This window comes from Rhinopithecus bieti, unplaced genomic scaffold, assembly GCF_001698545.2.
Source record: "Rhinopithecus bieti isolate Rb0 unplaced genomic scaffold, ASM169854v2 scaffold_43749, whole genome shotgun sequence".
Taxonomy (NCBI): domain Eukaryota; kingdom Metazoa; phylum Chordata; class Mammalia; order Primates; family Cercopithecidae; genus Rhinopithecus; species Rhinopithecus bieti.
The window spans coordinates 1,357,052-1,429,140 of record NW_016818380.1 but is presented as its reverse complement, the minus strand read 5'-3'; positions in this window follow the sequence as shown (position 1 = coordinate 1,429,140).

Sequence of the window (72,089 nt, the reverse complement as noted above, 5' to 3'; positions counted from 1 at the left end):
GAAATTTAGGCCCTTTATGACCCAAATTCTGTTTTTTTTTTTTTTAGTTTTGGCGGTACATGTGTAGGTTTGTTACATAGGTAAACATGTATGACCCAAATTTTCTATTTTCCAAGAGAAGCTGAAAATTTGGAGTTTTATGTTAAATCCTCCTATTTTAAAGTGTTGGCTCATCCTTTTAAAAACACTGAGGCCAAACCAAACACCCTTGAGGCAAGTTCAGCCAGTAGACCACGGTTTGTGAGTAAAGATATTAAAAAGAATTTAGCATTTGTTGTCAACTATTTACATACTTAAGAAACTCATAAAGTCATTTTAATTTTCTAAGCTAATGCTTCAGAGCAAGATTGAATAAGCCATTAAATATGAAATAGTATGGATTATTTTATATTTTAAAGTTATTTTCAGCATCATCTACAGTAGACTCAAGGCCTTAACACAACATTATAAACACCATAAAATGGTTGTGCTATGGTGCTAAATTCTGGAGTAATTTTTTACACAGCAGTAGGTAACTGGACCACTACCTTAATGTAGTTTCTTGGGAAAGTCAAATTTCTCATGCCTATGAAAATTTTTTATCTGCTGTTAGCACTGTTTTCACTTCATTTTCTTTCTTACTGAGATTGTTAGAAAGTTCATGGATTAATTTTAAAGAATAAAATGTCTGAAATTTAGAGAGCTCTTTTTTTTGCCCTGATTTCTTAGTTGTGATAGTGAAAACATTACCGCACCTATAAGAAATCCGCATAACATGTTCTCACTCATTTGTGGGATCTAAAAATCAAAACAATTGAACTCATGGACATAGAGAGTAGAAGGATGGTTCCCAGAGGCTGGGAAAGGAAGTGGTAGGGAGGCAGGGTGGAAGGATTGCGGTGGTGGTGGGGATGGTTAATAGGGACAAAAAAAATAGTTAGAAAGAATAAATAAGACCCAGCATTTGATAACACAACAAGATGACTACAGTCAATAATAATTTAAGTGTACAGTTTAAAATAACTAAAAGAATATAATTGGATTGTTTGCAAAACAAAGGATAAATTCTGGAGGGGATGGATACCCCATTCTCCATGATGTGATTACGCATTGCATGCCTGTATCAAAGTATCTCATGTGCCCCAGGAATATTTACACCTACTATGCACCTACAAAATCACAAGGAAAATTTTAAAAAAATAAAATAAAAGGGACCTTGAAAAGAAAAAAAAAAAGAAATCAGCATTAGAATTACCAAAAATGTTTATTCTCTTGTCTCTTTGTGGCAAATAGCATTAATTTCTAAACAACATACTTGATGGAGGCTAAGCAGACTTTCAAGATAGAAAGAGATAAGTAAACATCTTCTAGAAGGATTTGGAGATTGCTAATCAAAAGTTCTCACAATAATAGGATAGCTAATTATCTCATTAGTAAGATTATGAACTAAAGATGCAATTTAAAAATAAAATAAATGAATTCTCCCAGTTAGGCATCATACGCATAGAAGAAAGAAGTTTCCTGTCTGCCTTGAGGGCAAGATAAAGGAGCCCAAGTTTTCACATATGATGTGAATTATTCTCTACAGCTGAGCTCACAGGAGCCAATCTTTCAGTGAGAATATCCAGCCACTGCATTCCTTTAAGAAGGCATGTTTTATTTTGATCAAGTTAAAGTAATTGTTGTGATAGCAGGACAAGATTTTCTTTTAAAGGAGTATCCTTTTAAAATGAGAGTATTTATCACCTTTCTTAGGAATATGAGAGTCTGCTTATAAATGGGAAAAGGCCTGGGTCTGGTGATGTTTGGCCTTGACTCTGCTGGGGAGCACAACTGAAGAAGGTGCAGGGACCCCAGGAATCTCCGGCACTTCCCTGCCCTTAGCAATGGAGACCTGTAGGAAATGGTCTTGGTCACATCAGTCATCTCAGACTCCTACTTTGCAGAAGTAATGCTTGTCTTCTGCAACTACTCGTTTTGTACTAATTATATTGGCCACATTCACATCTTTTAGCCTTGTAGGGTCACTGCAAAGCTAATGGCTCCTGACAGGGGGCAGGCAGAGACTCAGGCCCTGTCAGTCAAAGGAAAGGGGGGACAGAAGAAAAGGCTCAGATGTGAACAAAACTCAATATCCCTGGCCTCAGTCGTTCATTTTCAGCATCCTAACCTTGGCTTTGGAGGAAAAAACCAAAAAACTCTTTCAAGTCTCACATTATGAGCAAGAGCACACACAAATCTTGTCCAGGAAGGAAGGGAATGCATTTTATTTTAGACACTGTATAGCACAGGCTGGGAGAAGACTTGGAAAATCTTTCACTTGCTGCATAGGCAGAAAGCTAGGCGAGATGACTGAATGTAGTGGTTTGAAAATTCCTACTCCTTTTTCAAAGAGAGGGATTTCAGTGTTCTTCATTTATGTTAATCTGAGAACAGAAAATCATCTTAAAATAAGCTGACAGTGAGAATCACCTGGCGCTACGCTACTCCTATAAATAATTCTCTTGCTGAAAACTTCAAGAGGAGGCGTTGGATGAGCCCTGCCCAAATACATCCCATAATCACAACCAGCTGACCAATGAAAAGAAAGCAGATAGAGAATTAGCAAGAGTTCCCTGTAGGGTACAAATAAAAATGCATGGGAGTGACAGATGGTGACAGAGTCCACAGCCTTCCTGGGATATCATAGTCAAGGCAGGGGACCCAGGCTTGACTGTATCAAACCCAGCTCTGTGGGGATTGCTGGGCTGCTAATCCACAGGACTAGCACCACCCCCTAAGTGGGTTTTGTGTCCTCCTTGCTCTGTATTCTGTAGCATCCTCCCAGCTCACCGTCTCCTGCGCCTTCCTTGAACATGTCAGATCCGGTACGACAGTTCTACAGGGGTCTGGAACTGCTCCATAGGGGATGTTTTGAAATTTTGTGGCGGTGCTTTTGAGTGTCAAAAAAAGTAGAGGAAGGTGGTATTCCATACATTTCATGGGCAGAGCCATGGATGCTAGATGTCCTGCAAAGCATAGGCACCCCCAAGCAACAAAGAACCATCCTTACTTTTGCATTTTTTGTGACTTTCAAATGTCCACTGCCCATTCATAAAGATGAACACCATTTTGTTTTTGAGCCTAGAATCTTCCTTCATGTTACATACAAACACAAAAGATTCTTTTGTATATTACATAATTTTATTATGCACTGAATTTCCAGTTAACAGGGGAAAGATTATTCCTTGCATTGTTTGAGACTTTACCAAGAGTTGTCACTGTTTCAGAATGTCAGTTCATGACAGGGACGCTGCTCTAGGTATTCGAGTCTTCAACACAGCACCCTTGTGTCAGCCTGCCTCTGGAGCTGTCACCATCATGGTGACTATAACTAGATTTTTATGCAGTTACACACAAGCATTTACATATTAAAATGAAAAAGATTTCCTTTCGTATGACTTTTAACTCTTTCATATTATAGGTGAGCATAATATGATTTTTAAATTTTTGTATATAAGTCAATTACATTGCCTGTAAGTATAATTTTGGGGTGGCAAGGAGAGTGTTAACAAAACATTTCGGATGGGAAGTACGAAGCATGTCGGGGTTGAGAGCCTCTGCTCTAATGAGCTGGAGCATCTAAGAGCTCGTCATTTGTAACTTACTGATCCAAGTATTCTCCTACTCCTACCGATTCCTAATAAGATGCTAGAGAAGAAAGAAGAAAGAGAAAGGGGCCAAAAGCAACCACCCACAGAGAAAAGGCCCATAAAAAAGCTTCTCCAGTCCCACGACGCACCATCACAGCCACCTTGGTTTGTAGTGATGGGGTTCAGGATGCTACCCCCCAAATGCAGCGCATTGGCATTTAAGAAAACAGCAGAAGCAGGGAGGCCAATCGCACCTTCTCTTTGCCCTTCTCCCCTGAAACAGGTCATACAACCACGCGGACCTTCCTCTAAAGGAAGACTTTTCTAGCAGAAGTTTCTTCCCTATCCCAAGAGGAAAGGAGCATCTCGTGGGGATGAAGGGAAGAATCTGAACAAACAGGACTCGCTAAATTCCCCTCAGTTTATTCCCATCACATCCTGCCCCTTTGTCCTCCGATCACACTGCTGGACAACCGTCTAAAAAAATATGCTTTCCTCTGTTTCTTCGGGGCTTCATTACAGAAGGCTCCTGTGTCATGTAAAATTGATATTAAATAAATGTGCTATGCTTTTCTCTTGTTAATTTTATCTTTCGTTATAGGGGTCTCAGCCACGAAGCTTGTGATGAGTGAGGAAAGGAATCTTTTCTCCCCTATAGTAGCATCCTTTGGTCTGATGCCTGACTTAGCTATTATCTGCTTTTTTATCTACTAGAATTATCCCCAGCCTCTGCCTGTCCATTTGTGAGCAACACTCATTTCTGTATTTGTTCATTATGTAATTTTGGTTGTGTTTATTTAAAGTTCTCGATCCAGTCTCCAAATATGTGAATGTCTGTCCACAGCAAATATATCATCAATTCATGAGCAAGATGTCCATAAAATCTGTCACTATTTGAAAAAGAAATTTGAAAATTATTAAATGTCTTTGACATTAGCTATTTTTTTAAAGCTGATTAACTACCTTCTTTAGGTCCCAATCCAATTTATTTTAGACTTAAGGTGTCATTGTACCATGTCTAAGGCGCTCTTTATAGCGTCTCAGACTTTCTGACTTAAAACCAGTAGACCATTTACCAGACATACCCAGAATCTGAGCAATTCTGAATCAAGATCATTTCCAAAATAAAAAGGTTTCCAGAATTTAAAGAGCTTACATCTGAAACAGCAGTCAGAAAAGGACTCAATTCAAACCCAAGAAGTATTTTTTATCATATAGGTTAAAGTTGGGTTCTGGAGTCTATACTCCCATGGTACTGTAGAATAGCTGTTTCCCAGCTATTTCCCAGGACATAAGCCATAAAAGTCGCATATGGTGAGCAGTGAAGCAGCCAAAATGTCCCTCACACATGTCTGCACAAGGCAACTTGGACTCCTTGCTTCACCAACTGGTCTCTGGCAGCCCAGCAGCTCACATTGTCAGCAAACACAGCAAAGCAGATGGACTCAGTCTTACCCATCACAATGCCATAATCTTTAAAATGGGTGACTATAAAAAATACCCTTTGTGTAGACACATCTAAGGTTGAAACACTGAGGTTAAGAGGCCGGGCTCGGTGGCTCAAGCCTGTAATCCCAGCACTTTGGGAGGCCGAGACGGGCGGATCACGAGGTCAGGAGATCGAGACCATCCTGGCTAATACGGTGAAACCCCGTCTCTACTTAAAATACAAAAAACTAGCTAGGCGAGGTGGCGGGCGCCTGTAGTCCCAGCTACTCGGGAGGCTGAGGCAGGAGAATGGCGTAAACCCGGGAGGCGGAGCTTGCAGTGAGCTGAGATCCGGCCACTGCACTCCAGCCTGGGTGGCAGAGCAAGACTCCGTCTCAAAAAAAAAAAAAAAAAAAAAAAAAAACACTGAGGTTAAAATTTCACCATAATTACATTTTAAAATACAAGAAATAAAAACATTGGGCAGCCATGCTGAGGTTAGGAAGACAATTGGACCTGTCTCTGCATCTAAAATCAAGCAATGAGTTGGGCACCGTGGCTCACACCTTTTTATTTATTTATTTTAACTCTGTCGCCAGGCTGGAGTGCAGTGGTATGATCTCATCTCACTGCAACCTCCATTTCCCAGGTTTAAGCGATTCTCCTGCCTCAGCTTCTTGAGTAGCTGTGATTACCAGTGCGTGCCACTGCGCCCAGTTACTTTTTGTATTTTTAGTAGAGACAGGGTTTCACCATATTGACCAGGACGGTCTCGATCTCCTGACCTCGTGATCTGCCCACCTCAGCCTCCCAAAGTGCTGGAATTACAGACGTGAGCCAACGTGCTCGGCCGACTCACACCTTTAATCGCAATACTTTGGGAGGCTGAGGCAGGAGGATTGCCTGAGCCCAGGAGTTTGAGACCAGCCTGGGTGACATGGTGAGACCCTGTCGCTACAAAAACTGTAAAAAAAAAAAAAAATTAGTCAGATGTGGTGGCACATGCCTGTGGTTCTAGCTACTCAGGAGGCTGGAGTGGGAGGATTGTTTGAGCCCACAAGGTCAAGGCTGCAGTAAGCCATGATCATGTCCCTGCACTTCAGCCTGGGTGAGCAAGACCCTGTCTCAAAAATAAATTAATTAATAAATTTTTAAAAATCAAATCAAGCAATGTACACTGTGTGAGAAATCACTAAGGCAGGCATTATATTTTATTTGCATACAAATGGAGGCAGGCCTTAGACACATTGTTGGTTAAATTAAGCGAGAGGAGGTTTTGGGGTTGGGCTTTAAAAAAAAAAGAAACGATTAGGTACTTTTCTTCAACATAGACATTCACAGACACCATCAAAAAAGCATCAGCACAGAACAATAGAACGTGGATATGCTTTCAAAAGTAAAACACACACACTCATTCTTATCCCCACCAGCATGGACAAGTATGCTGGAGACCAGATTTGAATTGAGGCGAGTAGCAGAGTCTGAGGCGCTGAGAAAGCACGCTGGCAGAGGCAGGACCAGCCAGCTGGCTCCAGGGTCTGAGGGTCCCTGTTAGATTGTCTAAGCCAATCCCAGGAATTGGGCACGTCATGGATCATAGGCAAGTCACCTGCTGCCAAGTGGGAGTGCACAGCATTATTTAAGTAGCCTGGCACTGTCTAGTGCCACAGTGAATTGATAATGGTGGAGTGGGAGGGGAGGGAGACAAGAGAGGAGGGAACATGGCAAAAGAAAACCACTTCCCCTCCTCATTCACTGTCTTTGAGACACTGACTCTGGTTTTCAATGTCAAATATCTCAACCAAGTAGAAGCCATGCAGATAGGGCAAAAGAGTCCTGGTGTTATTAATGTTTCTCAAGCACTAATTTTGTGCCAGGTACAGAGTCTTTTGCATGTGTTATCTCAGTCAGTCCTCCCAGTGACCCACACAATCATCAGCTCCTCATTCCACAGAAGGAACTAAGGCCCAGGATGGTTAAGTGGCTTGACCAATACCACACAGTGAGGGTAACCAATGTGAGCGAGAGTCCAAATTCTTAACTACAAAGCTTTACTGTCCCCAACTTATGTCATTAGATCCCATTTTTACATGAAATAATACTTTGTCCTGTGTTCTGGGTCTTTTATCTATGGTGCTCAGTACAGCTCACCTTTTTATTCTCTATTAATCCAACAAATTCGTAGTGAATTCGAAGAATCAATTTTTTTGTTTTTTCTTTCTTTTTTTTTTTTTTTTTGAGATGGAGTCTCGCTGTGTTGCCCAGGCTAGAGTGCAGTGGCGCAATCTTGGCTCACTGCAAGCTCCGCCTCTTGGATTCACGCCATTCTCCTGCCTCAGCCTCCCGAGTAGCCTCCCGAGTAGCTGGGACTACAGGCGCCTGCCACCATGCCTGGCTAATTTTTGTGTGTGTGTTTTTAGTAGAGATGGGGTTTCAGCATGTTAGCCAGGATGGTCTTGATCTCCTGACCTCATGATCCGCCCGCCACGGCCTCCCAAAGTGCTGGGATTACAGACGTGAGCCACTGCAGCCAGCCAGAATCAAAAATTTTTATTCCTGATTAAAGATTGAGAAAACCATCGCACCTCTAGCGTTTCCTCTAACCTCAGCATCTCTCTATCTCATCAATATTGCTGAAGACTCCTGCCCAAGCCACTGCCCTTTTCCTGTAACAGTCTGCTTAACAGTGATGCGTTACACTGTTTCTAAATGTGCTCCTCTCAAGTGCCAGTCGCTCTTGGTTACCTAAGGAATGCAACATGCATTTTTCTCTAACTCTGGTTTTTATCACGTTCACATCACAAGGCCCATTATTAACATAGATATCCACTCTGGACATGAGCAAAGTTGCCTTCTGGAAGTGGCTAGTTCAAAATATTAATCATGCTGGTGGTGTTTCTAAAATGTGCATCAGTACTTAACAAAGCACTAACACAAACACACTAGGCTATTTAAAAAATAATTATCTTATTAGTTCTATATTTTTATTGACTTGGAAATATCCCTCTGTGATTGGATAGTAGAATAGCTATAAAATGCAGATTGTATTTGTAAACATAATATGTATGTTATATACTAATACAAATGTATACATTATAGTTATATGATGTTATAAATGAAATATGTTACATAGTGTTAAGTGTAATAGGTATGTTACATATGTTTATGTACCTATCTTCTACTTATAATGAAATGATCATGTTATTTAATTACATCCTTATGCAAGAGAACACCAACATTCCTGAGTCATCAGTTCTTCACATCAGTTTCGCTTAGATTTCCTTGCTCTCTCTATGAAAGGTAGCTTAGCAAGAGCCAACAGGCCCTGTGCTTTGCAAATTCTGGGAAAGGCTACTAGTCTTTTGGATAATATAAGAGATTTACTGCCGTGGGATAAATAGTAGTACTAATGGTAGGAGCATTTCAGAGTGAGGCATCTGCTTCAAATTAATACAAACTCTTTTGTGTACTTGCCTTTCAAACTCAGGTATAACATTGCAAAGTCTAAAGTAAGTGACGTTGTTAATGACGGATTATCATTAATTTCAAGGTAGATCCTGAAAGCCATTTTCAGCAAGCTGCACAGAAAAAGGAAAATGAACCAGCGTGTTCAAACCTATTTAGCCAGTCAGGAATGTGAGCATAGCCGAGAAAACAAAATTTAAACCTCTCAAAGGATAAAAAGCTGACATTGAATTATGCAATTTACTATTAGGAAACAGTTATCAATATAGTTTGGATATTTACAGGTAGCAGCACACATTATGCGTTAAGAAGGCAATAATAGAAGAGTCTGGGGAGAACAGATAAGAATATACAAAATTTAGAGATTGTAAACCCAAATGCTTCTAGGGGCCAGACAGGTACTAGCGGTGAGGGCAGGTTGGTGAAAGGCAATGGAATATCTAATGACATTCTACTACATAATTACAAACAAACACTGGGAGTACTGAGATATTTGCAGATGAAATGACAGGTCTGGGATTTGCCTCAGAGTAATACAGAGCGTGGTGGAAAGGGGTAGTGGGGAGGGAGGGTTAGAGGTGAAACAAGATTGATTTTATGCTGATAGTTCTTGAGGTTGATGATGGCTATGTCAATTTTATTTTGTTATTCTCCTTATTCCTGTATAGATTTGAATTTTTCCATAAATAAAAAGTAAAAATCATCTTTAAAAGTACATGAAACAGGCTGGGCACAGTGGCTCACGCCTGTAATCACAGCACTTTGGGAGGCGAGGCAGGTGGATCACCTAAGGTCAGGAGTTCGTGACCAGTCTGACCAACAAAGTGAAACCCTGTCTCTACTAAAAATACAAAAATTAGCCAGGCGTGGTGGCAGGTGCCTGTAGTCCCAGCTACTCGGGAGGCTGAGACAGGAGAATTGCTTGAACCCGGGAGGCGGAGGTTGCAGTGAGCCGACATCGTGCCACTGCACTCCAGCCTGGGTGACAGAGTGAGATTCCGTCTCAAAAAAATTAAATTAAATTAAAAATACACAAAACAATAGTTTCATAGGGTTGCCCATTTTCAGCCTCTGTTGTAACTGAAAACATGCACACATATAAAAATGACTGTAATGCTCCGTACCTGACCACAAGAATGAAGACAGATAGTAAATGTGCTCTCCCAAAGTCAATAGGATCACGAGGCATGAGTGGTTTTGTTTTTACGTTTCCATATTTATTCATAATTACATATCAAATTCAAAGTACAGAAGGACTAATCCCTGAAATGTAATATTTAGGTACCCCCAGATACACACACATGGGTGTGCGTGCACACACACACACATTCTCCTCTTTCCTCAGCAGCAGCCAGATGCCGAGATGCTCTGGACAGTGAATTACTTCATAGAAGCCAAACATCTTCCTCCTCTCCTCTTGCCTGAAGAGTCGAAATCCCAGACGTCAGAACTGGACCTTATTTATCTCCACACTCCTATAACACAGTAGAAAAATAATAAATAGTTGTTGAACTAATTAACCAAACAGCCTTCACACACTAGTAACATCACCTTGAAAGATCATAGAAGTCTATATATAGAAAATGAGTAAAATGAAGTTATTGGGATTATTAAGACAAACTTCAGCAAAATGTAAAGTATGAAATAGAAAAACAATTGCATTTCCCCTGTTAAAAAACTAATGAACTAAATAAATAAATTTTAAAAATGTTTTTCTAAATCTAGTAACTTTCTAGAGTTGACTCCATGCAGCCCTAGTGCATTTCATTTCCCCGTTTCCCAGGGCTGTCGTACTCTCTGGGATTGTACGAACTTGGATTGGATTGGAACTGCAACAGAAAATCTTCCAGGCAAGTGCCAGAGACTTACATACACAACAGGGACAGCCGATGCCAGGCACACACCTATGGGAGCTCCTTCAACCCTCGGGGAGGCTTCTTGAGCTGACAAGTGTTCCGGAGCCCTGAAGAAACTATCCTCACAGAATGACCCAACAACATGGGGTGGACACATTTTGCACATGGACAGGGCACTGTCCCACTCAAAGGATCATTTGGAAGGTGGTAAGCAGGGGCCCCTCGGTGCAAGCGGAGTGAGGTGCTCTTAATGGGAAGACAGCACAGCTGACTGGGGAGGCCTGTGATTTAGCACAACCTCTGAGTCCCCAACCAGGCTCCCTAAATTTAGACATGCAGGACGCAGGAGAGAGATGTCAGTTAAATAAAATGAAACCCAAATCAGGAGGTAATGCAAAATACCATCACCATCACAAGCAGGCCACTTACTCATATCCTGTAACATTCTGCCCCTCTCTCCATACCTAGAAAATAATAAAGCCAGTTCCCTTCCCAGAAAGCACACATGCTACAGAGCCATTTCTCTGTGATTGTCACAGATAAATGCTATTCTTTCCACTTCTTTGATCGGCCTGATTTGGTGACAGCACAAATGATAGAATAATTCAGTTGTGACAGGAGCTCACAAGGGGACACACTTGTCAATGGGCCCATCTGTCTGCTGCCACTCTCCATCCCTTACAATGCTTAAGAGATTGCCCAGCTACTGAGAATGCTACTAGCAGAAGGAATGACACTTGCTCATTCACGTCCCAAATGGGGTGAAGGGAGGCCCTGGAGATGCATGAACTGATGCATTAGTACAAGAAACAGTCACCAGAAAAGCAAGCAGTGACTCTAGAACTTCCAGATATCCCTGGGTAACTGCAGCCCCTCATCCTGCTTGTGCTCTAGAATTACAGAAAAATAATAAGAAATTGTAGTGTTCTGTGTTTATTTCACAAATGTTTATTTTCACATTTTATTTTACTTTACTGGCTTTTTAGAAATTTTTATTTTTATTTCAAGTTCCAGGGTACATGTGTATGATGTGCAGATTTGTTACATTGGTAAACATGTGCTATGGTGGTTTGCTGCACCTATCAACCCATCACCTAGGTTTTAAGCCCAGCATGCATTAGCTCTTTTTACTGATGCTCTCCCTCCCCAAACCCCACCCTCTAACAGGTCCCCGTATGCCCATGTGTTCATGTATGTCCCTGTGCCCCCTCCCTGTGTCCATGTGTTCTCATTGTTTAGCTCCCACTTATAAGTGAGAACATGTGGCGTTTAGTTTTATTTTTAGAGACTGTCTCATTCTGTCACCCAGGCTGGAGTGCAGTGGCGTGATTGTAGCTCACTGCAGCCTTGAACTCCTGGCTTGAAGCGATCCTCCTGCTTCAGCCTCCAAAAGTGCTGGGATTACAGGCATGAGCCACCATGCCCAGCCTATGAATGTTTATTGAGTAGTTACTGTAGCGATAGCCATTGACTGGATATTATAGGGAACACAGAGCTGTAAAATGCATGATTTCTACCCTTGAAGAACTTAACAGCTAGCTAAGAAAGTTACACACCCATAAAAAGAAGATATAAAAACAGCCAACAAATGTGAAAAAATGCTCAACATTACTAATTATCAGGGAAATGCAAATTAAAACCACAATGAGATATCACCTTACTCATGCAAGAATGACCATAATTTTAAAATCAAAAGGTAACAGATGTTGGCATGGATGTGATGAACAGGGAACACTTCTACACTGCTGGTGGGATTGTAAACTAGTACAACCACTATAGAAAACAGTATGGAGATTCCTTAAAGAACTAAAAGTAGAGCTACCATTCGATCCAGCAATCCTACTACTGGGTATCTCCCAGAGGAAAAGAAGTCATTATACAAAAAAGATACTTGCACACACATGTTTATAGCAGCACAATTTGCAATTGAAAGAATATGGAACCAAGCTAAATGTCCAACAACCAATGAATAAATAAAGAAAATGTGTTATATATACTCCATGGAATACTACTCATCCATAAAACAGAATGAAATAATAGCATTTGCAGCAACCTAGATGGAGCTGGAGACCACTATTCTAAGTGAAGTAACTCAGGAATGGAAAACCAAATGTCCTATGATCTCACTTCTAAGAGGGAGCTAAGCTATGAGGATGCAAAAGCAAAAGAATGATAGAATGGATTTTGTGGACTCGGTAGGAGAAGGGTGAGAGAGGGTGAGGGATAAAAGACTATATATTAGGTACAGTGTACACTGCTTTGGGGACAGGTGCACCAAAATCTCAGAAATCACCACTAATGAACTAATTCATGTAACCAAAAACCACCTGTTCTCCCAAAACTATTGAAATAAAATTTTAAAAATTTAAAGTTAAGTTATAATAATAATATGAGTCCTAAGTAATCACATAGCTCTGCAAGTCCCATTTTATAATTTAAGACCACATGAGTAAAGCAAATCCTAGACACTGTGAGTTGACTATTCTTGACACCACAAATGCCACCCCTCTGAAACCCAAATGTACCTTGGGGTGTACTTCCCAGTTTGGCCATCTGTGGTTCTGTGTCCTGTGCGTTCATCTGGTCTCAACCAGACTATGGAGCCTCTGAGGGCAGGACCTTACTGCCATGTGTTCTGCAGATGTCTCAGTGCCTGGTACATTGTGGGGTGAACAGTGGCCCTTGGTGAAGACTTCACTCATGAATCCCCACTATGTTCTCTTGTTTACTTCCTAATGTCCTCTCTCATAAGGCTTAACACAAGTCACTGTGGTCACTCAGTGTCTTCCCTGTTAAAATGTGAGTTCCGTGAGGGTGGTGTCAGGCCTTTCTTGCTAATCTCTGTGTTCCCAGCGACAGAGCTGTCATATATTGAAAGAAAGAACTACTTCTGTAACCCTGCACTAACAACTACCAAAGTAACTAGAGAATCTGGCAGTTTGTAAGATAGCACTAAGTTACAGTTTTTGTTTTTTGTTTTTTTTTTAAGTAAAAGGAAACAAATAGACAATAATAAAAAGATAGGAAAAAAATCCCCACCTACTCAGAATTTTACAGGTGATATTATTGTCTATATAGCATTTTTCCCTCAACCACCTGAGACTTACTTGCAAACTGTGGAGGCTGCCCCTATTTTATTGTCATCTGAAAAACCATAGACCCCCAAAAGGTCATCTTCATTGTTGAACAGGCTGTGGCATCAATGGCTACAAGACCTAGGCTGATATCTGGGTGGGTGCCACTTCCCCACGTTCCCGCTGAGCCAGCCCTGTTTTTATGGTCTCCTCAAATACAGAGAAGCACCCCAAAACACCAGATGCCTCCCAACCCAAGATGAAGTCACAGGTATGGCCTCTGAAACCATGATTGTCTCAATCCCTGTGGTTCACCCAGGGGACAAAATACAAAAGAGCAGAAGGCATGAGAAGCTCATGTGGTTCTATGGATGTGTGGAGATTTACACTATGCCATCCACTGGGCCATCAGCTAAGAGAGAACATTGAACAGCCTCTCCTCTCTTTGCTTTGTTATTACTGGTTCTCTTGCTGGCTCAGTACAGCAAAGGGTGTTGAGGAGGGGCAGCCAAATTTGGAATGTGGCTTGGCAGTATGCAGGTAAAGAAGATGAAGTTCCACATATGGCTGCTGTTTTTGCTCCTTCCCATTATGTCACGCTGAGTCTATGGATGTATACACACACACGCGCAAACACAGATCTGCATACAGCGTGCCAAGGCAGACCTCCTAGGGCCAGGTACAAATTCCAAACAGCTGGAGCAGAAAGCAGCAGTTGGCAGGAGTAGACAATAACAAGAGACACAATATTGGAAGCAAATTGACACAGAGTTCTTGGCATAACCACATTGCAACATTTTTAGGGTAACTGGCAAGCTTCCAGGCTTCCCCAGCCCTTCCCCAAATGGCAAATCCTACACCTCCTATGAAAAAAAGAAAACTTAACAGGTCAAGCCATTTGCCTCTGACTTATTTTCAAGCTATATCAAAATACACTTGTTACACTAGGTCTTGAAATGTGTTTCCATATTAATAAGAACAATGGCATCAAGGTAATATCACCTGTGGCTTTAGCCTCCTTAAAATCATAGGATTTTATAACTTGAAGAAACCTTGGATGTAATTCACTCTAATGCTATCATGTTAGAGGAGTGGAAAATGAGTCTCAGAGAAGTTATGTGACTTGACATGGTCACACTGCTAGTTAATGGCAATGTTCTTGCCCTGATTTTCCAGGTACCATTCTTTATTCTCTACCGTGCTTCCCTTGTCATTTATTTCACATCCATCATTAGCTCCTGGAAAGATGATAACATTGAAATTATAATTTTGTAATATTGTATTCACAGTAAAAGCAACATGCTGTAATCTCACAAATACATTTGTGTGTGTTCTGACCCAGTTGCAAGACCTACAAAGACGGCCTGAAGTTGGAGCCTGGGGAGGTGGCGGTGGGTGGAGGAGGCCTAGTGATTACTCCAGTGATAAGGAGGCAAAATAAATAATAACTTCCTATGTAATTTTCTTTTGCTGAAGTGGTAAGAACCGATGACTCTGTAAGTTAGGAAGGCTTTGTAGTTAGGGATTCAGGTCTACCACTTAATAGTTCATTGAGCTTGGGCAAGTTCTTCAATCTTTCTAAACCTCAGCATCTGCATCTGTAAGACAGGTATAAAATCAGCACCTCCCTCACTGAGGTCTTACAAGGCTTAAGTGAGAGGAGGCAGTAAAGGTGCTCACCACATGCTCATTGCTCTCATTTACTTAATGAGTGAAACTTTCATTTTTCTTTGATTCTGATTTTCATAAACTTGTATAACTAGACCCATTATTCACCCAGATATCAACTCTGGACACTATCAAAGTTTCTTTCTGGAAGTAGCTGATTTGAAATATTATTCTTACTGGCGAAGTTCCTAAAATATATATTCATACTTATAAGGGCATCTAAAACACTGGGCTCTTTAAAAATAATTTTCCTACTATTTCTTTTTTTTTTTTTGAGATGGAGTCTCACTCTGTCACCCAGGCTGGAGTGCAGTGGCCGGATCTCAGCTCACTGCAAGCTCTGCCTCCCGGGTTTACGCCATTCTCCTTTCTCAGCCTCCCGAGTAGCTGGGACTACAGGCACCTGCCGCCTCGCCCGGCTAGTTTTGTGTGTGTGTGTGTGTGTTTCTTTTTTTAGTAGGGATGGGGTTTCACCGCGTTAGTCAGGATAGTCTCAATCTCCTGACCTCGTGATCCACCCGTCTTGGCCTCCCAAAGTGCTGGGATTACAGGCTTGAGCCACCGCGCCTGGCCATTTTCTTACTATTTCAATTAAAGTTAGCTATCTTCCTCAACATCACCATCACCATCTTCAACATTACCATCATCATCACCATCATCAACATCATTATCACCATCATCCTCTTCAACATCACTGTCTTCAACATCACCATCATTAACATCACCATCACCCTCTTCAACATCACCATCAGCATCTTCAACATCACCAACATCAACATCACCACCTTCAGCATCACCATCACCAACATCACCAACATAAACATCTCCATCTTCAACATCACCATCATCATCATCACCACCATCATCACCATCACCATCTTCAACATCACTATCACCAACATCACCAACATCAACGTCACCATCTCCCCTCAACATCACCATCATCATCATCACCCTCATACCATCACCATCTCCAACACCACCATCATCATCATCATCATCAAACACAACATCATCACCATTCCATCATCTTCAACATTATTCATACCATAACACCATCAACATCGCCATAATCACCATCACTACACGCATCTTCAACATCACCATCACCATCATCATTGACATCGCCATCATCCACTATCACCATCTTCCAACAGCACCATTCACCATCATGATCTACTGGATGCCAGCAGGGCCGGTGAGCAGCCATCTGGAGAAATACTACCTTGATATGAAGGTTTTTACAGAACAGGAGAACATAATTCTAGTAGTAGACATGCCAGGAACATTGGACAATCAGAGAATTGAGTGTTTTCTTTTCTCAAGCTAGCAAAGGGGAAGCAATTTCCCCGATATGTAGAATTATCTCCACCCTACTCTCCCAGAAGGCTTCCACTTTTACCTTCAAAAATAGCCCTTCTCCCTCTGAAAAGTCAGATAAGAACATTATCTTTCCCTTTCTTCACTTCAAAGCTTCTCACTTTATTTTCACATGGAATGTACACAATTGTAGGCTGAATATTTTCAGGCTGTAACTCTGCAACAGCCTTAGTTCTGAAACGGCAGATTTACATCAGATAGACCCAAAGCTTGCCTCTCTCTATCTCTGATTCTTATTGAAATAGCTTTTGCTTCCATCAAAAAAAAAAAAAAAAAAAAAAAAAAAGAGAGAGGAAAGAAATGAAGAGGGCGGAAAATTTCATGGTCCGTCTAAATCTAGTAATATGTTTTAAAATGTGAAAGAAAATAAATCAAATCTGGGTAAAACAATTTAAAAGTGACTTTTAGTTACTAAAAAATAAGAAAAAAAAACACTTAAAATGTTAAACCTCAAGGTTTTTTTTAATTTTACATTTTCTTTTCGCATGTTTCTTTTATTCTTATTTGAAATGTACTAATCATCCAAAGCTTAGATTTAAAATATCTTAGCATAATCTTAATGTGGAAATATTTATCCAAACATCCTGTCTCTATTATTAGTTCTTAAATTTCAATACTTTGAAGTCAAAGACAAACTGCTTAATCCAATGCAAATGACCATACTCTTCACTGCTATGCCTTCAATCTGTTGTCTCCAGAACACAAACTGTTCCCTGTTTTTGGTGTATCAGTTTTACTAGTTCAGCCTTAGCCTGATCTAAGAACATAAACCAATTTTCCTAAATTTTTCTTGGGCTTGTTAGCAATGTGAATTTGTCTCTGACAGAGGCTAAACAGGGCTTTGAATATTAATTGAAATTCTTGAGCTAAAAGTGTAATAAAAACCTTGGGTTTTGAGCGTAAGAGGCTGCATCATTCACATAACAATATGCAAAAGGCTCATTTTACTAAATGTACCATGGTAAAGTTAATCCTGAAAATAAAGTTGTTCTTTCTTTTTTTTTTTTTTTTTGTCTTGAGACATGAGCTAGTGATACTTGCTCCTAGCATAATCTTAGCCCACTTAAAACAAAAGATCTGGGCAGCACACCCATGATGCCAAAGCTAACGGCTGTCAGCTAGTAAAAGCATTCACCAGATGTTGAAGCCCAGAGGCACCCAACAACAGTGATTATTACAGCCTTCAATCACCCCATTTAGAATTTACAACAAATCAAGCAGAAAGCCATTCTTTCCACCTTCAGCGTAAAGTTTTCCTCAGGCTGCGAGCAGAGTTCTGCAATAGAAGGATGTACCATCTGCTCCAAGTTCGCTTCGCTCTTTCTTGGAACTTCCACCAGTAGAAACGAGTTTCAGAGAAAGTCCAGAAACATAGGGATGTCATTTGTCATTATTTGGGGAATATTAAAATCCCTAAGGTTCTTGATAATGCCTGGAAAAAGGACTTACACTGTAATTAAATGAAATAATAACAAATCATAATAGAAGGCATAAAATGAACAAACATTATGAATTAATCATACTTAGACAATTACAACCCATATGGTTTGTTAAACTCAATCTGCTACCTGTAGTGACATCAACTGCATACTCTATATCCAATGCTGCAGCTTTTTCTCCCCCAGGATGTAATTACTTTATTTTGTGAATGAGAAAATGAGATGGAAAAGGCAATGTGTTCATGATCTGGTGTCTGCTTACATCTCTCCTATTGGATCAGAGGTGCGCCTGCCCATCACAGCTCAAAAGACCTGAATTCCTTTCCTTTAGAAACAAATGCCCTTCTTCCTCTTTCTACTCTCATTCTATCCTTTCCACCTTCTCTACTACAAGGTATCTACAGCAGGAAGTTAGGAGAATAGACCTTCTGTGCACCTTAACCAGTGAGGAGAGGTCTTTTTCCTGTCTAAGTTGACACCACAGTCAAATGACAATACCAGTTTGCTGGAGGAAACCTTGTTGTTTGTGTAATAAAATCAGCCGCGTGACTTAGAAGACTTAATGACTTTCCCATTTACCAACATCACTCCTGATCTTGAGCAAATTACATAATTTACCTGAATGTGAATTTCATTATCCATAAAATGGGAATAACAATATCTACCTAAGCAGAACCGTTGTAAGAATTAAATCAAACACACTGCGAAGAACCTAACACAGTGCTGGCTGGGTGTTCATGAAAGGGGTGATGAACTCCCATTCTGAAAACACCATTGGGAGTTGAACTGTTTAAGGGAAATTTTAAAAAACAAAAGCAACTAAGGAGTTGCTGAAAGTGCTCTTACTCTGGAAAGACATGAGTTAGCTGCCCACCTGTAGTGAAACTGACACTAGAAAAATTAGACAATGAACTAAGCTCAAGCCTGGCTTAGAGGTTTGGTGTATTTCACAATCACCTTGTTATCCACTAGATCAAGCCTAGAGAATTCCATGGAGTGCCATTAAATCTCACTAATATGTAGGCTCAGAAGCTCGGGACAAATGGCCCAGCCAGCGGTAACTTCTCCAGCAACCCTTACAAACTGCTGCAGGGGCAACTGCAAATCAATATCCTCAGGAAGAGGCAGCCGCGTGTTGCCAACCCCTGAGGTCAAACTTGTCCATATATCACCAATTACCCTTGGCTGAGCAGCCCATTCTAGCCTCTCTGCAACTTATGGGTGCAAGATCTGCCCGTCAGATGAAGAGATTGAATGAACAGTGAGGTTGATTCCAAAAGGGCCTGCAGAATCAGTCTCGATGAATAAGACTTAATTAAGCAATTTTCACACTATTATAGAAAAATAGATGTGTGAAGCCTGTTTCACCATCTATCCTCTTATAATCAGGTACTTTTTGAGTAGTTCTATGATATCTCTGACAGAAAAAAAAAAATTTCCTGGGTTAGCCCTTTGCAAAAACTTCAATCACAGCAACTATCTTGTATTCTAATTAGTTGTTTACATGTGTCAGGTAACCCAGAGGCTTCCTTCATTAAATCAAGCCCGAACTCTGTGTGGATAATGAGGGAGAATGACAAGAAATCCCTCTTGGAAGGAACTCAGAGCCCACGGCCCTAATTCTTGTGTCCTGAGGTTCACTCACTCCTGGAAGAGCTCTGGCAGCTATTGTTTTACCTCCAACCCACCAGCTCGTGAATTCTCCAAGGCACGATTGAGTCTACTTAAACAAGATCATTTGAACATGATTTTGTAAAGGAATTTAAGGAGAACAGGAAGGAAAGCAAGACAGATTTGGTATCTTACAGCCTGAGTTTGAATCTTGGCTGCTCCTTTGTGGGCCTCGAGCAAGTGACTTAACCCTTGATCTTCACTTATGAAACAGACAATAATATATACCTCATAGGATTGTTGTGAGGATTCCATTTTTAAAAATACATGGAACATGTTTAGCATACAGCCTAGTACATGCTGGGAGCTAAGAAAGTGTTAACTTTACTTTTGTGGTTTTGTTGGTTTTCCACCTTCTAAGGAATAGCTTATTTATCGTGTTCACCCTGCCCCAAGCTGCCATCATCTCCCACCTGGATTATCACAGTAGCTCTTAACTGTGCCCTTTCTTTCTTCATGCATCGCCTGGAGTCTATGCTCAATACAGCAGCCATTGTGACTGCCATGGTTTCCTCTGCTGTGATTGAGTGCATGCTAAGGATGAGGCCCTGTTCTAAGCACTTTGTCCCTATTGTCTTATTTGAAACTTGTGATAACTAAGAATTGTTAAAATCTTTGCTATAGAGATGAACAGTCTGACGTAGAGAAAAGTTAACTAAATTGTCTAAGGTCACACAATCCTTACATGGTGAAGTCAAACACAGGCACTGTGATGCTGGGGCCCAGAACTATAACCTCTGTGCCACGTGGCCTTTGCCTCTGGAGGACCACAGCGATGGCAGAGCACCCAGGGGAGGCGATGGCGGCACACCAAGAAGGCCTGGACATTTCTCATTCCCATTTGTGGATGTGGCTAAGGCTCCAGTTTGGGGCCACGTTATACCAGAATATATACTATATTAATACAGCAAAATACCATTTTTCTCTATGTTGCCATGGAGATTAGAACCTTTTGTTCTCTTAAAAGTCTCTAAGATCACTAAGACATCTTTCTCTTTTGCCTTTAAAAAAAGCAAGAATTAATGTCCTGATTTCACAGACCATAATTTCTGCCATGACTGCTCCAATGGGAATGGCATATCTTTCCAGACTGAACACGTGTACCTTATTTGCAATTCCCAAGGAGGAGACTTGCTTCCTGCTCATATCCCTATGCTTGGGAAGAGGCCATGTGACACTTTTTCCTGAGCTTCTTAGAACATGATGTGGAGGACAGGGAATAGCTGGTCATACAATAATTTGAGCCAATACGTGCAGTGCAAATAATACTCCTTGCAACTAGACATGTTTGTAGTTTGCTACACTATTACTAATAAGACACTCACCGAGTTTTTTAAATAGATTTGATAAAAGGTAGAGTTTGACAAGAGGTCACACCGGTCACCTGCTAAGAAGGCAAAGCACAGAGACTTTCTGGCAAACATTCTGGAACCTGAAGAGTCCTCTGCCAACAGACATTTTCCCATGAAATCAATTCTTGGAATCACAGAAACTGACAAATCACTTCCATGTAGTTAAAATATAGTGAACATTAAGAAGAGGAAACGCACATATTTGTTGCTTTATAGATGCCAGTAGAAGTATAAATAACTAGATAAGACTTTTTTTTTTTTTCCGAGACGGAGTCTCGCTCTGTCGCCCAGGCTGGAGTACAGTGGCACAATCTCGGCTCACTGCAAGCTCCGCCTCCCAGGTTCACGCCATTCTCCTGCTTGGGCCTTCCCGGTAGCTGGGACTACAGGCGCCCGCCACCAAGCCCGGCTAATTTTTGTATTTTTAGTAGAGACAGGGTTTCACCGTGTTAGCCATGATGGTCTCGATCTCCTGACCTCGTGATCCGTCCGCCTCGGCCTCCCAAAGTGCGGGGATTACAGGCGTGAGCCACCGCGCCCAGCGACTATTTTGTTATTGTGTAACATTGACATTACAATTAATGGCTAATGAGATGTTCTAACTTAAACTGTCTTTCAAAGAAAAATACGTATCTGAAATAATGGAATGCCATGTGGGCCATCTCTTAGAGAAAATGCTTTAAAATGAACCATTTGGGGCCCAGTAGACATTCTCAGGATCTTCCTTTCCATACCCTCCCCATCCCACCTTAGCTACTGTGTCTCTCCTTTCTATGTGGATATTGTTTACACTATGAATGGCATAAATCAATTTTTTTAGTTTTGCAATTTCAAAACGAGGAGAAAAAAAATCAAGAAATTATGTACTCAAGGGTAAAGGAATAGAATTTTGTCTTCAAAACTTTTCAGAATGAATAGGCCACTCTACACAAGTACCTACAAATGACCCTCCTGTCTCTAAGCACATAGAGAAGTATTCTCATGAGAAGTCTATTCTAGACATATAAGATTCCGGTCCAGGGATTGATGATTTTGCCATTCTCTTACTGATATCAGAGGTATGATTGTTTAAGCATTTTCAATGGCCAATGCTAAAAAACAATTGACTCTTCCTCTGAATTTTTTTTTTTTTTTTTTTTTTTTGAGACAGGATCTTGCTGTGTCACCCAGACTGGAGTGCAGTGGTACAATCATGGCTCATTGCAGTCTCTGCCTCCCAGGCTCAAGCAATCCTCCCACTTCAGCCTCCTGAGTAGCTGGGACCACAGGCATGCACCAGCATGAAATGTACAATTAAAAGGAAGACTTAAATCTTTATTCTGTCCTTATTATATGAACTGTATCTCAGAGTAATCAAACTAGTGCTAGCTGCTGAGAGGAAACTTTTTTTGTAGAATTCCAGTTAATACATAATAAAGAAAAGATGGAATTATAAAATTATCATTTTATAACCCTTAATGTAATAATTGATTCAGGCAACAAACGCCAATAGATACTAAGAGTGAAGGATGGGTGAAGAACTAAATACTTTTGGCAGATTATTTCTAGTCCTAAGAGGAAAGCCACAGTATTGTAATGGAAGGGTCTGGCTGTCACTAATTGAACTCACTGACTAATCTGGACATTACTAAACTTGGATAATACAGATATCCAGATACTTTTTGCCCCTAATATGATGCAGTTATGAAGTAAAACCCAAAATATTGCACCCAAATATATTAAAGCCTTTAAAATTAAAAGAAATACAAAAGATAGAGGAAGAAACAATGAGATAATGAGGAAGGCATAAGAAAAATCCAGAATGTGGATCATCCTACAGGACAATGAGTCCGTTTATCACTGACATGAGTTTTAAAAAGGGTAGGGCAAAAAGGGGTGGGGAGTTCCTTTAAATTCAGATAATTTGACCTAAAAGACCCAAATACAACATGTGGACCTCTGTTAAATGCCAATTTGAATAAAACAACTAAAATGAAACTAGGAAAACTGTTGGGAAAAATTAAATGTGGACAGGGTATTAAGGGTTACTAAGGAATTATTGTTGGGATGCCATAAAGGCCATCATGATTATATAAGAAAATGCCTTATTGGTATAGAGCTGCATACTGAAGTATTTGAGGATAAAGTCACAATATTTAAAATTGACTTTGAAACTTTTCAGCAAAAAGAAGACTGGCAAACAAATATGGCAAAATATGAAAAGCTGTTCAGTTTATGTATGTTTGAATTTTTTATAAGAAAAGTTTCTAAAATTAGACTAAATTCCATTCTCATTTCTTGAGGTTGAAAGCATAAACTGTGCCAGAGTAAAACTTTTAAAATGGGTATGCTAACTCTTAGACCCAGCTTTACTACTGACTTCTTGCAAAGAATCCTTTTTGCCTTAACGATATGAACACTGTAAAATGGACTCATAAAATTTATAGACATTCCTGAATCTGTATTTTGACTCAAAGTTTTTAAAAAGAATAATTGTTCTCTCTAGTTGACCAGCTGATCACCAGCCAAATGAAAAATACACACTTAATGGGCCATTACGAAAATCTAACATTACATTGAATTCTCACCCCCAAACGAGCTTTAAGGTTCTCTGAAAGTTTAATGCTTCCCACATATCTAGAATTAAGGGTTATAAATAAGCCTGCTGTAGCTTTCAACACTATAGTTTCGCCTAAAAATTTTAAACTGGAGACAAGAATGACTTATCAGCTAGTTGATCAGTTAAAATTTTTTTCTGTTGCTGACAAGGTATGCATGGAATAAGTTGCAAAACTTTATTTCATTACATGTTCAAGCATTAATCACAGCTTTCAAGCTAAATCTAATTGCTATAGTCCTTACAGACCTCCCTGGCCCTAGGCAGTATTGAGCTAAGTGATGATCTTCATGTTTAGAAAACACAGGAACCAGTCCCTAGCAGTGCACTAACAATATGACTGAGAATTATCCATCCATGCCTTAGTTTACCTTTGAAATAAGAATAAAAATTGCCTACCCTGATATATGGTCCAGAAATACAGCAAGGAGGTGGGGAATGATACATCATGGCCTTTGTACTATTGGGAAGCAATTTCATATATCAATTGAAAAGAAAAGAAGAGCGAAAATAGGTGTGTGGAATTAGTTATTCCATAAAATAGTTTTTAAATAAATCCAGGCAAGCCATGGTACATAACAAAATAAATGTCATTCGCCCGCTTTGCTGCAGACCTATCATAAGTGGCTCCTGGCTCAGCTGCACAGATTCCTCACCTTCTGCAAAAAGGAAGTTACTCAGAACTTAAAGTAGAGCAGGCCTGGAATCTCAGGGTCATCTGGAGGGATTTGTTTTTAATTTTGGGCTGTCAATGGGTGAAAATAGGTAAAACTGACAAATTTCTATGTGATCAAGATTCTTCTGGCACAAGTAAGAGAGACCCACTCAAGGTAGCTCAGGTGCAATGATGGGGGCAGGGGTTGTTGTCATAAGAAACAAGTTGGATGAAAACCCAGGACAGAAAATGCAGCTGGGCCCCACAATGCACCAGGACCAAGATTCAGAAAGCTGTCCAGAGCCAAGGTAGTATGGAAGTATTTGGAAGGTAGCTTGCATATTTTGACACCACAGTGTCCCCCATGTCTAAACACAGAGTAGGCACTCATATCACTGTTGGATAAGTAAATAGATTTGCTTTCTCGCATGCTCTCAAGTTAGACAGACTTTCATCCCTGCCTCTCTCTCCACCCCCATCATAATTAATTCTCTCTTCTCCCTAGATTGTTTTGTAACACTCCTCTATACACAGATCCAAGCATGGTTACCCTTAAAATCCTGAATTTATGTATCTTTAATTAAAGTAATTATAGAAATTGAGTGGCTCTCTCAGGACCAATTCCAAATTCCCAGGAAAAAAATCTGAGCCATCCAGCTTAGGCCAGGTGTCCATTCCTGATCCACATGACTATACCAGGGAAATGGTCAAGGTCAGAATAATACAAACATGTCCGCTGGGTCCATCCTCATGGGTGGGTGAGGGCAGTCCTCAGAAAAAGAGGCATGACCTAGATAAGCATCCCAAATGGCATCTGCTGTCATCCACTTCACTCCTGTCCAAACGACCAAGGATGAAATCGTCCCAGTTGGATCTTACATCAAATCAGTGGATAGTAGAGAACACAAGATCCTGAGCCTTATCAAGATAGTGCTACAACGGGGCCAGTAAGTGTACTGCAGCCAGTCCTGGGCTCCCCGTTTCCACATGGCAGGCTTCCATCTGTCCTCAGGAGGGGTCCTTCAGCTCATCTGTTCGTTACTGTATCTCCAGTCCTGGAACAGTGCTTGGCACAGAGTAGGTGATTGATGAGTGTTTGGGCTCAGAGAATGTTGGATATTATGACCATCAGATGTACCCAGCCTTAAATTTCTGACCTATGTGTGCTCATACACACACGCAAAACTCATTGACAGCCACAGCCACTCACCCCTCCGATCTCAGAGAATGAGTTTGTTCTACATCTGCTCACGGCCAATCCATCACCTGTCCTCTTAATCCCAGTGCCCCGTTCTCCTAGGCCTTGGACTGTTGCTTATGCCCTCTCCCGTATGCTTTGCACTCTCTCTCTCTCTCTCTTTCCTGACTTCTTCCCCTCAGCCTATAAGACACATTTATATCTCTCCCTTCCCAGAGTCTACCCTTGATGTGGAGAACTCGCATATCCACTTAGCCATTAAGATTCATCTCATTTCACTTTTGCCTTTACACATTTGTGCACTGTTAAATTGGACATGGATTGACTTTGAAATTTAAAAAAGTTTCTCCCCGAAATCAGCAGACAAAAATATTGTTCACATGGTTCCTGCTCTTTAAGAAGCCTTACCTGACTCGTGCTGGCCAGCTAAGCGTCCCACAGGCCTGGCCTGAAACTAGAGTTGCATTTGCCACACGACTAAAACCATCTGTGTACGGGCCTATCTCTCCCCAGCTGTCAGCTCTTCGTGGGCAGGATCATGGCTTTCAAAGCCTTTGATTCCCTAGGTCCTGGCACAGTGTCTGATGGTAGTAGAATGCCACTAAGAGTTTGTTGAATTGATCTCAATAATTGCATTTAAGCCAGGGAGAGGCACTTTATATTATCAGTCTCTTGGGGCTACATCGAATAGCAAAATAGAAACAGCACAACTAGGTGAGTAACTAGGTAAATAAGTTGTTTTGGTGAATAACTCCATGTGTGTGCCCTATAATACGTGATTAGTCACTCATCCTTACAAGGAATTTTGTTGATATTTGTTATCGTTGCAATTTTTAAGGCAGTAATATCAAGCAAAAGAATCATCAAAGACTTTTCCTATGGTCACTCATTTGAAGACCTTTACATGGAATATGAGACAAAAAACTCTGAAATTCTGGAGTTTAATCTTAAAGCCATTCTCCTTCCCTAAAAGATCATCTTTTGAGGATAGATTTCTGACATGTCACTTGTCCTTTATCTCCTTCATTTCTCTGGCTTATTGTGTTGAGCACCCTGAATGATGGTGTTGACTGTCCTCCACCAGAAGCAACTCCACACAGGAGCAGTGGGATTCATCCACAGAGTACCATGGTCTCTGCAGACACTTTCTATTCACAGATGTGGGGTGCACCAGAGGGAGGAAGAGCAGGAAGGCCTGTTGGTACCCAGGGTTCACAGTAGCAAAATAGAATTCGCCCCAAAAATGAAAACACTGCAGAATTTTGGTGATTTTTGATATCAAAGCTCCCTGATCTCTGACTTAAAAGGAAACCAAAACATTCCTTGAAAGAGGTCTGTAAGTGAATTTGGGCAGAGCAGAGCCTACTGCATATACTTAACTTATATACTTAACAAGCTCTAACAGGGGAGTTAAAGAAAGGCAGGCAGAATCCTAAATGGAATTCTTCTTTCTAGCCTGTGTGTATATGTTTAGGGGTGGAGTGGGATAGTTCTATGTGCACCTGGGAATCTGAAAATATCTGCTTCCAATGGGTGTCCATGTTCTATGAGTTTGGGAGTCACAAGTGAGAAAGAATGAAATTGTATCATTAGGAAGAAGTGCATACCAAAGAAACATTTGCAGATCTAATGATTCTTGACTACCAGAAGGCAGGAGTCATGTCAAGATTGTTCTTTCTTGTCCACCACACACATCCCTTCAATTTATTCTATATTTAGACTTGTACACCAGCTTCTTCCAAAGGACTTACAGTAGCTTTGTACAATTGGAATCTTTTTTCCTCTTCTAATCAGTACTCAAACCCACAGTTTCCTTACTGCATGGAAGACACAGCCTTGGGCTTTAGAAGCGAGCCAACTGAATTGGCAAAGGCCCATCCTCACTGTGTGCATGTATGACAGCCATTTGCATTTTTCTAATTTTGGATTCCTGCTTCAGTAGGCACATAGGACATTCTTGAGGGTATCTTGGCAACCCACACCCATATTCATGCATGAAGGTGCCCAGTCTCAGACTGACTAATCCACTCATCTAAATTACACGTCAGGTGACCATGGGATTTGCTGACTGTGTTCAATTAGGTGCAACTATGCAGGGCTTTTCAACATCTCAAGTTACATGAAGCATATGTTAGAATAAATCGATTGACTTCTGCTGCTCGGTTTTGGCTCTGCTTCCAGAGAACTCCTGAGTGGGAAAATGGGATATGCACTCAGTATGTAGGATCCTTTTCTCTCAGCTGGACTTGAAGTAGAGAAAACAAAGAAGTTGAACTTAACCATGTCCCTCTGCAGTCTGACTCCCTGGAATCTCAAAGGGAAAAGAAGCAAAGGGAAAAGAGTCACACTAATAAAAAATTCTCTATCCATTCTTCTGAAGTTGGACACTTACATCAATTTCATAGCTTGACTATTGTGACTAGTGCTGTAATGAACAAGGGAGTGCGGGTATCTCTTTGACACACTGATTTCATTTGCTTCGGATATATACCCAGTGGTGGGATTGCTGGATCACATAATAGTCCCATTTTTAATTTTTTGAGGAAGCTCCATGCTGTTTTCCATAACGGCTGTCCTACTTTACAATCCCATCAACAGTTTGTAATTGTTCCCTTTTCTCCACATCCTCACCAACACCAACACTTTTTTTTTTTTTGTCTTTTGATGATAGCCATTTTAACTGGAGTGAGATGGTACCTCATTGTGGGTTTTACTTGCATTTTCCTGTTGATTATTGATGTTGAGCACTTTTCCATGAGGTGATAAATCTAACTGCCCTGATTATACAACACATATATGTACCGAAACATCAACTTTGTGCCCCATAAATATTTATGATTAAAATATGTCAATTTTTAAAAAATTCCCAATGGGATTGGAACATGATTTTAAGTTTACCCACACTGGTAGTCTCCCATGTGTTCTTTGATGCCTTAAATTCCTTTCCTAAGGAAGCAGTCATTACAATAGAAACTCAAACTGCAAATACCTGTGGGTGGGTCTAAGTTCCCTTCTTAGTGAAGGATGAGTCAGGCCACCGCCTGGGCACCTTCCACGAAAAATCTGTGTATCCAGTGATTCATGTATGGACTGAGGAGCTGCGGGGAAGTTCAGGAAAATATGGTGACATCTGATGACCTGCAGCCCTGGAGACCTGGCCCAGAGGTGGAGGGTGGAGGAGCCACAGTGCAACGAGAATAACAGTTCCCCTGTAAAATAATTCATCATAAGCAAAGAAGGTGTCTGCATGGTAAGACTCAGCCAATGGCCTGAGACTGGAGAAGGCTAGTCAGGCTGAGCATCCTCAAGAGAATCCCCATGGCCCCAGGTCTTACTCAGGCACGGGGTGCCTTGTATTTGTTCTGGAGAAGAAATGGCCCTAAGTCAATTGCTCTTTCAGCTCCAGCCTCTGGCAGATGCTTGACCTCTAGAACTGTAACACTGTGGGGTTTGGTGAACCTTAACTGGAACTTTCTTCCAATACAGTGCAACACAAATTGCACTCTCCTACTATGGAGCATTCTCCTACTCTTCACGGTCTTGAAGTGGCAGGAGCAGCAGTGACCATGACCAACTCAAAGAACTGAGTAACAACCAGCAGATTCATGAACACTTACAGCACCCCTAGGAATGCCTGGAAGCATTGTCATCTACAGGCAGACTAGTAAAACCCTAGAATCTCTGAATCTAGACAGGCAGCTTCATATTAATAAGACAAGACTGAACTGCCCTCACCAGCTCATGAAGACCAAGACATTTGGTTATACCTGAAAGAAATCATTACTTGTGTAACTCCATGTGTTATTAATGACTCACTCATATACTTTCCTATATGAGACTGGGACAGTCTTGGGATAGGGAGCATATCGGGCAATTTCACTGGCTGCAGAACTTTAATGGTGAATGTGAAAAAAGGTAGCCCTAGGTAAAAGGAGAAAAATATAGGAGGGGAAGAGGTTAGAAAGAGACAGGCTGAGACCTTTTTCATAAACCAATTCATAAATGAGAAAAATTGAAACTGCCTTTAACTGTAAAGTCTAGAAAGCTCATTCTACCAACAAGAAGAATCCAGAAGGACCCAGTGTCTGTAGAATGGCACAAGCATTACCTCCTAGTTCCTTGCCTTTCAGTCCAAAACCAAGTTATCCTCACCCAGGAGCCAGGTGTTCCTCTCCCTCAGTCTCTCCTCCTCCCCTTTTCCCTCCCCCTCTTACTTCTGAGTCGAAGACCCCTTTGTGGTTGAGTCACAAGTGTTCTCATCCCTGGAGAAAAATCAAATTATTCAGAGTTGGGCAGCTACAGAACAAACTTCATTCTTATTAACATTGACCACCTTGCATGGCATAACTTGATAGGCTTCTTTGCTAAAAGACTCTCTCGGAACATGGAGACGAAAGGGAAGGACAAAGCAGCATGGTGTAGAGACACCATCCTTACCCTGTCAACAACAGGGACAAAGAGGGAGGAGGAGACAGAGGATCCCGCCTTACCTAAAACAACTAGGACAAGATCTCTGAGTCCCTCTCTTTTATTTGGTTTTTCAACTATAGGCTCTACAGATTTCTGACCTACAGGCTCAGCCACATCAAGTCTCTAAGCTAATCCTGACCAAAAAGGAAGCCACTATCTGAAATTCACAGAGTTGCCTTGTCTCTGACCCCAACACCTAACTGCATCCCTGGCTTTCAGCCATGGTCCTCCCTCTGCCCCTTCCTTGATCTTACTTGATATACTTGCTCCTTGCCTCTCCTTGAGAATTGCTGCTGCAAGCCTAACTGCCCACCCTGCCCACTGCTTCCTTATTGATGCACTAACCCTGTCTTCTCTTTACAGAGAGTGGGGAACAGAGGGTTATACAGGTTGGGGCAGGGTGTCTTGGCGTTCCCCACTTGGGTAAGGAATTTGTCAGAGGGGAACAGAGGCAATGTGGCCAAGTGGGAGTCTAGGAGCTCAATAAAGAGGAGCCAAGAGCATGCCTGGGATTACCAAACCAAGTATAAGTCCAAAGGACCAGGAAGCCAGGAAGGAAGGTCAGGCATTGGGAGGTTCAGAGCCAGGTAGAATCGGGCTTGAGTAACCAGGAAGGGGAGAAGTCCTGGCATACTGCAGTGTTATAGGGGTCCAATGACTTCAGGGAGCTGCCCAAAGTCAGATATTCCAATGTAACCCAGGCTTACCAAATTACCTGCTGCTCCCTCTGCTTTCAATGCCCTGTCTCACTTTTCTGTCTGAAGACTGACATCAAACAGCACCCAAATCTGTTGGTTAATCCTACAATGAACATGACATGGACTTTTGATGTGCTATTATCACCGCATATTTTAATTATTTATTACCTTGGTTGGTTCTCTCCCTGCCCCCCATCCCATCAAACTGTCAACTACTTGATGTCAAAGACTGTCATCTCATTTTTAAAACCCATGCAATCACATCCCTGGCATTCAATCACATCGCTGGCACATGAAGATTCTCAAGAATGAATGAATGAATGGAAATGTGGTAGATGGTGCAAGCATATCTCATTTAACTCTCTCCCTAAATCCCACTAAAACTGCGACAAGAGATTTCTAAAATGCAAACAAAAAACGTATAAACCTACAAAGATAGAGAAAATGAAAGAGACACAGCAAAAACAAAGTGTGACAAGCAGAAAAACAGATGGAAAAGTGGAATCTGACTTAGTAGATCTCAAAAGGTGACTCTTAAGTTAGCAGTGATGAAAGCCAGGACCCAAGCTGATCTACACGGAATATTCCAAAGGCTTCTACATTAATGGCATCAGATACCCTTGGAAGTGGGGGTGAAGGGGCAGATTCCTGAAGAGCTGTTTGAGGAGCAGTTAGATCCTAGTATCCTCTTTTTTTTTTTTTTTTTTTTTTAATCAGTTCCCAGACAACCATGCCTCCCAGCCCCAGCAGATGCCTGAGGGCTAGTACAGACCTCTAGACTTACAGAACCTGGGCACAGGTTCTAAGTGGGTGGTGTATGTATCAACCAGGAACAGTGAGTGAAGGCAGAATGCAGGCTCCTCAGCTCGCTTCCCCCACTCAGTCTCCAGGCTGCTGGCAGCCAAGTACACACTCTCTGGGAGAAAACAAAAGAACCTTCTCTGGGAATCTGATAAGCCAAGATAAAGTCCTAATGAAGGCAGGCTGTGTAGTATCTGCATGTAGGAATCATGAGTCTCAGCGCTGACCAGGACCCCAGGTTTTCCCAATTCACAAGAGCTGCCTATGTGCAGTGAAGGGCCCACATCTCTTCAAAATATATTAGTGTTGCCTAATTTGCACTTATGCTAAACCTACAACTGGAAGTATAGGGGTGGCATAGAGTGCATGTGTACCAATCATATCTAGGACCAACTAAGATTCACACAGTATAACCCCAGGCTTTCACAGCTCCAGGACCCCTGCTCCCACTGCAAGGGCGCATGCTGTCCCGCCATTCTCCTAACCCTAGAAGGCTGACACTCTGGCCAGAGGCCCCGGGCCTCACCTGGATGAGACCCCTCATACCACATCCAGCCACAGTGACAGCCTGGAGAGCTGCTGGGGAAACAGGGAACACCCACACCCACAAGGTGACTAATGAGCCATCACAGGCAACACCGAGACATTAAGGTGCCGTGGCCTTCTACCCCAACCCCAAAACGTGAGTGGCATCATGGCATATGAATAAACAAGGTCTAGTTTAGGTAGATTAAAGAATTCCATATTGAATAATCTTTCTGAAAGGCTATCTCTGGTTGATTGTCACAATATTACATAAAGCCAACGGAGGGAATAGAGATCTTAGACTCCCATAGCTCATCCAAAGGCCCAGGCAAACAGCTGGCCTAGACTGACATAGACTGTCAGGCCTAGCCAAAAGACTGACACAGAATTTCTCAATTGGCAAGCCCCTCCCAGTCAAGTCATCCTACAGTTGCACTTCCCAAACTATACACTAAGGCTCCCTAAGGCAGCACAGTGAACTCACAAGAGTACTGTGGAATATTTTGAATTTTCAAAGAAAACACAGCAATTTCTGTTACTTATCATACCAATTATTACTATTTATTTCTTTGTGCCTAACTACCTAATAAACAGAATTATTAGGCATTTTGGAGGGTCTAGAGGTGCTGTGAAAAGACGACAGAGACTCTAGGGGACCCATGGACAAGAAAGTTTGGGAACCATTGCCCTAGCGTGAATTTCCCCGCTGGCATGCCCATCCCACAGTGCAGGGCTTCCAGTCAGCTTTTTCTCCCTGTTCTGAAATCTGAGAAGATAACTGGGCATATCAGATGCCTGAGGAAGGCTTCTAACATGAAATACAGAGATAAGAAACACACACGCGCGCGCGCACACACACACACACACACAAAGCAACATGGGAAAAACAGACTCTGCCTGAGAACACTTCAGGAAAGGAAAGGAGGGGGCAGGGGCAAGGAGGAGAAAATCACTCAGAAGATTTCTAAGAATTGCAAAATGGTATTCTTTCCCTTCTCTCTTTAAGCAAGGGAGTCCTTCGCTAATATCACATACACACATGAAATCACATTGATTCAAAGTATAATATCTGATGACTGCAAAATCCTAGTCATGATCAGTGCATCTCTCACTACTTCATTCAATCCCTGACACCCAAGCTCATCTTACCAGGCATGATAATGAACTAAGACTTGTATCCAACTATTTTCCAGGGTGTTTCCCAGCATATTGGAAATGATCTTTTTATATGATCTGATGGGCTCTTATATGTTAACACAAAAAGTTCTGTCTAGGGAGAAATTCCTGTAGCATATGTGTACTTCCCAATACAAATGTGGTCTTTGAGTCTTATTTAAGCCTTCAACATAGTTCTACAGGTTAAAAAGCAACAACAACACACAATAACAGCAATTCATGACCATATGAACATGAATAACATTCTTAAAATCAAATATGCCTTCTCCCTGTCAAACTACTCTCATTATTTTATTTTAAAATTCCACTTTTGTAGATTAAATACTATATCTATCAGGCAATTATGGGTACATTTTGTATTCTAAGAAAACAAAAAACTAATGTCTATAAGAGGGTCATTTTGCTCTTTAGTTTTTTCACAGAATTGGATTAAATCATGGCAATTAGTGTAACGGAAATGTTTACAGCAATCTCTGATGGCAGTTCCACTAATGCAATGATTTAGCTTAAGCCCAGTAAAATATGAACATGTATCATTAGGATGAGTCAGAATCAAAAGCAAAGCAACTTTTAGCTTACAGTAATTCAACATACATCATCTCATCAGCAATGCCAACTATAAAATTAAGGATATACAATTAGTCAATCAGACGGTTCCTGAATTAATTAATTAAGCGCGGAAAATCAGCAAGCAAAGACAGGACTACATCCAACAACATACTTCCCCCTCTTAAAACAATCCTTTCCATTCATTTTGATCTCGTTATCCAATAAACACAGGACTCAATCTTCCCCTGATGGTATTAGTGATCAAGACACCTCCCAGATCAGCCACCAGTTTAGTGTCCCATAAACCTACCCTCCAAGAGGTCACTTGGCTTTGTTCCTACAACTGAGAATTATTCACTTTACTGTCTGCCTGGCAAAATCACATCTCCAATAATCCTCAAAGGATCATTTAACAGTTGCCAATGGAAGTATGTGAAGAAATAGGGGTAAGCATACTCCTCCATTAGGAGGAATAAGAAGAAATTCAGTGAACTTGAGGCTTAGATTTTAAGACAAGGAGTATTTCTGGAAATACAGAAGAACATTTTCTAGTAATAAAGGAAGTAATTCATCAGAAATGGATAATAATGTCCCTAATAACAAGGTTTCAAAACATATTTAGCAAAAGTGAACAACCAAAGGGTCATATTGACAATTTCACAATCATAGTTGGGGCATGTAACATCCTTCTCCAAGTAAATGCCAGAAAAACTAGATTTAAAAAAAATACACTAATGATATAGAAGATCTCCAGCTCTATCAACCAACTTGATCTAACTGACCCTGAAAAAAAAGCCTGACAGTTTCTTAAAAAATAGACATATATCTACCCATTGACCTAGCTAGTTCACTCATTGGTATTATCCAAGTGAAATAAAAGCATGTTTACAAAAAGCCATGTACAAGACTGTTTTGGTAGCTTTAGTCATAATGGCTAAAAACTGGAAAAGGCACAGGTATCCGTCAACAGGAGAAGGCATAAACAAATTTTGATATTTTTATACAATGGACTATTGCTCTGCAATTAAAAAGGAGTGGACTACCGACACATAAAACAACATGGATAGATTTAGGTGAAAGGAGCACATACTTATGTGATTCCATTTATATGAAGTTCTAAGACAGGAAAAACTAATCCATGGTAGCAAACCATCAGAATAGTGATTGCTTTTGAAGTGAGTGAGAAAATGGGCATTTTCTGAAAGGAGGCAAAAAGGAACTTTTGGAGGTGATGATAGTGCTTTGTATCTTGAGAGGGTCTTGGCTTACACAGATACCTATACTTGTAAAAATCCAGCAAATAGTACACTTAAAAATCTGTGCCTTTTAGTGAACATAAATGTATGCCTTAAAAAACCCCATAAATAATTATTGAACTGTAATAATATGCTGGCTGAAATGTTTTAGAATGAAATGCATTGATATTTGCAACTTACTTGAAAAGGCATTAAAAAGTAAGACGGATTGATTGAGAGCAGATAGAGGAATGAATAGATATGTGATAAAGCCAGAATTGTAAAAACCATGGAGTCTAGGTGGTGGTATATGAGTATTCAGTGTAAAATGTCTTCAATTTTCCTGTATGTTGGAAATTTTTCAAAATAAAATGTTGGAAAATATGTTACACATGTATCTTTGCTGGTTTAAAATGTATAATAACAATGTTATACAAAACACAGAAGGTGGTAAATGAAGTTCAGGGTCTTTGAATGAAGAACACCTGAAGTTCAGGTGTTCTCGGGTCTTTGCACAGTTAGGAGGTGATAACAGTGAAATTCACAATAGAATGAAATAAGTCAGAAATCTATATTGATTGTTCTAGGGTAAGCACTAACAGAGTCATGGAAGATACATAACTAATGATGGGGGCAGGATTGTAAAAAATTCACAATTAATTTTAATGAAAGTAAAAAAGGAGAGAGGGAATCTCAAAGAGCTGAGTTAAATAATAAATGGTAAAATGATAGGTATAAACCCAAATAGAGCAATATTTATATTAAAGTAACTAAATACTCCAATGAAAGGACAAAGTTGGTCAGACTCAATTTTTTAAAATCCTTACGTTGTTTGTAAAAGAAATGCCTTAAATGTAAGGACACATAATCGTTGTACGAGAAAGGGTATTCCAGACAAGCGATCAAAAGGAAGTGATGTAGTTATAATAATATCAGACAAAGTAGATACTAACATAATAAGAATTACTAGCAATAAAGAGTCATTTTATAATTACAAAAGAATTAATATACCGGAAGAATATGTCAACTTAAATTTTTTTGCATCTAATATTATAGCTTCAAAATATGTAAAGCAAGAATCGTTAAAACTAAACAGCTATGAAAAATTCACAATTATAGTGAGAGATTTTAACAATCCTTTCTCAGGAGCTAATAAAACAAACAAACAAAAACGGTTAGGCATATAGAGAATTAAAGCCACATGAATAAGCAATCTTAATGTATTGAGAATAGTGCAACCAACAACTGCAAAATTCAAATACTTTTCAAGTGTACATGGACTATTTACCAAAACTTACATTTACCTGGCTATACACATATCAAAATAATTTTGAGAAAATTGAAATGATATACATCATGTTTTCTATCCACCATGGAATTAACCTAGAAATCAACTGCAAACAGATAAATTTTTAAATCCCCAAATGTTTAGAACATAAGCAATTCACTTATGAAAAGACTGTAGGTCAAAGGAGAAATCACAATGGAATTAGAAAATATTTTGACTTAAATCACAAAAATACGACATATAAAAACCTGTGAGATCCAATTACAGCATACTTAAGGGAAAATTATATTGCAACAATTATCAAGACAAAGTGAATCTTGTTCAAGGATAGATGAATAGATCAATGGAATATAATAGAGTTCAGAATCAGACCTACACATGAACAGTCACTTGATTTATGACAAAAGTGCTCCAGCACAGTGGGAAAATTACGATCTTTTCAATAAATGATACATGGCCAGCTGAGTACTATGGCTCATGCCTGTAATCCCAGTACTCTGGGAGGCCAAGCCTGGGGCATCCCTTGAACCCTGTCCCTACAAAAAAAAAAAAAAAAAAAAAATTAACTATCTGGGTATAGTGGCACATGCCTATAGTCCCAGCTACTTGGGAGGCTAAGGCAGGAGGATCACTTAAGCCCAGGAGATCAAGGCTGCAGTGAGCTGTGATTGTACCACTGTATCCAGCCTGGGTAACAGAGTGAAACCCTGTCTCAATTAAAAAAATAAAAGATACATGGCCAGCTAGAAAGCCATACAGAAAAACAAATTAATATTTAATTTTGACTCACTAACTCACACCTCACATACACAAACTTCAGATGGATTTTAGTACTAAATGTAAAAATCAATCAATAAAAGTTAATCTAAAAGAAGACAGTGTAGTAGGATATCTTCATGTTCTTGGTGTAGACACCATGGTAGACATGAACAAAAAACAAATTAAAAAGAAAAAGATTGACAAATTGGAGTACATTCCAAATAAAAACTTCTGTTAATCAAAAGACACTTAGAAAGGGAGAAGATATTTGCAACAAAATATCTTATGGGCTCATATCCAAAATACATAAAGAATTTCTACAAATTAACAAGAAAAGACAGACTACTCAATTTTAAAAGCAGGGGTGAAAGACTTATACAGGTACTTTCCAAAGAGGATATCCAAATGGCCAATAAGTATATGAAAAAGTACCCAACCTCAGTAGTCAGCATGGGAATGCAAGTTAAAACCAGAATGCTATATCATTGAACACCATGAGGCTCAAAGGAAAAGAGATGACAAAACCTAGTATTGTCAAGGAGCTATTGGAATGCTCATACATCTCTGGTGGGAGTGTAAATTGTCACAACCACTTTGGAAAACTGGCAGTATTTATTAAAGCTGAAAATATGCCTGCCTCACAAAATAGCAACCCTTTCACTAGATACATGTCCAGCAGAAGTACATATGAGGATCAGAGTCATATGTACAACAATATTTATAGGAGCTTTATTCATGATAGCCAAAAGTGTTCAACAACAGTGCAATGAATAAATATATGGTGATATATTTATATAGTGGGATACTGTGCCAAAATGAAAATGAACAACTACTGCTACAACAGCAGGGATGAATCTCACAAATAAAATGTTGAGCAAAATAAGTCACATACAAAGGAGTACATAAAATAAGATTACATTCATATATGAAGTTCAAAAACAAGCTAAGCCCATACACCAACAACATCCAATCCAAAAGCCAAATAAGGAATGCAATCCATTCACAATTGCCACGAAAAGAACAAAATATTCAGTAATACAGCTAACCAGGGAGGTGGAAGATCTCTACAATGAGAATTACAAAACACTGCTCAAAGAAATCAGAGATGACACAAACAACTGGAAAAACATTACATGCTCATGGATAAGAAGAATCAATATCATTAAAATGGCCATACTGCCCAAAGCAATCTACAAGTTAAATGCTACTCGCACCAAACTACCAATGACAATCTTCACAGAACTAGAAAAAACCATTTTAAAATTTATATGGAACCAACAAAGAGACCAAATAGCCAAGGCAATCCTGAGCATAAAGAACAAAGCTGGAGGCATCACTTTATTCTACTTCAAACTATATTACTGGGCAACAGTAACCAAAACGGTATGGTAGTGGTACAATGGAACAGAATAGAGAGACTAGAAATAAGGTCACACACCTACAACCATCTGATCTTCAGCAAAGCTGACAAAAACAAGCAATGAGGAAAGGACTCCTCATTCAATAAATGGTGCTGGAATAACTGGCTAACCATATGCAAAATATTGAAATGGAACCCTCTCCTTACACTAAATACAAAAATCAACTCAACATGGATTAAAGACTTAAATGTAAAACTTAAAAATATTAAAAAAACAAACAAACAAACAAAAAAAAAAACCTTGAAGATAAAGATAACCTAGGAAATACCATTCTGGACGTAGGAACTACCAAAGATTTCATGATAAAGACACTAAAAGCAATGGCAACAAAAGCAAACATTGACAAATGGAATCTAATTAAAGAGCTTCTGCACAGCAAAAGAAACCATCAACAGAGTAAACACACAACCTACACAATGAAAGACTTACAAACTATGCATCTGACAAAGAGCCAATATCCAGAATCTATAAGGAACTTAAACAAATTTACAAGCAAAAGACAAATGATCCCATTAAAACGTGAGCAAAGGACATGAACAGAGACACTTCTCAAAAGATGACATATGTATAACTAACAAGCATATGAAAAAATGCTCAACATCACTGATCATTAGAGAAATGCAAATCAAAGCTGCAATGAGAAACCAACTCACATCAGTCAGCATGGTTATTATCAAAAAGTCAAAAAATAACAGATTCTGGTGAGGTTGCAGGGAAACAGGATTGCGTATACACTGCTGTGCAAATTAGTTCAGCTGTTGTGGAAAGCAATGTGGTAATTCCTCAAAGAACTAAAAACAGAATTACCATTTAACCCAGCAATCCCACTATTGGGTATACCAAAGGAACATAAATCATTCTACCATAAAGACACATGCATGCATATGTTCACTGCAGCCTTATTCACAATAGAAAAGACATGGAATCGATCTAAATGCCCATCAATGATAGACTGGGTAAAGAAAATGTGGTACAGATACACCATGGAATACTATGTAGTCATAAAAAAGAATGAGATCACGTCCTTTGCAGCAACATGGATGGAGCTGGAGGTTTTTATCCTATGCAAACTAAAGCAGGAATAGAAAACCAGATACCACATGTTCTCCCTTATAAGCGGGAGCTATACAATGAGAACGTGTGAACACAAAGAGGAGAACAAGAGACACTGGGACCTACTTGAGGTGGGAGGGTGGGAAGAGGAAGAGGATCAGAAAACATGCCTATCAGGCACTATGCTTAGTATCTATGTGATGAAATGATCTGTACACACACCCCCATTACATGAGTTTACCTGTATAACAAACCTGCACATGTACCTCTGAACCTGAAATAAAATTTTAAAAAATAATGAATAAAAGGAAAAAAAAAAAACAGGCTTAGCTAATCTAGGGTGATAAAATAGCGGTGGATACCTTTAGGCAGCAAGAGGAAAAAGCAGGGGATTTTGGCTTCTAGGGTGCTGATAATGTTCTATTTCTTGATATGGGGTGGTTACACTGGTGTGTTCACTCTGCCGAAATCAATTAATCAATACAAAGTTACTTTTTTGAAAATTTAGTGGAATATTTTAGAAGAATTTGACAATGTAATTTTAAAAGTTATGTGTAAGAATTATTAGTGACTACAACCAAAACTTCTTTAAAAATAAGGGTAAGTAGAATTTTTATCTGACAAATATTAAAACCAATTTAAAAACAATAATTAAAACAGTGAAACATTGGTACAAGAAGAGACAAACCAGCCAAGAAAACAGAATAAAAGTCCACATACATCATTTTCTGTCCATTAAAATAAACAAAATTTATATCAAAGAAAAAACAAAAGAAATTTCAAATGAAAAATTAACAGATTTAATTACATTTAAAGTTCTGTACACAAATGGCACATTCAGCATTTATTATTTTAATGTATAAAGATATCCCAAATCATGGGAATGTAAAATAAAGCACCGCTTTAAATAATAATTTGACAATCTTTGGTTAGAAGGGAGGACAACATGTGCTATAGACTGAATGTATGTGTCCCCCCAAAATTCATATATTGAACCCTAATTCCCATTGTAAAGATATTAGAAGGTGGGGCCTTTGGGAGATGATTAAGTCAAGAGGGCTCTGCCCTCATGGGATGAATGCCCTTATAAAAGAGACCCCAGAGAGCTCTCTCTCCCCTTCTGCCATATGAGGACACATGGAGAAGATAGCCGTCTATGAACCAGGAAGCAGGCTGTTACCAGAACCAAACTGTGCTGACACTCTGATCTCAGGCTTCCAAACTCCAGAATCACAAGAAATAAATTTCTGTTGTTTATAAGCCATCCAGGCTATGGTAGATTGTTATAGCAGCCCGAACAGACTAAGATACTATGCATATTCTGTGACCCAACAATTCCACTTCTAAATACGTACTCTAATTTTAGCACTTTACTCAAGGATATATAGACAAAATAGTAAATATCTGCCAATAAGGGAATGAGATAAATAATCTGATACATCTATAGAATGGAATACAACAGTTAAAATGAATGAACTAGACATATATGTATCAACATAGGTACCTCAAAAGATAATGTTGAGTTGAAAAAGCAGGATGCGGGCTGGGCGCGGTGGCTCAAGCCTGTAATCCCAGCACTTTGGGAGGCCGAGATGGGCGGATCACAAGGTCAGGAGATCAAGACCATCCTGGCTAACACAGTGAAACCCCGTCTCTACTAAAAAATACAAAAAACTAGCCGGGCGAGGTGGCGGGCGCCTGTAGTCCCAGCTACTCGGGAGGCTGAGGAGGGAGAATGGCGTGAACCCGGGAGGCGGAGCTTGCAGTGAGCTGAGATCCGGCCACTGCACTCCAGCCTGGGCGACAGAGCGAGACTCCATCTCAAAAAAAAAAAAAAAAAAGAAAAGCAGGATGCAAATGAATATGTAAATATTATATCAATTATGTACATTTTTAAAAATCTTCCATATTGTTACAAGGTACATACAAATGCAGAAAAAAAACATTCAGCCAGGCGTGGTGGCTCATGCCCATAACCCCAGCACTTTGGGAGGCCGAGGCAGAAGGGTCACTTGAGGCCAGGAGTTCAAGACCAGCCTGGCCAACATGGTGAAACCCTGTCTCTACTAAAAACATAAAAATTACCTGGGCATGGTGGTGCATGCTTGTAATCCCAGGTACTTGGGAGGCTGAGGCAGAAGAATCACTTGAACCCAGGAGACAGAGGCTGCAATGAGCCGAGATCACACTACTGCACTCCAGACTGGGCGACAGATCCAGACTCTGTCTTGAAAAAAAAAGAAAAACAAAAAAAGAAAAGAAAAAAGCATTCGAACACCCATAGGAAATGTGTATATCAACTTCTCGAGAGTGGTTGCTTTGAGAAGAAAGAAAGGAGAATAGCATGAGAAAAATTTTAACATTATGTTAAATATTTGATTTGCTTTTAGAAAAACAGGTGAAGCACACATAACAACATAATCATTTCCACCATTGTTAAATTATTTTGGTATACTTGAAATATATTATAATTAAAATAAAATAAAAGGTCTACAAATCAATTTTAAAAGCACAAATCAGCCTTCTACACTTCAATAGAAAATAGGAAATCAGGAAAGAATAAAGGCACCTCACAAAAGAAGAAACACACCTGAACAATGAATGTGAAAACATTCATCATCTCCCTGGTAATAAAAAATAATTACAAATTAGAGTAACTTTTTTGTTGTTGAAAAAATTTTAATGATAATATCACTCTTAGCAAAGGAAATATGTGCTGTCTATACCGCTAGTAACAGAATTTATCTTTGCGTGTGTGGTGGTGGGGGAGGTAATTTTGTCATGTGTTTTAAAATCTTAAATATATTTGTACAATTTTACCCATTCATTCCACTTCCTTGATTTTTTTCCTAAGGAAAATGTCTGAGTTAAACACAAAGATGTTCATTATGACACGGCTCATCATCTTAAATAATGTAAATGTCCAGAAATCAGGGGTTAAGTAAATTAGTTCATATCCAAAAGATGGATTCTATACAGGCTTTAAATATCATACTGTAAAAGAATTATCAACACAGCTGAGTATCATGACTCATTCCTGTAATCCTAGCACTTTGGGAGGTCAAGGCAGGAGGATTGCTTGAGCCCAGGAGTTCAAGATCAGCCTAGACAAGATAGCAAGAGCTGTCTCTACCAAAAAAAAAAAAAAAAAAAAAAAAAAATACAAAGATGAGCCAGGCATGGTTGTATGCACCTGTAGTCCCACCTACTAGGGAGACCGAGGTGGGAGGATTGCTTGAGCCCAGGAGGTCAAGGCTGCAGTGAGCAATGATTGTGCCACTGCACTCCAGCTTGGGCAACAGAGTGAGACCCTGTCTCAAAAAAAAAAAAAAAAAAAAAAAAAAAAAAGAAAATTTGACATGAGAAATTATGACATTATGTTGTGAAAAACTATTATAAAAGTATATCTTCATTATGATCCCACCATATATATACATGTTGTTATTTAGGTGCATTTTTTTTTTTTAAGACAAGCTCTCACCCTGTCGCCCAGGCTGGAGCACAGTGGCTCATTCCAGGTCACTGCAACCTCCACCTCCCAGGTTAAAGGGATTCTCCTGCCTCAGGCTGCCGAGTAGCTGGGATTACAGGCGCTCGCCACCACACTCGCCTAATTTTAGTATGTTCTGTAGAAGCGGGATTTCAGCATGTTGGCCAGGCTGGTCTCAAACTCCCAACCTCAAGTGATTCACCCACCTCAGCATCCTGAAGTGCTGGGATTACAGGCATGGGCCACCACGCCTGGCCCTACAAGTGCAAATGTAAAAAGATAATTACCAACATGTTAACAGTGGTTATCTCCACATGACAGGCTGGGATAGTTTCATTTTTTTCTTTATACTTTCTGTATTTCCAATTACATTGACATATGTTATTTTCATAATCACTCAAAATAATATTTAGCCCTCATTTTTTATGTAGCAATTTTACTGGCCTAAAAATGTGCATTATTGGTCTGATATTTTAAAAAATCAGAGACCAGGATACCACTAAATGAACACATGACCAAATCGCAACAAACAGCTTGATGTTTAGGTTCAGAAACCAATCCGTACAGGTGTTTCTCGGTCCTTTAATTTAATCAGCAAGATTTCGTTAATTAGCACTCTTTCCAAAGCAAACCTGCATTTCATTGTAAAGATGGAACAAAACATCCCCGCTTCCACTGCCCAGGAGCATGTAATTTAGTGTGTCCAGGAAAGCTCAGAATCTGGCAAATTTATACACAGCAGGTACATGCCGTAGCAAAGAAGTATTAACAGAAAGTCTAGGAGACCTGGTTCCATTCTGAGTTCAGGCCCCACTGAAAGGAACTCTGCCCTGGCCAAGGTTACAGCATTTCCTTACAGGACCTTAGGACCAGAACCAGCAGCAGAGAGAGGAGCAGAGTTTGAGGACTGAGCGAATGGAATCTCTCTGGGGGACAATCTGGGTAAAAATGGGTAAAGAAAATGCCCTCTGACCACAACCAAAATGACTAGGAAGAGCCCAGAAAATTGGGGAATGCCAGGAAATGAACTGAATACCCCTTCCTCACCAGGGAATACCTGAGGATTTTTAAAATGCAGAGCCACGGACTGCTAAAAGCCAATTTAGAAGAGTAAAGGAATTTACCCAGGGTCACACAAGTTGGTAAACAGGTAAGCTGAGATCAAAACTCAAGGAGGTGACTCCGAAGCCTGTATTTCTCCCGGTTGTCCAAACACTACCTAATAAATGGAGAAGGTAGAGTCCGATGCACCTCATTCTTCCAGCTCTATTCTGCCATGATACCATATGAAATACTGAAGGCTGCACATTATCTGTAGTATTACTCTTTGAGTATCCTAAATGCCAAAACACTAGAAGAAAACATGACTAAACAATACCCAATCAAGTTTTTGTAAAAAACAGACAAAAAAAAAAAAAAAATGGAGAAGAAAGAAAGGATAAGAGAAGGAAACCAAAGCAGAGTTAAAAAGTGTAACTGATCTAACCAAAGTCATGCTTTAAGACCCTGTTATCAAAGCACAGAGGGGCCTCCAATTGCACAACATCGGGAGGCATTGTTCATTGTTGTTCATCTCCCTTAGAGTTGTGCAAGCCTTACAAATTGGTAAATAAGTTGAAATAATGCAAGTGTGCATCATGGGAATATTTCTCAAATATTTGCTTATTCCAAGAACATGTAACATGCAGATAAGAGAAACAGAGAAGAAAGAAAGGATGACATAATTTATCTTATCGGGGTGCCTGCTGGAAGAAGTATTACACGAGTTTGCTCCCAAAGTAGGGAAGCCACCACTTCCAAAGCCATTTCACGACACTTTGCTGGATATATTAAAGGACGTACCAAACTGACAAGAGTTCTCTCCATTGAGGACAAATGGCCAAGATGTAATTAGTGATGTTGAGCACCTTTTAATATACCTGTTGGCTATTTATGTCTTCTTTGGAAAAATGTTTATTCAGGTCCTTTGCCCATTTTTCAGTTGGGTTATTTGTTTTTTTTGCTATTGAGTTGTTTGAGTTGCTTATATATTTTGGATATTAACCTCTTATCAGTTATATGTTCTGCAAATATGTTCTCCCATTCAATAGATTGTCTTTTCAATCTGTTAATTGTTTCCTTTGCTATGCAGAATCTTTTCAGTTAAATTCAAACCCATTAGTCTGTTTTTGCTTTTGTTACAAATTATGTTGTGCTTATGCCAAATAATACATAATAATGCCAGAAAATACAATGGCATTCTTGACTACCAATCTCACCCCACCATCACCATCACCAACACCATCACCATCACCACTGCCCTAATTTCATTCCTGCCCCTGAAAGTAAACCACTGCAATTTCTGGCATATACTTTTCTGGACCTTTTTAAGTATATTTAAAAGATACATGTACCCATAAATATATAATTATATGGTTATATCTTTTACATGAATAGTGTCATGTCATACACATTTTTCTTCAACTTTTCTTATTTGTTTAAAAATCTATCTTGGAAGTCTTTCAATGGCAGTACATACAGGCCTATTGCATTCCTTTTAACTGCTGTGTGGCTAACACTCCTGCGTAGCCTGTGACATCAGAGTTTGTTTAACCACTCCTCTGCCGCTTCCAATCTTTCACTACCACAGTAATAATACTGCAGAGTACTGCAGTAATGAATGTTCTTGTATATAGAACTATGGGCACATGTCCAAGTCTTTCTTTGGGAAAAATATCTATACATGGAACTGCTGTAAATTACCACAGTCTCAGCAAAAATGATCATTCCTCCAAGGCCACACTTCTTCACACCTCACCAATCATAAATGAGAGTGTCTATTTACCTAACCTTCACCAGCACTGAACAGTATTGGTGTTCCAATAAGTTCGGTGGGCAAAATAGCACTTCACTGTTTTTAACTTTCATCTCCCTGAACACAGTGAGGTTAAGCAGTAATTTTTAAGTGTGTGTTTCATCTGTAGTCTCCTATATTTTATTCCAGTACTTTGACAGGTTTATTTTTCTAATTAATTCCATGATCTACCTCAAGTTTAACTGCTGCATATTTTGATATGAGGGAATATTTTAATCTTATTTTCCTTTCCAAATAGGCAGTCAGTAATCTCCCTATCATTTATTGCAGATTCCCTTTCCTCTATCCTGATTTAAACTTTCACCAAAAAGTTTTCTTAAGTCTCCATTTATCATGCATCACTTTCAGAACTCCCTATTCTCTTCCATTGATCTACTGTGATGCTAAGAATTGTTTTAATAACTAAAGCTTAATTGCCTATTTAATATTTAATGGGTGACATTGACTATTTTGTACATTTTCTTTTCCCAATGAGTTTCAGAATCAACTTGACATATTTGTCAAGAAAATTTCGTTAGGATTTGTTTAGGTTTTCTTTTCTGACACTGTTGGACTTCTAAGTTTTTTGTTTGTTTTGTTTTTATTTTTGCTTTGGGATGAGCACATATTCAAGTCACAGCTGATGTGACTTCACTGCATTGTCAGTTAACTACTACCTTTAACCACAGTACAAAGAAAATCATCATTTTTGCTAGATATTATCCAAAATTCACTCAATTATCAAATTATCATAGGCCATCTTGTTCAGCTTCCTGGATCTACATTCTGCAATTAACTTGCTCTGTAAACAGATAACGAAACAGTTCATGAGAACACTATTTAGGTTTCTTAACTGTAGTGGGTGACTGGTAGACATGCTTCAAGAAATTTCCAGTCCCAAACCATTTCTGTAACGGGCTCTTTATCTTGTTTCAACCAAAGCAGCTATGTTTTGGCCTATTTCATGCACAAGGGTTCTATACACAATTTTATTTGAAAGCAAACCCTCCTGATGAAAAAAAATGTTTTGAAAATCACTGTGTTGTAGCATGAAACTCTGAAAACAACAGTCCATTTGTTTAAGGCTGGAAAAAATTCAAGGCTGCTCACTATTAATTTGAAAACAAACAAACAAACTGCTGGCTGGGCCTGAAGAAACCCCTGGGATTCACTTCCTTGTAGAGGTGTGTGGCCTGAAACCTACCATGTCTCCTCAGCCTACTAAACTAAGCTTCACCCACAGCACCTGTCCTCTTAGTTGCCAAAGTCTAAAAATACCCCTTAGTCAGCAATATAGAGCTTCTGCATTATAAGTCTTTATCAGAGTGCGGCTTCCTATCCAGAGCCTGTCAAAAGTTTGGCTGCAACTAATGACATTTACAGAAGATTGTCTAAGGACTGTATAATCTACACATTCATCAAGGGCTCTCAAGATCTATCCTTGGATGGAATTGGACAGCCAAAATGATAAATATTTTGACCTGGTAAATTCTGCTGTAAGAGAAATCACCTTCACCCAACTAAATAATATGCTCTAATTTTGATTTAAGGTCATTCAAAAAATGGGTTGAGAATGAATAAATCACTGAATAAATGAAAGAACAATCAAATTTAAAGAGAATCTACTTGGCAACAGGAAATGATAGGTTTTATTACTATAGGTAGTTTTATTAAAAGTCTATTAGAGGCCAGGCATGGTGGCTCACGCCTATAATCCCAGCACTTTGGGAGGCCGAGACGGGCAGATCATGACGTCAGGAGATCGAGACCATCCTGGCTAACACGGTGAAACCCCATCTCTACTAAAATACAAAAATTAGCCGGGCGTGGTGGCGGGCACCTGTAGTCCCAGCTACTTGGGAGGCTGAGGCAGGAGAATGGCGTGAACCCGGGAGGCGGAGCTTGCAGTGAGCTGAGATGGTGCCACTGCACTCCAGCCTGGGCGACAAGGCGAGATTCCATCTCAAAAACAAAATCAAAAACAAAAAAACAAAACAAACAAACAAAATAAAGTCTATTAGAAAAGAACCAATAATCCTAGCTTTTCTCAATTCTAATATATAATGCACAGGCAAAATAAAGTACAATTAGAAGACATACCTCCGCGTTTGTCGGAAAGTTTAAATACTGCAAAATATGCATCCAATGTAGAACTATTCTTAAATTAAGCATTATTTTTATCCCTAATAGTGCAAGATGCTAAAACTTCAAAACAAATGTTCACTACAAAGGGCTTGCTTTGTGCCCAAAAAAGTGATTTAGTCACTTTTATGGATTATTTAAAATTATGGATTTTGTAATAGTAGATGTAATGAAAATGTCAGGCTAGATTGTCTTTACAGCTTCACATTGAACAACTGCATTTTTTAAAACTAAGTCATATAAAATGACTGGTATGCAATACGACGGTTCCAGGATCTGTCCATTTCTCTCACCAGAATTGAAGAGTTTACTAACCACTTACTATATATTTTAAAAGGTACTTTATGGTACTCCTTACACAGCTTCAGTTGAAAAAAAAGTGATTTCCCTATATACGATGGAAGTAAGGAAGGAGAGAGAAAAAAAAGAAGAGAAGGAAGGAAAGGAAGGAGACAGAAAATAAAGAAAGAAAGGAAGGAAGAAAGGATGGAAGAAAGGAAGGAAAGAAAGAAGGAAGGTAGGAAAGAAAGAAGGAAGGAAATGAAGGAAGGAGGGAAATAAGGAAAGAAGGAAGGAAGGAAATAAGAAAAGAAGGAAAGAAGGAAATAAGAAAGGAAGGAAATAAGGAAAGAAGGGAATAAGGAAGGAAAGAAGGAAGGAAGGAAGTAGGGGAAGGAAGTGGGGGAAGGAAGAGGGAAAAGATTGAAAAGGAAAGAAGTTAAAAAGAGGCAGGGAGAAAGGAAAAAAGAAGACAGTCTCTTTGACAGTATAAAACATTACCTTCAGGGATACTCTATATACCATATGTTCAAATGGGATTTCTATTAAAGTATTATAATATTCTAAAAATGATAGAATCATTGGCTGGAAGGCTTATTTCCTAGAACTTTCTGTGGGTGAGAGAGGAGGCTCCACTCTCCATGTTACTCCCAGTAAGTGGGACCAGTAAACAGCTGAGTGTTTCTACACTTTGCTACGACAGTTCTGTTTTAGCTAACTTAGGGGAAGTGGCAGGAGGCAGGGGCAAGTATTATTGTGTTTGTGCACCTCTCTGGGCACTAGTCCAAGACTGGTTGAATTTTGGGGTTTGTTATTATGCATAGTCCTCTAGATTTTTAAAGAAGGATTTTTTAATATTGCATTATTTTAGCATTAAATTTTACTAGACTATGAAAAAGGAATTTCTCTGTAGAGCAATGCAAATGTTTTATATGAGCCATTTTGTGCTTTCATTCAGTTTAAAAAGCTAATATCTAACCATGTCTGATATATATTGGGCCTGGACATCATTAGGTGTTCACAGAACCCATCAGAGGAATCCCAAAGTTCTTGGTCTCTGGTCTCTCTCCAGCCCCAGAAATGGACACGAGTAAACCACCTGCTCATGGTTGGATGCAAGCACTGACAGGGGACACATAAATCTAGAGGCTCGGGGGTTTAAGACATTTGGCATGGAATATACATTAGTGACTCTCTTTTATCATAATGTTTGTGTCAATATCTGCCAGGGGATTTCGGAAACGTCCTAAAACCAAAACTCTTCCTAGCACGTGGCTGAGGAAATGGACATTCAACCAATCCTGGCTCTGAAGGGTGACAGAAACACACCAACACATTCAATTCATCGTCCTGCCTGCTTCCCGAACATTTTTAGATTCATGAAAGATGGCTGCGAAGTTTCCAGGAGAAGAAACTGCAGATATTAAAGGCCCTGTGGGAAGCCTCCCGCCAGTCTCTTTACTGCCAAAAATCTATGAGCAAGACCTAGCAGGTGGATGAGGGACTCTGCAAGACAAGTTTATCCACGTGTGGCAGAAGATATTTCATTAGCAAAGTTTATTGAAACTGGAAATTAGCTCGAAATTAGCTCAGTATGAGATATTGAGGAAGTGAAATCAACCATAGCTGAATTTTTTTCAAGGAATAATGATAAATCTGTAACAAAGTCAGAATCTTGACATATGTCATGGAAAGCACCTGAGCCCACTTCGGTTCCACCTCAAGAGTTCAGCAAATCTTTGAGCTGCTTTAGTCTGCCCCCTCATCCTGTAAATCAGAGAAATGAGACTCAGAGCAGCCAAATGATTTGCCCAAACTTTCCCAGCTAATTAGGGATTGCACGAAACAAGAATGGGGGTTTTCTCTGACATCCATGAACCCCTCTTTACATCCAAGGCAGAGTTCAACACTGCCTCTTTATGTGGTCCCCACTCTACACAAATGCCAGTTATAGTTCCTATAGAGCTGAATTTGCAGTTGTTTCTCCATGTCCCTAGGCCACAAGCCTGTAAAAGATAGGGACACGTTTTTTCACCTTTTGATTCCAGCACCTAGCATAACACCTAACATGTACTACCATTATCAAGTAGTACAAATACTTCCAGCAGCTAACTTTCATGAGCCCTCACTTCATACCAGTCCTGTGCTGCCTCCTTAATGCAGTACTCATTTGGTCCCCACAATATCTGGCAGAACCTGGGCTCTTTTTCAGGTCTGTCTGATCACTCAATCAATCTTCATTCGGTGAGTGAATGAATGAATGAGCCTAATGTCAGATACCATGCACTTGTCCCCACTTGAGCTTTTCCATTTCATTAGTGTCTAGGCTGGGAAAATAAAGCCATCGAAGCCTTTCATTTCTGTACCATAGAGTAGAAAGTTATGTCTATGCAGAGTATGACTGGGCAGTTTACTGGGGCCTCCCTGCAATCTGCATCTGGAGACTGCTGGATCACCTCCATGTTTTAAGGTGTTCAAGGTATTAAAACACAATACAAGCTGAAGCAAGGTTACAGAAATAACAGGATATTTTAAATGTTCACTCTTGGCAAGGTAGCCCTGTGACTACACGTAGCCTTATTTCAAAGTAATGTGAACATGTAAATTTCAAGACTCTTCATAAATGTGAGCTCAGGACCATAAGGTCTTCTGGGCCCACCTTGTGATAAGCCCCCACTAATCATAAATCCACTCATCCTGATCCATTGGTGTAGTTGTTGTTAAAACTGTTTGCTAATTGTTCCAGCAAAGCATTTACTGTACAAATACCTAATAATCACTAATTATATTAAATAGTTATTTCGTTCACTGTAGGCATTAAGCCAACAAAGGAAAATACTTCTCTATCACGTAAAGTCACCCTCTACCTCACACCCATTTGGCAAAGTAGAGTTACAGGTGGTTGTCTCTGCAGAGGCAACAAAGTAATAATGAATATGCTCAACTTCCTTCTCACCAGTTGCAGAGGATGGTACCAGTGGAATAATGATAAATCTGTAACAAAGTCAGACTCTATGTCACGGAAAGCACCTGAGCCCACTTCGGTTCCACCTCGTGGTGAGTTCAGCAAATCTTTGAGCTGCTTTAGTCTGGGATTTTCCCAGCTACTGGGAAAATTGCGATGCCACAGCCATACACAATACGCCATCCTGAGTATTCAGAGACACATCATTACAGTCAGGGTGTGCAGAAGAGGGTTTAAGTGCTTACGACTATATGAGGAAAACTCTTTAAGATGCAATTGCTATATTAACTTCTAATTAATCTGAGGATTATTCGGCAGTGGCAGGACCTTCTCTGCAGGTCAATGAAGAGTGTGTGAATTATCTTCTTACAAATTATTATTTGGAAAAAGTATTTGTTACCCACATTTTCACTTTGGGTCTCAAAAGTTGGAGTCGATCTTAGAAATTCTAAGTCTCATCAAAATTGTAACTAAGTTGAATTTGTGTAAGTCTTCTACAATATTTTTCATCTGTAATTCTTCAGAAGTATAACAACAATTTAAAAAGTTTGTGATTTTTCAACTTTTGATCCGTGTCTACCAAAGAGCTGAGAGATGCCATTCCAGGTTTTATATTCCCAGTTCTAACCCACTTATTGTAATTAACCTTCACCCGCTAAAGTACAACAGCTGAACGGTGACCCACATATAGAAGTGCCTTTTCTTATGCGAACTTAAACAGCAGTTGGTGCTTAGCCTACCCTTTTACCAGAAGGAGCACCCTAGCCTCAAACCATCCATTTATTCATTCAGCAAATATAATGAGCACCTAAAGTGTGCCAGACACATCAAAAAATTATTAATGGTACTCTGGATTGAAACTGATAATGCACTTTCCCTTGGAAATATTGTCACTGCTGTTATCGCTCTTACACTCAGGAAAGCAGGGGTCCTGGAAATATTGTCACTGCTGTTATCACTCTTACACTCAGGAAAGCAGGGGTCCTGCCCAGAACCCAGGACTCAGGGATTCCCGTGCCTTGGAGTCTCTTCTGGTGCCTGGGACAGGCGAAGGCTGGCAGTGCCAACTGGGAAGTCACCCTGAGCCTGGACTAGGACCTGTGTGAGTCCCCATCCATGTCTCACATTCTGGCAGCTCTCCAAACCTTCACTGCTTCCCCACAATGTGCAGTCAACCAAGTGCCCTAGGGAGCTCCAGCACTCAAGCCTGTGGGGCCACCCAGGGTGCAATGGCTAAGCCCTGGTTCTGAGAGGGCAGCCTGGCCAATGCGCTGTCTCTGCTGGCCAATGTGGCATCTATTTCATGTGATCAGAAGAGACTGGGCATCAGAATGATGCTCATACACTGATTCTGAGTGACTCAAATTGCTTGTATAAGCAGATGTCCCATGAGGAAAAAAAAAAAAAATAACCAGGGACTCCCTCATACTCTAGGGGCAGCTCTGGTGATGAAATCAATTCAATGTTATAAAAGCAGGTTAGGTGCCCTTAAAATTTTAGCATAAGGAAATGTTTTCTGATTTTCAAACAACTAATTTTCAAATGAATTTCTAGAACCCAATCCATCCTAAACTGGAGACAGTCCATATTGCTATACACCATAAAACTCACTTATAATGACTGCCATTGTTCCATGACATTATCCCCCTAAAGCCTCTTGGAAACAATGCAAAGGAAGCACCAAGTGCATGTTTCTCTGTCTTCTTTGTGCTTTTCATTCTTATGCCTCACAATACCTAACCTAATATATTGCCCATAGTAGACACTCAACAAATATTTGCAGATCATCATTTTTGAAGTAGAAAGTCATCATTAGATATTTCCTTCAAATAGCAAATATTTATAAGGTGCTTCATAACTGAGTTGAGACTTTTTACTAAGAAAACAAAACAAGAACACTTACATAACAGATGAGGATATTTTCTTCAGGAAATTCTTCTGGCTTAATAGTCTGTCGTAACTGCCAGTGTTTTCTTATAGCTCAACAGTAACAAAATGACACGGCCATCCATAGCACCAGAGAAGATTTTAAAATAAAACAAACAATGGAAAAATAACACACAAATCTCCCAAAAATGATTCAAAATCTCTCTCACTCAGGGGAAGAGTCTTTCCATCCCAGTCTCGCTCTTCTCCCAGTGTCTCTTTGACACACACACATGCACACACATGTCCATGTGCACACCACTTCCATTTGACTGGAAACAAGAAGACAGTGTCAGGGTATGGTTTAGGTCAGTGGGAGCCCAGTGAAAACAGTCAGCTACTTCCAAAACAGGCGTGGTAACATGAAAGGTAGGAGCCACTTCCCAAGCCAAACAGAAGCTGAATTACTGGCTCAGTTAACTGAATATTTCAGTCACAAACTTAACCAGTGAAAAATTCTCAGGCTCAATATAAAAACCAATATTTAAAGAATGTTGTATGCACATATTTGCCATCTATGCATGTATCTATGAAGACTGTCTAGCAAATCTGCTGTATCTCCTTGTGTCAATTTGGTATCTTCAGTCTGCATTCATATAGAAATATGTATTAAGCAAGCTTTGAGTGTTCCAGCAGGGGGTATGTTTAAATACAGTATCCAGTTCTCTTGGTGTATTTGAATACGATTTATTCAACCAAGGTTAAGTACATGTCAATGATGGTAAAACATCATTTGTCAATAACATTCCACAGTCTCCACGAAGTAAATGAACTCTACTCTTCTTGACAGCTCCATGGCATCACTTAAAGAGACTCTTCCCAAACTGAATGTTTACGACCTATTTTTTGAAATATGCTACACACGGGTTTAACAAAGCAAAAACCCCAGAAACAATGGAAACACACCTGGCTGAAGAATCAATACCCCTCCTTTGCGGCTTCTGCAGGTCAGTATTCTCACAGTTGAACTGAAAAGATGAAAACACTGACTAGCTCTTTTCCTTGCCAGAAAATGAACAGTTGCCATTGTCTGGTGTCTACACAAAGAAAGTCCACCTTGCTGTTCATAGGGATGAGACCGAAAGGCTGTGTGCAAACTTAACCTTTGTTGAATAAATCATATTTAAATACACCAAGAGAACTGGATACTGTATTTAAACATACCCCCTGCTGGAACACTCAAAGCTTGCTTAATACATATTTCTGTATGAATGTAGACTGAAGATAATCAAATTATCCTCTAACAAAAAAAAAAAGAAACTAATTTGAATCCTAAACCGTATATCTGAGAACACACTCCCTGTAAATCCTGGCTCTGTCTAATTTGCCTATGAAAGGGTAAGCAGTGGGTCAAATGTCCAAGTTCGGTAACTTTCACAATCACCAACACTGGGCTCATGTTGCCTCTATCGGTGTCATTCCCAGTATTCAATAATTTGAGTATCCTTCTAATGAAGAGACAGAAGCCACTGAGGAGTCACTCTAGGTTACAGGCAATTTCCAAATGGCGGTCAGGAGGCTGGCCCATTGGCTGGGGATACCACACTGAGCAGCACCGCTGTTCGCCTGAAGTGGAAAGAAAACCACGTGCTCGCACCCAGGTGTTCACCCTGCAAGATGGGACTTCTGAGGATGGTTGTATTCTTGGGCAATTCCACCGACAGCGCCTCCTCTTCGGCCACCCTCAGGTTACTTCCACCTGACATCTGCCTCTGTCCTTCTACTCACTGCCTCAGGAAGGTAGTGCCCCCTTTGGAGTGCCATCTCCTCCCTTCTCTCTGCAACATAGCTATAAGAGCCCTTCATCCTCACCTCCAAGATTTTCACTGCATCCTCATTTTCTGCCTCGATTTTGGCTTAATTTTCAAGAATCTTCTATCAAATCCAGCAGTTCCAACTCACAGTAAGGCTTCAAAGCAAGGAACAAAAGTATGGCATATTTTTGATATTCTGTCAGATCTATAACCAGCTCCAGAAATGTAATGGAATTCTCTAAAATAGATACATTTATTTCATGTTAACATAAAGAAAGTCTTCATGAGTGGTACTGTAGGCTGAACTGCATTCCCCCTAAAACGCATATGTGAAAGCCCTCACCGCCCCCCTTGTGGTGGTTTGGGAGACAGGGTCTTTGAGAGATAATTAGGTTTAGATGAAGATATGAGGGTGAGGCTTTCATGATGGGATTAGTGCCTTTATAAAAAGAGACACCAGAGAGTTCTCTCTGTCTCTCTATCTCTCTCTCTAACATGTGAAGACACAACAACAAAAATGACACAGCCATTCATAGCACTAAAAAAGATTTTAAAAAATAAAAACAAGCAATGGGAAAACAATGTACAAATCTTCTTAAATAAAAATCTCTCACTCAGAGATTCTTTTCATCTGTCTCTCTCACACATACTCACAACGCATGCGCGTGCACACACAGGAACACCACTTCCGTCTGACAGGAAACAAGAAGACAGTGCAGAGGGTATGGTTTGGTCACTGGGAACCCCGTGAATATAGTCACTTCCAAAACAGGCAAGAAGGCCACCACCCACAAGCCAGAGAGAGGGCCCTCACCAGAACCCAACCGTGTTGGCATCCTGATCTGACTTTCAGCCTCTACACTGTGTTCTGCTGCGTAAGCCACCAGGTCCCTGATTTTTTTTTTTTTTTTTTCTGGCAGCCTGAGCTGACTAATACAAGTGGCTTTGATGGAATTGTCCCTAAAATCTTTTCCAGCTCCAAATTCTTTGAACCTATGTGTAATTAATAAATGTCTTCTTGTGTTGGTGTGGGCAGTAGATGGGTAGGGGTGAGTGAAATTGTTAGGGTTAGATAATTTTAAAAAATGAAATAATAAACTATCAAAACTCTCAAAGGTGGCAAAGCCCTGTTCTGAGACTTATCAGATGCAAATTCTATCTTGACCCCTCCAAATGTGAGTTCTCACTATTAGAATTTTCTGATTGTCTGGCCAACCTTTCGATGCTTTGGTTCTGAAACGTAAGTGGCCCCTTACCTAAATGCACACCATTGATAAACCAAAAAAACAAAAAATCCTGCTTCTTGGTATGGTATAAAATAAAAACGTAACTTTTCTCAAATCTGTGTGAGTTACAGTTTCAATTAGGTAAGCCTATTAAAATTTTCAAGGTTAGTGGTGGGCTCCTAGGGTCCTGTGTTAGCTTGGATGATAAAACTAGAGTGGGCCAGGTGTGGTGGCTCACACCTGTAATCCCAGCACTTTGGGAAACCAAGGTGGACAGATCACTGGAGGCCAGGAGTTTGAGACCAACCTGGCCAACATGGTGAAACCCTGTCTCTACAAAAAAAATGCAACAATTAGCTAGGCGTGGTGACACACGACTGCAGTCCCAGCTACTTGGGAGGCTGAGGAAGGAGAATTGCTTGAACCTGGGAGGTGGAGGCTGCAGTAAGCCCAGATGGCGCCACTGCACTTCAGCCTGGGCAACAGAGAAAGTGACTTTGTATTAGAAAAAAAAAATCTAAAAAAAGACACCTAGAAGTGGATCACTTTGACTTCAAGAGATGGTGACTGAGCTCGATGCGTTTCCATGCTAGGGCTGCTTTCTCATCTGTTCTGGAAGTTTTCCCTGTCCTCTCCTCTTGACCCCATGCTATCTGCAGACCCGTACTCATACACCCTCCAGCACACCCTCGAACTATTCACACACAAAAGTGTCTGCAATCTATAGAGACAAAAAGCAGATTGTGATTACTTAGGGTTGAGGGAAGGGGGCAAGGAATTTGGAATGATAGCTTAAGGGTAAAGAATTAGCTGAAGAAACCATAGGGTGTCTTTTTTACGTGCGTGATAAAAATGTTCTAAAATTGACTATGGTGATCATTGCATCTATCTGTGAAATCTGTGAACATACTAAAAACCATTGAATTGTAGGCTTTAAATGAGTGAACTGTGTAATATGTGAATTATATCTTAATAAAACTGAGTGAAGCCTGAATGTCCACGTTTGAGGACAGTGGACGAAACACAGGGGAGGGTATGACAGGAGTAACAGAGCTAAAGCCCTGCCTCATGGAATACACTTGACAGTAAGGAAATGAAGCACCATAGCCGAGGTTCCTGTGTTAGTTTCCTACAACCCACCCTTTTTGGACGGTCAAGTCACAGCATACGGGATCAGGAAAGGTTCTTTCACCTTACGCACAGTCAAACCCTCCCCCAGAAAATGGAGTGCTGTATCAAAGCCACGGTCAGAATGGATTTGAGTAGCATAAAGGATCCATATAGGTGAAAGTGGAAGAGTGAATCAAGTCTTAGAATCCCGGTAGCGTGAAGCAGGCTCCAGGGCCCTGGGCTTGCCTCTCCCATCAGGAATACATTAACATGCAGATCTGGCAGAACGGTTTCCCCTAGTCCTTGCAACACACCTCCTGCCTGATTCCTATCCAAAATTCTAATTAATAGGAATCCATATTTTCACACAGCTCTGGCAGTTTAAATATGCAACTGCCTATTCAATGCTCCAAAGACCCCAAGCACCCTTTCAGAGCACATGGCTCTATACAAGGGCTCCCGTGTCTGAAATGCAGACGGTGCCTCGCTGTCACCATCCTAACAGTGTGGCAGCTGCGCTCCCCAAAGCCAGCAAAGTGGGTCCTGTGTGTGCATGGAAGACATGCCTCAGCCACCATCCACCATCTGCCTGGCTGGTGGGTGCACAGCCTCAGCACAGAGAGACAGCTGCCCTTCACAATAGGAAAAACAGCAGCACTTCCTCAGCTCCTTTAGCAACAAGAAAAAAAAATGTCTGCAGGAAGAATATGTAAAATTACTGCAAATTTCAGATGCAACTGCTATTATGCCTCCTCACAGCTAAATGATCACACGCAGTAGGATGAGGTCTGTTTAGCAACTGTAACAATTAGGCACATTTATATAGAATAAGGCACTAACAAGGCTAAAAGACTATTGTCCTGGACAAAGGGTGCCTCTCATAAGCTCTGCCATCATAAATGATACCTTTAAAAAAGCCTCTTCCTAAAGCCTTTTTTTAAGTAAAATGACGATCACTAATTACTTTGTTGTGAGCACAAACAAGAATTACTTTCTTCAAAAATTCTAACTAAATAAATTACTCCAGTCAAAAAGATGTACTCAATTAATTCTTTATTAAGGGCGTTGTAAAATCTAAGTGATTGTTCCAGAGAAGTTAGGCAGTGCCAGGAAAATACTTATCACTTAGATTAGTAATTATTTACTTAGAAAAGTTTTAAAAGGCTGGGTGCGGTGGCTCACGCCTATAATCCCAACACTTTGGGAGGCCAATGTGGGTGGATCACGAGGTCAGGAGTTCGAGACCAGCCTGGCCAACATAGTGAAACCCCGCCTCTCCTAAAACACAAAATGTAGCAAAATTTAGCCGGACATGGTGGTGGGTGCCTGTAATCCCAGCTACTCAAGAGGCTGAGGCAGGAGAATTGCTTGAACCCGGGAGGTGGAGGTTGCAGTGATCCTAGATCGCGCAATTGCTCTTCAGCCCAGGTGACAGTGCGAGACTCCATCTCAAAAAAAAAAAAAAGAAAAGAAAAGAAAAGAAAAGAAAAGGTTCTAAAAGTTAAAAAAGAAAGAAAAACTCAAGGCTGGGGCAAGCTGGCAGCCTCTGCCAAGGCAGGCATTCATCTTTTGCCTGCTGAGTTGGGGGCTGCCTGGAGGGTCTCAGGGAGCGGCCTGAGGGGGCCACACAGGGGCCTTGGGGGAAGGACTTGCTTCTGACAGGTGAGCAAATATTTCAGTATTGTAACCAGTATAGCTATGCCAGTGTATATGTCAGATGAACGAGGGGTCTAAATAGATAGGTCACATTTGGCTGTTTCATTAAAGATCCCCTAATGTCCTCCACATTCTTATGCATGAAATCATGGGTTCCCTGGAACACAGACTACTGGGGGCTTTGCCCCCTGGAGAGATTACTGAAGAAACTAAATGCATACATAAGCCACAGAACCTTCCTTAGATGTGTTATCTGAGCAAACACAAAACGATCTTAAAAATCATAATATACTTCACCGATTCTTGACTCTCCAGCTAGCACTGAATAAATGTTCATTTTTTCAGCCTAATTGTTTTCAGACCACTGACTAGAATTACAGCATGACAAGGCCGCTGTCATGTTCAGTATACATTTTTAATAGACATCTTTAAACATTTAGACAAAATATTATTTTTAAATGGCAATTCTTTAACTGGTAAATGTAATTATCTAACTTTATAAAGAAAAAGAAAAAACCTGACAATCAAAATATTCTGTCTCTGCTTTACCGAAACACCTAAAATATCTTTTCAGCAAATGAGATGATTCTTTATTTTACGCTTTTAAAAATGCATTAGGGTAATTGCTCTGCAACAAATCACCTTCTCTTCTCTGAGCTTGGCTGCCACATCCCTCTCTTGTCCATCAATTGTGCACATTGTCATGATACCCAGATGATCACCAGGGGTGAGTCTCCCTAACAGCATGTTTATAAGAGTATTCAGTTGAGCAATCTGCAAAATAATTGTATTTCAATGGAGATATTATACTGTGAAAAAAATCTATTACATGTCAAGTGCCAAATGAAGCAGTTATAGAACTGAGACACATTTATTGGTGCTTTTAATCAACGCAAATAACTTTGCAAGCTGATCATTTCATTGTTTTCTTGTGATTTTAATTTGCTTCTTTAATAACAGAAATATACTTTTCAACTAACAGTCATCACTTGACTTCTGAATGAACAAAACACTAGATTTTTTTTTAACATTCTGGCTCGTATCTCTATATGATTGGAATCTGTTTTCCCAAAGTCCTAGGGCAAAAAAAAAAAAAAGTACAGAAGCTAGTGTCCTTACAAAGGTTGTCCAGAAGTCCACATTTTCCTTAAGTCCAAAGAGAGACTAAGGGACCCTTAACCCCATCTGCTGGTGGCAGAAGAGTTGAGGAATTTTTGCTCCAGTGCATTTTATGTGTTCCTCTGTAAAGTTTAATGTTCAAGCAGGTTCTTTGCAGGCTTTGTATTAAATACAATGTGCTTTCTTTCAGCATGAGGGTCATCACTACCACAATGGAGGGTCCTGTAAACTACCTTTCGGGACTAAATTTCAAAACGTACATTTGTATTTCCAGAAAATGTTGAGTATGTAAAGCAATCACTCTTTTAAACCTGAACATGTAATAGAAAGCCATAGACTTTCACTGTGACTTGCAATGACCTTGGCTAATCTATGAGCCCTTTGAACCTACAGTATTGACGAATTCCTCAGGAAAAAAATAGCTCACATTTCCTGAAGGCTGAGTGTGTGCCGGCTTCTGCTTTAAGTGCTCTGTAAGCATTCACTCTCATCATACAACAATCCTTTGAGATAAGTCCTATGATTGTCCCAGTTTCCTGATGAGGTGACTAAGACGACAGAGATTACACAGCTTGCCCAGTCACCTAACCAATTTCCTGAGGTGTCCTCGCTAGAAGCTCAACAGTTGTTTGCTGACAGCAACAAACCTGCTTAAGAGAATCTTCTACCAAAAAAAAACAAAAAAACAAAAAAAAAATTTTAAGGTCTTGTCATGCCTCCACTGCCCATCCAATTCGAATGATGGTCAAAGTCACTTGCTTGGGAAAGTCCAGTGTAACATGAAGTTATAGGGAGCTGGAGCTCCCAGGGTCTCTGGGCATCCTTTGCTCTACAACTCAACAAGCCCTAGGACTTGGGAAAGTTTTGAATAGCATCCCTTCCTCTTTCTGCCTTTAATCTTATTTGCAGCAAAAATCCATTTGAAATCCTATCCAAACCTCACAGTAGGATTTCCCTTTTAAATATCTGCCTGCCTGTTTTCCAAGCAGGAAGTGTGGCTAATCACAACATTGTGATTGGAAGAGCCCATAGAGGGCTCTCAGCGCCTGTGCTTAGCTCTGGTTACATTCTGCATTCCTTGAGGCTCGAGCAAGTGAGGCCTGCCACCAGGAGGGTGCTTCATCTCCACTGTGCCCCCAAACCTGGCCCCGCAGGTCATGGAAAGAGAGGTGTCCTGCCTCTGGCCACCCCAAGTTACGGCCTCGGACTCTGCCGTTAGCCATACCTTCTCCACCTCCTGCTCCCAGCCTGCAGCCACGCAGTTCTGCCCACTCGTTATCATTAAGCCTGTGCCATCTGAAAGGGACTAATTATCACAACCCCAGCCCACAGTGCAGTGCAGATCTTGGAAAGGACAGTGCTGACAAGAAGCCTTTTCAGAACAAAGAAAGTCACACAGATGCTAGACCCTGAGGGACAGCTGTCTTATGAGTGGTAGAGGGGTGTGTGTGTACATGTGTGAGAGTGTGTATGTGAGAGAAAGAACAGGTGTGAGTGTGAGTGTCTATGAAAGAACATGTGTGAGAGTGTGTATGCGTGAGTGTGAACAGTGTGAGAGAACATGTGTGAGGGGGTGTGTGTGTGAGACAGAACTTGTGTGAATGTGTGGTGAGAGTGTATGTGTGTGAGAAAACGTGTGAGAGTGTGTGTGAGTGTGAGAAAGCATGTGTGCATGTGTAAGACAGGCGGTGGGTATGAGTGTGTATGTACACACACTGCACAGTATGTGAGCCTGTGGGATGTATTAAGTCTGGAGAGGAGGAAGTTTTTTGCTGGAGAAGTGTCTTGGATCTCAAGAACTGTCTCAAGGTCACAAGAGTTGTGTCTCTTTATAACCATAATATTGAGCACTGATTATATGCCAGACTGTAGAAAGTATTTCCCATGAATCCCAGCATGCACCCTATGAACTATGATTACTATTATCTCCACTTTACAGGAAACAGAGACTCAGAGAGGTTAGGTCATTTCCTCAGTGTCACACAGCTAATAAATGATGGAGCTAAGAGTCGAATTGAGCAGTCTGACGACAGAGTAGTGCTCTAAACTCAATGTTAATACTTCATCTTATTCCTAATATTAAAGATGCTGTGTGCACTAATTACCACCATTTCACCCCTGGATCCAAATATTCATACCCATTTTCACAACAGCACAGGGTCTGGGCCAGAGGTTCTCAGATGTTGGTGAACAAGAAACCACTTGGGGAGCTTGTTGGAACACAGAGTCTCGGTTACATCTCAGTGATTCTGATTTCTTTTGTCTGAGGACCTAGGAATGTGCATCTTCGACAAGCATTCCAGCCTGCAGTGAATTGCAGTGCTGAGATCACGGCGGTGTCTCTGTCCTTGATGAACACAGCATCGCCCCGCCTCACCGTTTGCAGCACGCTCAAGCTAGGGTCGTTGATGTGAAAGCACAAGACCAAAGCGGAAAGGTTGTCTTTTCCTCCAAGAAATTTGTTTTTACAATCCTAAAATTGAGGGAAAAAATTATCTATTTCATAGACTCCCCAAATATACCAAAAATAAAAGGCAAGCCAATTTATTTCAAGAGACTTTAAGTTCTGTGAGAGCAGGCATGGTGCCTGGCACTTACTAGACATGCAATTAAATACGTGTGACATATTTGGAGATGCTATGAGTATGTGTGTAGTATTTGGAGATGCTATGAATGAACAAAACCAATCTACTCAGAATTTTTGGCATTTCTACTAACAAAGAAATTTGAAATCTTTAAAGCAGAGTTTCTCAATCACACTATTGATATTTTGGGCCTGATCATTCTTCATTGTGAGGATCTTCTGTGCATCGCAGGATGTTGAGCAGCATCCCTGGCCTCTACCCACTAGGTGCCAGTAGCAATCCCTCCCTGCCCAAAGTCAAGACAACCTAAAGTACTGCCAGGCGTTGCCATGTTTCACTGGGTGGCAAAATCACCCCTGGCTGAGAACCACTCTTGCAAATAAAGCAAAAGTATTGAATATTTAATTTAGTTTCAAAAATTTCTGATTACTTTCAGATCATTATGTCCACTAACATTCTAGCCTTCCCCCAAATAAGTATTTTTTTAATGGTCATAGAATTTCAGAAAACTTTGCATCTCTTTTCAGGAAACTTTTCTAACAGGCTTTTGAAAAGAGATTAAAAGGGATAAAAATGTCAAATTTCAGAATGCCAGGAATAGAATACATGTCATAAGAGTTTTTAGAGAGGAAAAAAATATGGCATATAGAAAACAAAAGAAGTCGGAATAATACATGACTTCTTCTAGATGCTAGACAAATATTTTCAAAATTCTGAGGTAAAGTTATTTTCCATCTAGAATTGTATACTCAGTCCAGTATTCAATCAAATATGAGATCTGAATAATTTTATACTTGGACATGCAAATAATCAAAAAATTTACTTCTGGCCAGGCACAGTGGCTCACGCCTGTAATCCCAGCTCTTTGGGAGGCTAAGGCAGGTGGATCATGAGGTTGAGATCAGCCTGGCCAATATGGTGAGACCTCGTCTCTACTAAAAATACAAAAGTTAGCCGGGTGTGGTGGCAGGCGCCTGTAGTCCCAGCTACTCGGAAGGCTGAGGCAGAAGAATCACTTGAACCAGAGAGGTGGAGGTTGCAGCGAGCCAAGATCAAGCCACTGCCCTCTACCCTGGGTGACAGAGTGAGACTCCATCAAAAAAACAAAAACAAAAAAAATTTTACTTCCATATGCCCTTTCTTACAAAGCTCCTGGAAGATATCCTTCAACAAATGGAGAGATTCAACAACAACAACAAAAAAACGTGAGCTCCAGGGAAGAGGATATCTGACATGGACAGAGGATGTAGATGTTCCCCACGCCCAAAAAGCAACCCTGTCCAAATCTGAGAGAGGGTGAGGCCCCCATGATGGGAGTCTGTGGGAGGAAAAATAGAAATGATCAAGTGTTTGCAACTGGACAGATCATTGATAGACATTGATTGACAGATTTGTTAGTAAATTTGGAGAAATGGTAATGATATGCACTTAGAACTGAGCAAGTGAAAAAAGAGCAACTATTTACTTCAGAAATAATTGAGGAAAATAATTCAGAAATACTTCAGAAATAATTGAGGAAAAATGATTGTGTTACACCTTTTGACTGGGCAGTGAACAAGATTTGCGCAGTCATAGCAATGCAAACACTGGCTTTTTTTTTTGAGACAGTCTCGCTCCGTCACCCAGGCAAGAGTGCAGCAGCGCAATCTGAGCTCACTGCAACATCAACCTCCCAGGTTCAAGGGATGCTCATGCCTCAGCCTCCCGAATAGCTGGGACTACAGGCGCCCACCACCACTCACGGCTAATTTTTGTGTTTTTTGTAGAGACAGGGTTTCGCTGTGTTGGCCAGGCTGGTCTCAAACTCCTGGCCTCAAGTGATCCACCCACCTTGGTCCCCAGAGTGCTGGAATTACAGGTGTGAGCCACGACACCTGGCAGCACTATTAATTGAATTAAAATCATGATTAAGTATATACTATGGCTTGAATGCATCCATTCCAAATTCATGTTGAAACTTATCCCCACTGTGGTGTTATGAAGAGGTAAGGCCTTTTGAGAAGTGATTAAGTTATGAGGTGCTTGTGAATAGACTAGTGCCTTATAAAAGTGCTGGGGGTAACTAGCTTAGGCCCTTTTCTGCTCTTTCTCTCTTCCACCATGTGAAGACACCTAGACAGCGTCCTCTATGAGGAACAGCCCCTAAACCTGCTGGCACCTTGATCTTGAACTTCCCGGCCTCCAGAAATGTGAGAAATAAATTTCTATTGTTTATGAATTACCCTGTCTCAGGTACTTTGTTCTAGTAGACCAACTAAGACAAAACATCCAAAGAATGTGGGTAAGAAGGAGGAGGGTAAGAGAGCTAAATTGTTACCTAAGACACAAAAAGTCCATAGAGAAGGACTAAAACGTGAAGTCTCAGTATGAGCATATTATTTGGAAACAGTATGTGCGGGTCAATGCCATAAGAAAGGATTAAGAGAGTTGAAAGTGGTTGCCTCTGGAGAAAAAGACTAGAAATGGGGGGAGAAGAGTGAAGGACCACTGCTGTTTGTTAGAAGCTTTTTTCTCCTTGATTGTTTAACTGTGTGCACGTGTTACCTTCATAAAAGCAAAGGCTGTCTTAGAGGTCTGGTAACTGAACTACTGTATAGACATGACTCTGGCACCTGGAGCACAGTGAGTGCACTGACACCGGTAGCTGGGAGGACTATGATTATGGATGCCCCAGTGGGCCTTGCCATGTGCCTGCTCCTGCCAGCCAGTGAATGGCTTCCTCTCTCCTGCTCCCTCTGTCCATGCAGAATCAAGTGTTCATATTAGGAACAACATCGGTGCATTGTTTGTGGGGCTTTCTCTCCATTTTCACTTCCATCACCTACTAGCCTTCTTGCTGACATTTGCTTCGGGGCTTTCCTGCCCCTCTGCCTGGAACACCTGCCTGCCTGATGTTGCCTCCCAGACGTGCTCATCTCTTCCTTCTTCAGCCCCTCTTGGCATCTTCTCCTAGCAGAGGTCTTCCCTTGCCATCCCATCTAAAAATAGCAACTTCAACCCTCTGTCTACTCTCTCCCCTTGCCCTACTTTATTTCATTTCTAGCACTTATTACTGCCTGAAATATCGGTTTACCTGCCAACTCCCTCTCTCTCGATTGATTATAAACTCCAAGAGGCAAGGACTTTGACTTTGCCTATATATTCCCAGCACTAGAACTATGCCAGGCACACAGTAAGAATTAAATAGCTATTTGTTAAGTGGATGGTTGATTGAATAGGTAGAAGGATGGATGAATGAATAAATGAATCATTTAATACCCTCATGCTAGGCCGGGCGCGGTGGCTCAAGCCTGTAATCCCAGCACTTTGGGAGGCCGAGACGGGCGGATCATGAGGTCAGGAGATCGAGACCATCCTGGCCAACACGGTGAAACCCCGTCTCTACTAAATATACAAAAAATTAGCCGGGCGATGTGGCGGGTGTCTGTAGTCCCAGCTACTCAGGAGGCTGAGGCAGGAGAATGGCGTAAACCCGGGAGGCGGAGCTTGCAGTGAGCCGAGATCGCGCCACTGCATTCCAGCCTGGGCGACAGAGCAAAGACTCCGTCTCAATAAAAAAAAAAAAAAAAATACCCTTATGCTATGAATTGGGTCCCAGCCTAGAGCTTGTGCAGTTCTTGGGTTAAGTAATTTTCAGGTGGCCCCAGATTATTTCCAGAGACTGTTTCCTCTATCCCTATATCTACCGCACCTATCAAAGCCTGTCCTTCCCCCTCTTTCCCTCTACCTCCCCGTATTTCTTCTAACTGCAGGTATCCATGTCTCTCAAGTAGCTGGGACTCGTGCATATGCCACTGTGCCCAGCTTGCAAAGCACATTCTAGAATCTGTGTGCCATTCACCCTCTCATTCTCAACTTGCTGTATCTAGCTTCAGCTAAGTAAAGGCTTGTGAATGTTGTGGGGATGGCGTTCTAACTATGCTTTCTTAGAGTCTGTGTTCATCTACCTGGCATCCATTAACTATGGGGCCAAACTAAGCCAAAGTTGCTTCCACCTCCCTTGTGATCCGGAGCCCATACTCTGAACCACTTCCTTATCTAACTCACACACCACCCAATACTCCCCCTGCCCTAAATCAGCCAGGGCCAGGCACTAGACAACTGGAGACCACTGCCATAACCCAGAGCCCACTGACACTATTCAAACTAGATAGTCCTCAGCTGTTTCCCCTGCCCTGCCTTGCCTTTCCCATGGAAATTCCATTAAGGGTCTGGCCTAGTTCTTCCCCTCACACCAGTTCTGTCTCCTAACCAAACCTTGGTGCTGCCCTAGGTGGCCCTGTGTGGCATGGCATGCCCCTTCCTCTCGGGGAATGTAAGTAGTACCAGTCTTCTTTCAATGGCATTGGCCTCTCTGTGTTGTCACTCAGTCACCTTCATAAGTTAAAACCCTGCAGGTACAAATGAGACACAATGGTGCAATTTCCTGGGGCCTTTCTCTCTGTCAAGTGCACCTGCATTCTTTACTACATCTCACCAGCAGCTGTTCTTGTCTCATGCTCTTAGAAACCTGATGCCCAAGGCTTAAAAGCTATCTCAGGCCAGACGCGGTGGCTCAGCATGTAATCCCAGCACGTTGGGAGGCCAAGACAGGCAGATCACCTGCGGTCAGGAGTTCTGCCTGTCCATTCACCGGTGCAAACATAGTGCACTGTAGTGCGCTATGTTTGCACCGGTGAGTAGCTACCACGCTCCAATCTGGGCAACATAGTGAGACTCATGGCTTTAAAAAAGGTTTTAAACGGGCTTTGTGCCATCTATTAATTTCTGTCAGTACCAAAAAATAACCTTGAAAAACATTCAGTGGCGTTAACAAGTACAAATATTTTATAATTCATATCTTTAAAATTCCTTTAACAAAAGCAAATGTACTATATAACTCATAAGATTCAAAAACTATACTATAGACTGCAGGGAAGTGTAAAAAGTCTAAAGTAAGGTGCTCTTTAGAAATTGATGGAATTCAGGCCAGATACAGTGGCTCATGCCTATAATCCCAGCTGCTCAGGAGGCCGAGGTGGGAGGATTTCTTCAGACCAGGTGTTTCAGGTTGGCCCGGGCAACATAATGAGACCTCATCTCTAAAAAAAGTAATTCTTTAAGAAATTGGAGGAATTTTATTTCACAAAGAGCATTAGAAACATCCCTTTTAAAATCAGAATAAATAATTGTATCAAATCAGTAACAATTAACGATCCCAAATCATAAATAGGCAATTAGGCCCTGCTCTAATTAACATGGGTCATATCAATATAGACTGTGAAATACAAAAAAAAGTTATAATGAACTTGGTTTTACATATTTTGGTTTAAAAATGAAGGTTACTCTGTCACTCCCTGATGACGTTAAAATATTTTTAGGAAAACAACATCTTTGAGACTGAGTATCTCTGCTCTCGGTGGTCTCAGCAATGCTCAGAGATGTCCACTGAGTCTCATTACTATCCCAGTGTTACTTCCCATTTGTGAAAACTGATGCCCGATAAACCAACAGGCATTTATTGGGCTGCACTGGGGTCATCTTGAAGGTTATTCATCTTTTGGCCCCTTGGACTTTACGAAACACAATGGAGCTCTAAGATGATAAGATCTGGATGAAGAACTGGTATGAAATGATGAGAGAAAAATTACGATCTTAGCTGGGTTTAAGTAACTCATCTAGGGATCAGGTGGGCTGCAATCCTAGGACAGAGTTTCACAGGAAATGAGTCTCAGGCCAGGACCCAGTGACCGGACAGGTCTTAGGGAATGGGCGACCGAGTCTGTCATTTTCCCAGGAGGGAAAAAGGATGCTTTGAAAGGGAGAGGGACGGGCATGAGCTGGTGGCCTGGGTGGGAGAGGCCAGAACACACTGGGTCAGATGAGGCCTTTGGCTTGTTATGATAAGTAATAGGGAGTTCTAGAGGGATCTGGGTGGAGGAATGGCCTAAAAAAGCAGCACTTGACCCAGACTGCTGTAAGGTCTGTTTCATTTACAGAGAAGGCTCTTAGAAGAGTCCAGGCATAAGACTAGAGGCCACAGGGAAAAGGACAACCCATGGACACATTTTAAAGAATAGCCCAATATTCTAAGTGATGACATTGGGTGTTGGGGCAGGGCGCGTGTACCAGATAGTGGTTAACACCATGGGTCATGGGTTCTGGGAGACCTAAGAATCCCTGCCCCACCACTTACAACTGAGTGACCTTAGGTACACTGATTCATTCTTTCACCTGAGAACTGGAACAACGGCACCTGCCTCGTGGGGTGGGAGGTTAGGGGAGGGTGGCGGTTGTGAGGGCTAAAAGAGGGACCTGTGTTAGCAGAGGGTCTGATGCATAGTAAGGAATCAATAAGTGGATAATAATATCTTTGATTATTTAAAATTTAAAAATTAGTATTAAGAGAGAAGACTCACTATAATTTTCACATTTCTGGGTGAGGAGATTGGGGCACGACAGATAGAACGGGGAGAGAAACTCCTTAGAGAGCTGGGCAGTGAGTCCCAATGAACTGAGACCCAAGTCAGGCCCCAGCATTTGCGAAGAGGTTCCTAGGCAATTAAAACACCACAGTTTAGATCTGGGCACAGGAAGAGAGTTCAGAAGTGAAAAGCACTCTTTCGGAAATAAAATATTAGGGAAATTGTTCGATTTTACTTCTAACCTGTGTCTTGCAAGACATTGCTGAAAAGAATTCTATGGAAAGCGTGTTTTGCTCTGTGGATTAAACTTAAAGAGTCCTGTAATTTAAATTAAAAAATAAAAAACAGGAAAGAAACATTTCTGAAACTTGATCATACGGTCCTGAAACTGACCATAGTTAGAATAGATGATTGAATAATTTCTGATTTTTTCTGGAGGTGTTTTTCTGTCTCTGGCCTTCTCTAATAAAAGTTTGCAATAGTCAGTTATCAATTAGCTTTGTTAATGGAAAGGAGCAGTGACATAGATAAAACAAACTACAGATAACATGAAAATGATTTACTGCCACTCAGTTTCCCTCAACCCCCAACCTCTTCCCTTCTCAAATCCCTCCAATCAGCATCTGCAGACCCCCAACGTGTGGTGTCAGAAGGAGACTGTGGGTCACACAGATAATCCACTCAAGGGTAATGGATTTGACTACAATTTAGCATTGATTAATTATAGTGTCCAATTTTAATTCAGTGCTATTCACTAACTAATTAGATAAGGATTTTCTACATTCTATTTTTGCCTCAGAAAATTCTAAGCATAGGTACTTTAGAATTAGCAGTGCTGTTGAAATTTAATAATTATTTATCCCCCACCTGACAATGAATGCTGCTGTATGAGGGTCAGGAGACCTAGCTTCTTCCCAGCCCTACCCATGGCAGGGACTCTGTGGCACCAAGTAATCAACTGCACCCCTCTGTGTTGTTTCCTCGCTTATAAAATGAAGGTTGGGCAACGGGCTGGCTGAGGTTATTTCCAGGGCTACCATTCCCATCTAGGTCATAGTTATGATGCATATCTTGTTTTTAACATTTGCCCTTAGACTTGTACTCATAAATTTATGGCAGTGGGTGTTAGCCAGGAGCAATTTTGTCCCTAGGGGACATTTGGAAATGTCTGGAGATTTTTTTTGTTGTTGTGACTTGGGGTTGCAGGGAGTCAGAGTGGTGTGTGACATCGGTATCTAGTGGGTAGAGGCCAGGGATATTGTTAAACATCCTGCAATGCCCAAGACCGTCCTCCACAACAAAGAATTATCTGGTCCAAAAGGTCAATAGTGCTGAGACTGAGAAACCCTAATATATAAGAAGGTATTTGACATAGGTCAGTAGTCTAGGAATTATCCTAGTTGAGAAGATAAATAGAAATTTAAATTATGGGGATCAAATATTAAATTTGAACTTACAACTGAAGTACCAAAAATACCATAAATATAAAATTTCTAAAGTGAGGCACCAGACCACCAGGTGGAATGGCGTAAACCCGGGAGGCGGAGCTTGCAGTGAGCTGAGATCCGGCCACTGCAGTCCAGCCAGGCGACAGAGTGAGACTCCGTCTCAAAAAAAAAAAAAAAAAAAAGAGTTATAAAAACTGAGCAGCCCTAAAACCAGTAAGAAGGATATAAAAGGGTTGAAAGCATGAATACTGAGAAAGGATCAATGAAAAGTATCTTTCGGCAGCGGGCTGCTGCCCTATGTGACTCCTAATCCCACTACACAAGTGAAAGAGTTCCCTGGGGATATTTTGAATTCTGCTCCTGAGAGTCTCCTGGGAGCGAGGAAACTCCAAAGTCTTTGTGGAGGGGAAGTTCTAGAAAACAAGGGATGAAAAGAATGCAGCAGCTAGAGGAAGAGTCTGCTTGGTCCACCTCCCGGGCCTAAAGTTGGAGAAACCCTCAGGAGAACTTCTGAAGGGCCCAGCAACAGCCCCACAAGAGAAAGATTCACCTGTGAGCACCAGCCAGACCCAGACAGTGCAAAGCCATCTCTCAACCACGCCATTCACGTAAGAGCTTCGCTCTAGCCTTTTTCTTCTCCCCTTCGGGGCTCTGGCCCCACAGGAACAAGGAAGAATGTAGAAAAGCAGAAAGAAAACCCACCATCTTTCCTTCTACAAAGGCAGGTGGCCTATGAAAAACAGGCTATAGCTGGGGCAGGGAAAGGAGGTCTTACTTTTAAATATACATTGAAACATTGATTATATATTAGACTGGAATTCTACTTCTAATTCAAGACTGTGTTTTGGCTTAAGTGGTCAGTAGGACTTGCTACTCCTTAAGTGACTGAAACATTCCTGAAATCTATCCAGGCTTTCATCCAACAGAAAATCCCCGCACTGAATACATTTTAAAGAGCACTGGAAGTCAAAAATAAGTTTCATTCAAATTACATCTTACTCCTTACGCTTGTCAACATACCAGTTATATTTTCATTCTAGAAATGTAATCAAGGTTCCTTGTGAGCTATTTGCCTAAAGCAAAGAAAGAAAAAAAAAAACTTGTTAAATATTCTATTTAAACAAGATGCTAAAACATAAAAACTTCTGAGTTCACAAAATATAATTTTTTGGTTCCTAAGAATTTAGGAACCAAATTTTATTTTTAACGCTAGCCAACTTAAAAATTTTTAATCAACTTTATTGAACTTTGCACTCTGAGGAAGAAACAATATCTCACGTCTCTGTCATTAGAGTCGAAGCTCTCCAAAATTATAAACTCCGCTGTGAGTTCCCAGCACTCACGGCCTGACTTTGGTTATCTCAATCGTCAAAATTTGACATTAATAACATTGCCATATTGTTTGAGATGATGTATTTTCAGCTATTGACATATATTAAGCATTTCAACTATTTTGTTAACTATAGAATCCTCATACACTTAAAAACAATGAAACCCAGAATCTCATATTTCATGCTTCTGGAGTAATATCTCCTAGGTGTCCTCAAAGGCACAATCGAGAGGTTTGAGATTAGTAGAAATGTCATTCACAGATGGAAAAATGATTTTGTATTTATTTCATCTGCAACCATATGTAAGTCTTCACCTAGAGATTTTTTTGAAATTACATGTTACTACTGTTTCTTTTTTTATGCTTCCCCCTAAATGATTATAATTGAAGAGGAGAATAATAAGTGACTTTTGAATATTTCCTAGGGCCCCAGGATCCTATGTTAAATGTGTGG